Here is a 72,089-nt window from a genome sequence, read left to right as displayed (position 1 = left end):
TTCGGTGGGTCCCTGATGTCAGGTGGAGGAATCATTATTTTGCGCGTAATAAGGAGGCATTTCCTTGCGTGCGGCCGTGGACCCAGCTGTCGGCCTCTCCACGTACAATCCACTTCAGATGCATGTCGGTCGTTGACCACGTTGACCAGGCCGCGCCGAGAGCACCAGGGCGATGGACGATGGCGAGGTCTAGGAAGGGAATGACACGGAGGCAGGGAAGACTCGGCAGTTGTTTCCCATGCGGAGGGGAGTACGACTGTACAAGGGTTTACTGGTTCGTCTGCCGTCGCCGGAGAATAACAGCAGGTGTGGGTGAGTAGAGGGATGGCTAGGCCAGCGATGGGAGTACGGTGGGGCGGTGAGGCCTGCGCGGCAGCAGAGCCGGCCACGGGGAGGAGGGAGCAGGCAGTCCCGCCGGCGCCTGTTTGAGCGGCTGGAGCAGGAAGAGAAGAGATTGAAGAAGCACGACGGTCGTTGGATGGACATCCAACAGTCACTGCTTGTGCGTCAACCTTTTTTTAGGAAAGCCTCAAATCTGTGGAAAACAGCATACAGCCCATCTGCCATTATTTCTAATAATTTTCAGCCCATTTGCTAATTCTTAAGGTTTTTTTCGGAGCCCATATTCTTTTTGTTAGCATTACAGCCCATATTGTGGCCACGGTTAAAAAATTATAAGAAATTTTGCATATTTTGGTGCGGTCAGAACTGTTTTTAAACCCGAAATTTTGACTCACATTCAAACTGATTTTAAAAATAAATGTATATCAATATAGAATCCAACAAATTCTCCACGCATAAAAATTAATGTAATTTAAAATCTTGAAATAAAAAAAAAGATATTTGAAACTAATTGCCGGTTTGATGTGTTTTAAAAATGTACAGCCATTTCTCATTCTGATGGGCCATTTTCTCGGCCAGCCGAATGAAAGCTCTCCTTGGCTTGAAAGATTTGCAGCCCAATAGGCCTGACAAAGCGACTTACTTGGCAAATCACAAAAAACTGGGCTGTGGCCGTGGACCCAGCTGTCAGCCTCTCCACATACAGTACTCCTCCGATGAAAGTCGTTCCTTGACCACGTTGACCACCCCGCGTGGAGAGCACCACGGCGGTGGACGACGGCGAGGCCTAGGAAGGGGACGACGCAGAGCCGGGGAAGACGCGACAGTGGAAGCCCGCGCGGAGAGGAGTACGAGGGTTCACTGGTTCGGCTGCGGTGTGAGGCTGCCGTCGCCACAGGGCCTGGCCAGCAGTGGGAATAGTAGGGGGCGGTGAGGCCTCCGCGGCAGCACAGCCGGCCACGGGAGGCAGGAGCATGCGGCACGACTGGCGCTGCTTTGGGCGGCTAGAGCAAGAAGACCAGAGGCTGAAGAAGCATTACGCCCGTTGGATGGACATCGTACGGTCACTGGAGTTAGAATCGTTCATATTGACTAAGTTGACAAAGCCCTCCGTCCCCGTCAACTTTGTTGGCCCACAAGTCATCCTCCCACTATGGTGGGTCCCAGCTAGCAGGGGGTGTGACGCCCCCGATTCAATCGTACACTAATCATACACGCAAACGTGTATGATCAAGATCAGGGACTCACGGGAAGATATCACAACACAACTCTACGAATAAAATAAGTCATATAAGCATCATATTACAAGCCAGGGGCTTCGAGGGCACGAATACAAGAGCTCGATGATAGACGAGTCAGCAGAAGCAACAATATTTGAGTACAGACATAAGTTAAAAAAGTTTGCCTTAAGAAGGCTAGCACAAACTCGGATACAGATCGAAAGAGGCGCAGGCCTCCTGCCTGGGATCCTCCTAAACTACTCCTGGTCGTCGTCAGCGGGCTGCACGTAGTAGTAGGCACCTCTTGAGTAGTAGTAGTAGTCATCGACAGTGGCGTCTGGCTCCTGGGCTCCAACGTCTGGTCGCAGCAACCGGGTAAAGAAAGGGGAAAAGAGGGAGCAAAGCAACCGTGAGTACTCATACAAAGTACTCGCAAGAAAGGATCTGCACTACATATGTATGCATTGGTATCAAATGGAATAAGGGTATCATATGTGGACTGAACTACAGAATGCCGGAATAAGAGGGGGATAGCTAATCCTTTCGAAGACTACGCTTCTCGTAACCTCCATCTTGCAGCAGGAGAAGAGAGTAGATGGTAAGTTCACCAAGTAACATCGCATAGCATAATCCTAACCGATGGTCCTCTCCTTGTCGCCCTGTTAAAGAGCGATCACCGGTTGTATCTGGCACTTGGAAGGGTGTGTTTTATTAAGTATTCGGTTCTAGCTGTCATAAGGTCAAGGTACAACTCCGGGTCGTCCTTTTACCGAGGGACACGGCTATTCGAATAGAGCAACTTCCCTGCAGGGGTGCACCACATAACCCAACACGCTCGATCCCATTTGGTCGGACACACTTTCCTGGGTCATGCCCGGCCTCAGAAGATCAACACATCGCAGCCCTACCTAGGCACAACAGAGAGGTCAGCACGCCGGTCTAAATCCTATGGCGCAGGGGTCTGGGCCCATCGCCCATTGCACACCTGCACATTGCGTACGCGGCCAGTGAGCAGACCTAGCAACCTCCATTATAAAGGAAGTTGCGTTACGCGGTCCAACCCGGCGCGCGCCGCTCAGTCACTGACGTCACAAAGGCTTCGGCTGATACTACGATGTCGAGTGCCCATAACTGTCCCCGCGTAGATGGTTAGTGCGTATAGGCCAGTAGCCAGACTCAGATCAAATACCCAGATCTCGTTAAACGTGTTATTTTGATGTAACCGCGAACGCCGATGAGGGCCAGGCCCACCTCTCTCCTAGGTGGTCTCAACCTGCCCTGTCGCTCCGCCTCAAAGTAACAGTCGGGGGCCGTCAGGAACTCAGGCCCACCACTACCTGGATGGAGCCACATGCCCCTTCAGCCCCCATCTCCAAACAGTATCACCGGTAATGTAACAGTGTAAAGTATATAGTATATGCCCGTGATCACCTCCCGAAGTGATCACGGCCCAGTAGTATAGCATGGCAGACGGACAAGAGTGTAGGGCCACTGATGATAAACTAGCATCCTATACTAAGCATGTAGGATTGCAGGTAAGGTATCAACAGTTGTAGCAACAATGATAGGCTATGCATCAGAATAGGATTAACGGAAAGCAGTAACATGCTGCACTACTCTAATGCAAGCAGTAGAAAGAAGAGTAGGCGATATTTGGTGATCAAGGGGGGGCTTGCCCGGTTGCTCTGGCAAGAGAGAGGGGTCATCAACACCGTAGTCGTACTGGGTAGCAGCGGTATCGATCTCGGTGTCTAGCGAGAGAAGAGGGGGGAGAAACAATAAATATTAAGCAAACAGATGCATAACGATGCATGACATGACAAGTAGCAGTGCTAGTGGTGCCCTAACGCGGTATGAGGTAGTACCGGTGAAGGGGGAAACATCCGGGAAAATATCCCCGATGTTTTGCGTTTTTAGACAGATGAACCGGAGGGGGAAAGTTGTGTGTTCACTATGCTAGGGATACGTGGAGGACGAACGCGCTGCGTATCCGGATTCGTCTCGTTGTTCTGAGCAACTTTCATGTACAAAGTTTTTCGATCCGAGCTACAGTTTATTTTATATTAATTTTAAAAGATTTAAATCATTTTTAGGATTTATTTAATTATTTATATCAACATTATCCAGAATAGTAAATGATGACATCAGCATGACAACATGCTGATGTCAGCAGTCAACTATGCAGTTGACTTGATCAACTACGTGTGGGTCCCGCATGTCATACATTGCTTAGGTTAATTAGGGTTTAGCTAATTAATTACTATTTACTAAATTAACTAATTAATTAGATTAAGTTAAACATGATTAATTAATTAATTAAGTAATTAATTAAGCAATTAATTAAGTAATTAATTATTAATTTATTTTTATTTCATTTTCTTTTATTTTATAAAAATATTTTGGGGGCTGGGCCCCACTTGTCTGTGGCCCAGAGGGGAGCCTTAACAGGCGGACGTAATGGGCGGCGGGGCGGAACGGACCCTCCAGGGCTCACGCGCACACGCCCGAGGCGTGGCCGCGGCCAAGGCGCGCCGCCAGCGAGCATGGCGCGGCGGGGCAGGACCTGCAGCGGATGGAAATGGGAGGGGCCGTGGTGGCGCGACAGAGGAGGCGGCGCCGAGCGAAGCAACGACCAGCAGGGGGGCACGACAACGAGGCAGGCGCGTGAGGCGAGCGGGCAAGGCGGGGCGAAGGAGCCGGAGCCGTGGGCGCGGGGGCGGCGGTGGAGCCGTAGCAGTGATAGCGGGTCCGGCGGCAGGTGCAGACGGAGCAGGGAGGGGACGAGGCCGCGGCGGGGCGCGTGGGCACACAGCGAGGGCGCGAAGGAGGAGCCGGGCGCGCGGGGCGGCGGCGGAGCCGTAGAGGCGGGGCGAACGACCGGAGCGGAGCGGGAGCCACGGCGGGGCAGACGGCAGGCACAGCCGGGCGCGGCCAGCGGGGCGAGCACACGAGCGGGCGGATGCGGGCGAGCGCACAGGAGCGGACGAGGGGCGCGGTGTCCGCAGCGACGGCGAACAGCGTGGTGCGGGGAAGAGGAGAAGGAGGGGGCCTCACGGGGTTTGTAGGGTTCGCGGGCAGTGGGGCGCGGGGAGGAGGTCGGGGACGAAGGCGACGCATGGGAGGACGACGGCGCTGGCGGTCTGACGAGGCGACGTGGTTCCGGCGACGGGGTCGGGGCGGCCACGGATGCAGCGCGCGCGGAGCTCGGGGAAGACGACACGGTGCACGAGGGGAGGAAGGAGGCCAGGAGGTGCGGTGCCGGCGAGGTGGCGTCGCGGAGGGGGAGGCAGGCGCGATGGGGCGGCGACGGGGGCATTTCCCTCGATCTGAATTGGGGGGAGACAGAGGGAGGACAGGGGATCATGTGGGGGGAGTGGGTGTGTCGTCGGTTAGGGTTTCAGCCTCGGGAGGGTGGGGTAGTCGGCAAGTGGGGTTGGGCCGGCTGACTGGGCTGAGGCCCAGGTGGGCAGGGGGGTTCCTCTATTCCCCTCTTTTTTTGATTCACTTTTCTTTTTCTATTTTCCTTTTATTTCTTTACTGTTTTCATTTAAAGATTCTATTATTTTAGTTTTATAAAATACCAAGTTAGCACCTAAATTAGTATTACTAATTAGACCTCTGCCATAATTATTTTGGCACACCACCAATTTAGTTATATTATTATAACTTTATAAAAGGCATTAAATTAATTGTTTTGTCCTAAGCTTTGCTTATTTTAGTGAATTTAAATATTATAAGAAATGTTGGTTTTTCCACCATTAATATCCATGATTTACTTGTCACATTAAGAACATTTTAGTTTTGACTTTTGATAACTTTAATTGTTTGACTTGATTTTAAATTTGAATTTGAACGGGATTTGAATCATCACAAGATTAACAACAGTAATCGTGGTGATGTGGCATCATTAGCGTAGGGTTACTATAGCCTAATTATCCGGGCGTCACAATTCTCCTCCACTACAAGAAATCTCGTCCCAAGATTTAAGAGGGGAGTAAGGGGGAAAGTTCGGGTTACGATATTCTAACGAATCTTCTCGAAGAAGTTAATCCCTTTTGTTGATGCCTTCAATTCTTTATTCCAATGCATCATGATAAACTTGTCGTCATTTCTTCGGGAACTCCACCGTACTTACGAAAGGATAAGGGGCAGCTCAGTTACGACAGAATGCTTTTGAGGGAAACAATCTGGGGTTAACCGATGAATGGGCATAAAATTATCTCTCGAGTTGAACATATGAAATACATCGAGAGTAAGGTACGAAGGTACAATAAGAGGTTCCAAGCGGATAGATAGTTGCTCGAAGTCTGAACCAAAGTGAGAAAGGGGTTTAGAGTAGCGAGAGTAAGTATTGCGTCTGATACCAGAATAGAGCACTAGGAAGGTGGCCCATGAGTTAAATACGAAGCCAAGCATGGAGAATAACCATTAGAAACAGGGTTGTATAGGAGAGTCAGGTTTCGATCCTGTGGAACTGTGGGTTATGGGCCCACCATGTGGGTTAACAGTAGGAAGGGCGATGACGCCTTGCACGATCATGTAAGCAAGGCATGTCAGTGGATTGCATGTCATTTATGTCAGCAACAACATCGGTACCGAGGGCGAGGTACGAAGAGAACCATTTTCCTGCTCGTTGAACGAGGAGGACCATTAGGCAAAGTTCTCGTCCATCGGTGGCTACGACAATGTCATCAACAATAGTAACACGGTCTTACTGACAGAGTTGTACACCGAGGTGTTTACATAAGCAGTGAATTATTAGTGCTTAGATCATATAGATCACAAGAAAGGTCAAACCAAACAACGGAAAGGAAAATATGTTTAAACACATATATCAGGGGTATATCCTTCACAAAAGTCAAGCAGGGGATGACATCCAAGAAATGATATACAGTAGAAAACCCTTTAGATAAGAGGAGAGAAATTTCATGACATTACCCATACAATGGTGTTTGGGTAGTTTCAACAAGAAACATTTAGCATGGTGCTTCAAATGTTCTTATTGAAAATCGGAGTACCATAGACATGCTTTGAGATAGCACTGACATGGTCTTCAAGCAAAGGTCAGACCTTGGACACACAAAGGATCCATCGGGATCAACTTATAGAATAAGTCTTACAATTTCCTCACGGAAGAATAGCTAACCTTGCCAAAAAGGAAACTATAACAATAAGTCCTCCGGCCAGGTGTGCTAGGCATGACATCACCTTACTGGGTCATATAAAGACCAATGTTATAACTCTTGGAAATGTCCCAACCATCATATCTGACCGAGATTCAGATCCGATAGGTGTCATGATACCTCAGACTCAGGATGTCCAAGAAGAAAAGGTGCAACACAAATAGACGAAATGACATTGCAAGATTCTTGGGAAATGAACTATGGGAGCGGGTTCCTGAAACAATAGTTCATCATTAAACCAAGGAGGGGATGAGAAGGTGGCTGATGGGCTCAGCGACAATTCATCGAGAATTCCAAACGAATGGCTTTCCACAATAATGTGAACAAGAAGATGACACATGTCAACTCAAATGATATAATGTTGTATGCTCTAGGAAAACATACACCATCAATCATTAGTTGAAAGGTGTGCCCGAAGTATGACCTTAGGCAGCAAGATCAATGTTAGAGTGACGACCCAATAACCAACAGTCTAAAAATGAACTGTAGATCATTAACTTCAAAGCAATAGGGTTGCTAGAAGTACAGAACTCAAACAACATCGTTAGCATATTGGTATCCTGGTTAAAAACAACATGGGGACCAAGGAAGAATGGTGATGGTGAGAAGTATCATCATGCCGAGAATTTGTAAGAGGTGGAGCAATCCCAACAACATTCTCGACATAATAGACAGTAATACTTCAAGGCAAAACACAACACTAGCTGGAGAGCAAGTTGCATTCATTATGTGGACAAGTTCGCGATGAAAGGAAGTCAAGGGTGTTATCGATGATAATAAAAATCATCGAGGGCAAGGAGGGTATTTCTCATCATGAACATAGTTGACATCTCGGAAGAAGTCAAAGTGTTGAAGGTGATCCGACACATTTGCCGGGAGGTTTCAAGAGGATGCAATCAAATAACAACGGCAACAAGCAAGGAAATGACGAAGTGGCAAGTTATGGGATCAAAATATAAGAGGCAAGCTCAGGACCAAAGTTGCCTTTCAAGGCAAGCAATAAGATGTTGAAAGCTTGATGTAAGTCGTGCTCACACACTGAAGAATACGTGCACCAGAGAAGGACAAGGTAGCACAGTCAAAGGTAGCAAGACCAGGATGCAGCCGATAGTCTAGGAATGACCAGATTGAGTTCAGAATTTCCTAGTAAAAATACTAGGGGTATTTGATTTGTAGTGCGGAATAATTTCACTAGTCGGTGTCCTCGGTTGATAACAACCCAGAACCCGTAGAGTGATTACGACAAGGAAAGACATTACTTCAACAAAGTTAGTAAGCTGTGGTGCAATGGCAAGACATCTCCGAGATACCAGGAGGTAATACTCAAAGGTAGAACAAGATAGATGTAGAACCGGTTCATTGAACTATGACAGTAGATACTTCAACCTTGCCAAAAATAGACGAGGCACTCGAGTGAATTCCCATAAGATATATCAGATCAGGACAGCATGGTCGGAATCATAATTGTAAGGAATCAATTTCAAGAATACCGAACGAATCAAAGCTGGATAATCATTTTTCAAGAAGCTTCCGAGACGGTCTACATCATTTTCATGGGCATGAACACAAAGTTCAAGGTCGACTCCCACTTCTTTAATGCAGATCATTTCATTCACCTCTCACTTTGATATAACTGTAGTGTTGGAATTTTATCTGGTAGAACACCGGAAGAGTATGACTTGTGAAAACTTTTGGGTTCACACTTAATAAGGAAGGCATAGGTTCAACCCGTCAGGGTATCGTGGAAACATATACCACAAGCTTCAATAGTAAATACCACAAGCTCAAAAGTAGAGCATGGTTGACAAAAGTAGAGGATACAATTTACCAAAGGCATTATGTATCATGTAAAGAAATCACAAGAATTTTGGTTGTGAGGGACATTTTCGGATAATAACCCGACAATGGGTATGGCGGTCCACAACGGAGCTGATGTGAGCATCGGCACACAATCAGAAGAAGAAAAAATGCAAAGGCATTGGAGTATAGAAACAACTGACTAACTCAAAGCTCAAATGCAAAGGAATTATCATTTCCAAATCAAGGGATCAGAAGCAAATGCTCTGATCAAGGATGGATGAATTCAATAGACCTAAGGGTACAATTGATGGCAATTTGATTGGTCGAGGACCAATTCCAGTTAAAAGAATGGCAACTCAGCCGCAAAGGTAAATTATAAGGATCAACGATGATTGCAGGCATTCACAAACATATCGAATCAAATGCTCATTATGATGATGTCAAAGGATGCTAATGAATATCACTAGTCATATGGAATTAACCATATTGCAAGCAGGTAAGGAAGATGAGGAGCAATAGGCTACCGAGGATTTCAGAAGATCGAATAGCATTTCGAAGAATTTTGTGAAACACATAAACAACTGGGGATGAATGGATACTCAGTAAGTGCAAGGAATATTTGTAAGGGTATTCATGTGGCAATGAACTGCAAGGCAGTAGGCACGGGGTATTCTCGGAACAATAGAGAGAATTTTGGGGTATCTTGTGATAACAAGATCAACGGAGAATGGTTGTACGAACGACAAGAGTATGACGTTATCCATAAGGGTCTATCGATGGAAGGGAATTGCAAAAGCGATGGCACAAAGTCGCAGGAGAACATCGTAGAGTATCTTCGGAACCTTCTGGTGCAGCAGGCGATCATCTGTAATAAGGGGCTCTCCGGGAGAAAGTAGTTACGAGAACCTAGAGTTAGAGTTTAGTAAATTTACTTAACCCGAATAGAAGAGAGATTGGAGTCCCAGAGTATAGACGAGGAGTAAAAGATCCTAATAGCACCCAATGGCGACGTGTGCCCGTAAGGCACATAGCCATGTTAGTAAAAAGTTTTGTAATGTCTAGACTCGACTTCGACCAAGGAGTGTGGAAGGGGGATTCCTACAAGCAGTCAGCTCTGATACCAACTTGTGATGCCCCCGATTCAATCGTACACTAATCATACACGCAAACGTGTACGATCAAGATCAGGGACTCACGGGAAGATATCACAACACAACTCTACGAATAACATAAGTCATACAAGCATCATATTACAAGCTAGGGGCCTCGAGGGCTCGAATACAAGAGCTCGATCATAGACGAGTCAGCGGAAGCAACAATATGTGAGTACAGACATAAGTTAAACAAGTTTGCCTTAAGAAGGCTAGCACAAACTAGGATACAGATCGAAAGAGGCACAGGCCTCCTGCCTGGGATCCTCCTAAACTACTCCTGGTCGTCGTCAGCGGGCTGCACGTAGTAGTAGGCACCTCTTGAGTAGTAGTAGTCGTCATCGGCAGTGGCGTCTGGCTCCTGGGCTCCAACGTCTCGTCGCAGCAATCGGGTAAAGAAAGGGGAAAAGAGGGAGCAAAGCAACCGTGAGTACTCATCCAAAGTACTCGCAAGCAAGGAGCTACACTACATATGTATGCATTGGTACCAAATGGAATAAGGGTATCATATCTGGACTGAACTGCAGAATGCCGGAATAAGAGGGGGATAGCTAATCCTTTCGAAGACTATGCTTCTCGTAACCTCCATCTTGCAGCAGGAGAAGAGAGTAGATGGTAAGTTCACCAAGTAACATTGCATAGCATAATCCTAACCGATGGTCCTCTCCTCGTCGCCCTGTTAGAGAGCGATCACCGGTTGTATCTGGCACTTGGAAGGGTGTGTTTTATTAAGTATCCACTTCTAGTTGTCATAAGGTCAAGGTACAACTCTAGGTCATCCTTTTACCGAGGGACACGGCTATTCGAATAGATCAACTTCCCTGCAGGGGTGCACCACATAACCCAACACGCTCGATCCCATTTGGGCGGACACACTTTCCTGGATCATGCCCGACCTCGGAAGATCAACATGTCGCAGCCGTACGTAGGCACAACAGAGAGGTCAGCACGCCGGTCTAAATCCTATGGCGCAGGGGTCTGGGCCCATCGCCCATTGCACACCTGCACATTGCGTACACGGCCGGTGAGCAGACCTAGCAACCTCCATTATAAAGGAAGTTGCGTTACGCGGTCCAACCCGGCGCGCGCCGCTCAGTCACTGACGTCACAAAGGCTTCGGCTGATACTACGATGTCGAGTGCCCATAACTGTCCCCGCGTAGATGGTTAGTGCGTATAGGCCAGTAGCCAGACTCAGATCAAATACCCAGATCTCGTTAAGCGTGTTATTTTGAAGTAACCGCGAACGCTGATCAAGGCCAGGCCCACCTCTCTCCTAGGTGGTCTCAACCTGCCCTGTCGCTCCGCCTCAAAGTAACAGTCGGGGGCCGTCAGGAACTCAGGCCCACCACTACCTGGATGGAGCCACCTGCCCCTTTAGCCCCCATCTCCAAACAGTATCACCGGTAATGTAACAGTGTAAAGTATATAGTATATGCCCGTGATCACCTCCCGAAGTGATCACGGCCCAATAGTATAGCATGGCAGACGGACAAGAATGTAGGGCCACTGATGATAAACTAGCATCCTATACTAAGCATGTAGGATTGCAGGTAAGGTATCAACAGTTGTAGCAACAATGATAGGCTATGCATCAGAATAGGATTAACGGAAAGCAGTAACATGCTGCACTACTCTAATGCAAGCGGTAGAAAGAAGAGTAGGCGATATCTGGTGATCAAGGGGGGGGGCTTGCCTGGTTGCTCTGGCAAGAGAGAGGGGTCATCAACACCGTAGTCATGCTGGGTAGCAGCGGTATCGATCTCGGTGTCTAGCGAGAGAAGAGGGGGGAGAAACAATAAATATTAAGCAAACAGATGCATAACGATGCATGACATGACAAGTAGCGGTGCTAGGGGTGCCCTAACGCGGTATGAGGTTGTACCGGTGAAGGGGGAAACATCCGGGAAAATATCCCCGGTGTTTCGCGTTTTCAGACAGATGAACCGGAGGGGGAAAGTTGTGTGTTCATTATGCTAGGGATGCGTGGCGGACGAACGGGCTGCGTATCCGGATTAGTCTCGTTGTTCTGAGCAACTTTCATGTACAAAGTTTTTCGATCCGAGCTACGGTTTATTTTATATTAATATTAGAAGATTTAAATCATTTTTAGGATTTATTTAATTATTTATATCAACATTATCCAGAATAGTAAATGATGACATCAGCATGACAACATGCTGACGTCAATAGTGAACTGTGCAGTTGACTGGGTCAACTACGTGTGGGACCCGCATGTCATACACTGCTTAGGTTAATTAGGGTTTAGCTAATTAATTACTATTTAATTAAATTAAATAATTAATTAGATTAAGTTAAACATGATTAATTAACTTAATTAATTATGTAATTAATTAATTAATTAATTATTTTTATTTCATTTTCTTTTATTTTATAAAAATGTTTTGGGGGCTGGGCCCCACTTGTCTGTGGCCCAGAGGGGAGCCTTAACGGGCGGACGTAATGGGCGGCGGGGTGGAACGGACCCTCCAGGGCTTGCGCGCACACGCCCGAGGCGTGGCCGCGGCCAAGGCTCGCCGCCAGCGAGCATGGCACGGCGGGGCAGGACCTGCAGCGGCAGGAAATGGGAGGGGCCGCGGTGGCGCGGCAGAGGAGGCGGCGCTGAGCGGAGCGACGACTAGAAGGGGGGCACGACAACAAGGCAGGCGCGCAAGGCGAGCGGGCAAGGCGGGGCGAAGGAGACTGGAGCCGTGGGCGCGCGGGGGCGGTGGTGGAGCCGTAGCAGCGATGGCGGGTCCGGCGGCAGGTGCAGACGGAGTAGGGAGGGGACGAGGCCGCGGCGGGGCGCGCGGGCACACAGCGAGGGCGCGAAGGAGGTTCCATGCGCGCGGGGCGGCGTTGGAGCCATAGAGGCGGGGTGCACGACTGGAGCGGAGCGGGAGCCACGGCAGGGCAGACGGCACGCGCAGCCGGGCGCGGCCAGCGGGGCGAGCACGCGGGCGGATGCGGGCGAGCACACAGGAGCGGACGAGGGGCGCGGTGTCCGCAGCGACGGTGACCAACGTGGTGCAGGGAAGAGGAGAAGGAGGGGGCCTCACGGGGTTTGTAGGGTTCGCGGGCAGTGGGGCGCGGGGAGGAGGTCGGGGACGAAGGCGACGCAGGGGAGGACGACGACGTTGGCGGTCCGGCGAGGCGACGTGGTTCCGGCGACGGGGTCGGGGCGGCCACGGATGCAGTGCGCGCGGAGCTCGGGGAAGATGACGCGGTGCCCGAGGGGGAGGAAGGAGGCCAGGAGGTGTGGTGCCGGCGAGGTGGCGTCGCGGAGGGGGAGGCAGGCGCGTTGGGGCGGCGACAGGGGCATTTCCCCCAATCTGAATCGGGGGGAGACAGAGGGAGGACAGGGGATCGTGTGGGCGGGAGTGGGTGTGTCGTGGGTTAGGGTTTCCGCCTGGGGGGGGGGGGTAGTCGGCAAGTGGGGTTGGGCCGGCCGACTAGGCTGAGGCCCAGGTGGGCAGGGTGGTTCCTCTATTCCCCTCTTTTTTTGATTCGCTTTTCTTTTTCTATTTTCCTTTTATTTCTTTACTGTTTTCATTTAAAGATTCTATTATTTTAGTTTTATAAAATACTAAGTTAGCACCTAAATTAGTATTACTAATTAGACCTCTGCCATAATTATTTTGGCACACCACCAATTTAGTTATATTATTATAACTTTATAAAAGGCATTAAATTAATTGTTTTGTCCTAAGCTTTGCTTATTTTAGTGAATTTAAATATTATAAGAAATGTTGGTTTTTCCACCATTAATATCCATGATTTACTTGTCACATTAAGAACATTTTAGTTTTGACTTTTGATAACTTTAATTGTTTGACTTGATTTTAAATTTGTATTTGAATGGGATTTGAATCATCACAAGATTAACAACAGTAATCGTGGTGATGTGGCATCATTAGAGGAGGGTTACTATAGCCTAATTATCCGGGCGTCACAGGGGGGTATTCATTTTTTTGTGCGTAATAAGGAGGCACTTCCTTGCGTGCGAAGATATAGCTGGTGGGTCCGACATGTCAGCGGGGGAACGTTTTTTTTTGCGAAATACAGAGGCCCTTCCGGTGGGTCCCAGCTATCAGGAAGTGGGTCACACCCTCGCCGGCACGCGCACCGTAGCCGATTGCTCATCGCAACCCGCTGCCGTTGGTGTGGTGCCACTGCTGCAAATCACGCAGAGTCATCCGTCGCGTCTCAACCACAATCCGCAACCCTGGCCGAGTCTTCTACAAATGCCCGAATCATGGGGTAATAATATGTTTAAGTGTTGTTCTGCTGCTTTCAGTTGCTGATTTTTTTAATAGTTTGGTTGATGATCTACCAATTTGATTCGTGCAGAAAAGGGAAGATTCGTGTGATTTGTATTTCTGGGAAGTTGCTGATGTGGGGGAATGCAACTATGCTGATTATTTGGTTAGCCGAGGAATCCCAATACCAGCAGGTTGGGGCGTTGGACAAGTAACTGAAGGAACGACAGAAGAGGAAGATGCAGAGCAGAAGGTTAAAGATGCAGTTCCTCTGATCATGGCCAAGCAACAGCTGCTGAACGGCCTTGACAGCAATGAGGAGATGAAAGAGCTTGTGAAGATAATGGGCAAAATCCATGTGCTCTGTAGGATGATTGTCTCTTTATTTGCAGTGTATGTAGCACTCGTGATGTATTCAGTGGCTACGACATGAGCACTTTCCTGAAACTAGTAATGAATGAAACCTGTGTAGCAGGCTGGGCGTAGTGTTTTGAACATCTAATGATCTCTATTAACGGAAATCAGGGGGTATCCCATTTTGCTCATATAAATAAATAAATAGCAGAGGCCCTGTCGGGTCAGCTTTGTTCTCATTCGAAGACGTCGAGCAAATTGCAGTCCAACAACAAACTATGTCATCAAATTCAAGTTTCACAGCCAAATATGAGTACAACTAAACAACAATGTCATCATGTTTTAGTTGTCATACAATCACCAAATACAAATCAGCATACATAACAAGTGATGTTCTCACAACAAAATACTAAACAACATGTTCATCAGGTTTCAGTTGTCATAGCAAACACAATTTCACATAGTAGATAAAAAACGTCTTCTGACAGGCAAATACGACAAAAGCAATGTAATCATCATCCGCAGCAGCAGCGTCAACATCTTCGCCATGTGTATCAGTCTGAATCGTAATTCCCCACGGTGTCATCTTCTTCTTCGTCCTCAACGTCCTCGAACGTTGGCTTCTCCTTGATCAACTCTTGTATGTCCACAGCACGACAGGCAATCTTTTCGCCGGCGTCATTGACGTGATGGTTCTCAAAGATATTAGGAACATCTGTGTTATCTTGTACATCAGGAGCAGTGTAAGCAGCATCTTGTTGTGCAACTTCATTAAACGAATTCCTCTGCTCAAACCTTTGCAATAATCTCCAGTCATCGCTACGTGCAAATGTGTCTTCCAAGAAAAATATATGTGTTGCTTGATTTGCCCAAATAAAAGGCTCGTTGGTCTGGTACGCCGCCTTGACATTGATGGATTTGAAATAATCATCAGCTCTGATTTTTGCGATCCTAGAAAACAGGTTATACCAACGACAGCACAACAGAACCACACACCGATGATCCTCGAAACTGGAGATATACTACAACTGAACAATGTCTGTTATGTTAGCATACATTTCAGTTGTCTCTTTGTCATATGTATCCGTGCTCATGATGGCATTGTTTTGTGTCTTCCTGCCTCCGTCTCGTGCAAGGGTGTTGTAGCGCACATCTCCAACAACGCAAGATTCATAATGTCTTACCCGAGTATCAGGACCCATTGCTAGTGAGTAAAGGGCATCATCAACTGCCTGCCCATCCTCCCGCATCTTCTTAACCTATGGTTAGAAAATAGACAAGCTGATCATCTTATGTACTCAATATATTAAAAAAACTGACAGTGCACTTCAAAAGCTTACATGGTTCTTGAACCATTTCGCAAATCCTGCCATAACCAGTTTGTCAATGTTTCTTGGATTTTGCGGCAGTAACTCCTCTTTGTAGATGCTGCACAACATAGTGATCGCGTCAAACATCTAAATATATAAGAATGTGCTGCAAGTTTGGTAGATTATGATGTATAAGCTGCAGTACTGCACTTACTTGATATAAGGTAGTATCTCAGGACAGTTATTCAACACATACCAAACCATTTTGTCCAAATCTTTAGGTTTGTCCTCTTGTCGATTCTTCCCTATAACTCGAACAGAATAATCGAAAACATTGAGCCCGGGATTGTCTTCACCCACCTCTTTGCTAAGCTGATCAGCTGTTTCAATGTATTTTGAGCAGAATGTCAACGCTTCTGTAGCAATGTAGGCCTCTGCAATGGAACCCTCGGTTCTAGCTCTGTTCCTAACATAGCCCTTGAAACTGCCTAGCCGCCTTTCAATAGGGTACATCCAGCCATACTGTACTGGACCTCTAAGTTGTGCCTCATCAGGTAGATGAACAACCAAATGCACCATCACATCAAAGAAGGTTGGAGGATATATCTTCTCAAGGTCGCATAGGATAGTTGGTATCTTGTCTCTAAGACGCTCCAAAGCATCTATCCTGATATTCCTAGTGCAGAGTTCCCTGAAGAATTGTCCCAACTCTGCAACTGCTCTGTATAAGTCAGGGCGGCCCAATCCTCTAAGGATAACAGGTAAAACCCTTTGAAGTAGGACGTGGCAGTCATGAGTTTTCAACACTTGGACCTTGTTTCCATCTGCACTGACTCTCCTTTCAGGGTTGCAAGCAAATCTATGTGGGAGTCTCACACGTGACAGGACCTCGCAGAATTCTTTTCTTTTTACCTTGTCCAAGCGTACATGGCTGGTGCCATATCCCGTGGTTTACCTTCATCTTGCACCTGCAAATCCTGTCTGATACCCAGGTGTGTCAAATCAATCCTAGATTTTAAGGTATCTTTCGTCTTGCCTTCAATATTAAGAAGTGTGCCGATAATGTTGTCACATATATTTTTCTCGATGTGCATCACATCAAGATTATGCCGCAAATCCAAATCTTTCCAATACTCCAAGTCCCACAAAGTGGACCTGCGGGTAAACAATAATCTCTCTTCTACCCTGCCACGCTTCCTTTTCCCGCTACCATTATCAGGATGGTTTCCTGGTGTAATATGCGTGACCTTCTCTAATTCCACTTGCAACTCATCAGCGGTGAGCCTCTTTGGCGCATCACGGTTTTCATGCTTTGCATTGAACACATGTCTTCGGTATTTTCTAGGAAGCGGCTTGTCCTTGGCAAGGAAACGGCGGTGTCCAATGTAATAGATCTTACTAAGTATTGCGTATGACAGCGGATTCATGTCACAGCGAACACATGCATTGTAACCATGTGTCGTTCGCCCTGACATAGTGCCCAAAGCCGGATAATCATGGACGCACCAAATTATAATAGCACACAAAAAGAAATCAGCTGGTGGGCTGTTATATAGGTCTCGAGTGAGAACACCCTTCCATAGCTGTTGAAGTTCCTCCACAAGAGGCTCCACGAACAAATCAAAATCCTTTCCAGGACTTTTTGGACCTGGGATGAGCAAGGCCATCATGTAGTTTGATTCTTTGGTGCAGACATTTGGAGGCATGTTGTAAGGGATAATAAGCACTGGCCACATGCTATATGTGGCGCTCTGGTGGCCAAATGGGTTAAATCCATCTGAAGCTAATCCAAGTCTAATGTTTCTCGGGTCAGCAGCAAACTCTTTGTGTTTATCATTGAAGCTTTTCCACTCATTACCATGAGATGGATGGCTCATTACATTTTGATCTCTGTACTCCTGGTTCCTAGAATGCCACAGTACATCCTCTCTTGTTTTAGCATCATGGAACAACCTCTGCAATCTTGGTGTAATTGGAAAATGTCTCAGAACATTATGAGGAATCCTCTTCACAACATCGCCATCTTTCCATCTTGATGATTTGCATTTCGGGCATTCACTTAAGTTGGCATAATCCTTCCGGAACAAAACACAATTATTCTTACAAACATGGATCATATCATATCCAATTCCAACTGCATGAAGGAAATTCTTCATTTTACTGTAGGTGTGTGGCAGCTCAGACGCATCTGGGAAAGATTCGCGGAAAGCAGCCAACATCGCATCGAATGATTTGTTGGTCATCCGCTCAGATGTCTTCACCTGAAGAAAGGTGACTATAGCTGAGAATACTGACAGCTTATTTCCTGGGGTGACAGCAACGTTGCATTGTTCCAACATGCGGGCCCACCGTTTTTCTTCTACAGGTGAAAGTTCACGGAATGCACGAGCATTTCATAGCATTGTTTCAATGTTGGTCAAACTCACTGGCTCCACCACCACCACCTCCTCCCGCTCTTCCATCTGAGCATCAGGCAGATCAAGATGGTGATCTGCTGCTTCCACGTAGTCAATAACATTGACGTTCACAGCTTCACCATGATGAACCCACCTAGTATATGTGACCGACATCCCATACAAGTGTAGATGATTTTGCATAATTGACTGGGGTCTTGTAACTGAATTCATACAACTGCTACATGGGCAGAGCACATCTGATTTTGGACCACCGTACTCAGCTCTGATAAAGTTCATGAAGTTTTCAACCCCCTCGACATATGCAGTGGAGAATCTTCGAGCAAAAGTTATCCAAGTCTTGTCCATCTGTTAGACATACAAATTAGTTCTTCTACTAGATATTACAGGAAAAACATATATGCTTTTTTATGAAGTCCAGAAAAAAATACCTAGGTCGATGTCTAAAGCTATGGCAAGATATTTGGACGAGCAGATCTAAGTAACGAAATATATGTAAAGCTAATTCAGCAAACAGATTTGAATGCCAAATTATGGCAGGCTGTTTCAGTAGTCAATGAGGCCGAGCATACAGCCATTGAACTATCGAAGGCCATCGCAACAACAAAGATCGAGTATAAAATGGTGTAGAGCTATTTCACCTAACAGATTGGCTACTAGACCATGGCAATCTACGTCACAATAAATATATGGCAGGATATTTTAGCAACTAATCGGCCTTGGCATGCCATCTCGGCTAAGCAGATTGAGTGCAGAACAAGGCAAGGAAGCTTCTTAAGCAAAGCATATTGATAGTAAACTACTTCGGCAAATACTGAGATTAACAACGTCTATCAGCTAACATTCAGCGCTACACCGACATGAACGGGGACTCAGTCTAGAATGCGTGTACCGTGGGAGAAGTTGACCGCCATGCATCTCCACACGAACGTCGCCAGCGGTGGCGGCGCTGACCGCCGTGCGCCTCCACAAGAACGTAGCCAGAGGTGGTGGCGCGGCTAGAGGACGGCAGTCTACGAGAGCGTACTGTGGGAGCGAGAGGATCGCCGAACCACGGCACCGACGTATCGGCGCGGCGGGGAGGGCGGCTTTGGCGGAGCGAATGGAGTGGAGGGGGACAGGGGGAGGGGGGTTTGGGGAATATTATTGGCTAGTTGGCCGAAGGGCAGTTGAATCGGATTTGGGGAGAATTTTTGGGTGGGGGGAGGATTTTCACGCGGTGGGCGGGGGGAGTTTGGCGCATGGTCGGTTTCTCCAAGTGCAGTCCCACGTTTGCGTGAGCCGTGTGCAGGACCGAACGTGTGTGGGGTGCAATGCGACCGCGACAGGAGTGCTGTGAGTGTACCACATTTTTTCCTTTTAAGCTAGGTGCTTCGCCCCACAAAAAAAATCTGTTGCTTCGCGCGATCCATCGATACTACTACTAGTAATCCGGCAATCCTGACTAAAACGGCGCGGCCGGGTCTTTTCCCGCGCGATATGCTGGGATGTTGGCTTAGTTGGGTTTTTTAGGACGAGTAATGCTACACCTACGTAATCCCAGTTACGTAATTAACATAATGTGAAACGTGTGAGCTGTTGATTGTAGATTGGGGGGAGGGAGGGGCCCACCACCATGAATATCAGGGGAGGAGAGAGAGAGGCAATTTACGTTAACCCTTTCGTAGGTTCCCGTAGATGGAGAAAGATGTGTCCGATCCTGCAATATAGGCCGTCCGATCTATATCTAACGGATAGGAAGGAAACTACGACAATTTACCCGCACTCCTCTCCACATTTGCAGATAAGGCTTTCCCTCGTTCATCCTTTTCTCCCACAAGATCTTGATCTTCCGTGCAACGCACGGGCATCTTGTTAGTACTCCTACAATATGTATATTATTGTGAAAGTTCATATACACCGGCCGAGATTAATGCAAACACGGCAGATTTTCATTACATTTCGAACTTTTATAGGACAGAAAAATAAAAGAAACACGACCCTAAACCTATTCTACGGCGGCGACCAACGTCCTCCATCTGTGGTCTCCATGTACGGGGGCGGGGTTCAAGACCCGTGAATTGAAGGTGCGGTCTCCGGCGAGGAAAACTAGAACACGGGAGACAGATCGGCCAGTTGGCACACCATGCCCTGCCGCCTCCCATGCCCTACTCATCCTCGGAGGAGTCCCCGACCTCGGCGGTGCCGGACGTTGGACGATGGCAGGTAGGACGCGTGGCTGACGGTGCTCCCATCGTCGGCCGCCAGCGTGGCCACCGCTTGTGCGGCGACTTCAGCGAGGGTGGCGACCTCGAGCTCCAACCCCTAAGACAAGCTCTCCCGCAGAGCATTCGCGCTTGCGGTCATGGCGGATGTGGTTCCAGGTAGGAGGACGATGCGCTATGGTGTGGAGGTTAGCTGGGCGTTGCCGCTTTAAGTAGCGCATTCCGGTGAGGCCAAGCGTCCGGGTGCGTCATTAAGTCGCCGGAGTTGTTCCTCGGGCACCGAGCCTCTTAATGACGACATACGAACGGACGACATGAATGCGGTCAGTTGGCGCCGGCTGGGAACGCACCGCGCGACGGCATGAGGGACGAGGGTTTTGGTGTGCCAGGGTAGTCAGCTGCGGTCGTGGCAACGTTCGAGATGCCCTTTGCTCACATGCGATCCCCGCATGTCATTGAAAAAGCAAGACGACCCGGCATGGTCTCAGGTCCAGAGGATGCAGTTGGCCGTGCTACGCCACTCCGCGGACGCGTCGCGGCGCCCCGTGCATCCTCGACGAGCCGGGTGTTGGGGTGTGTTTGGATTGTGGCCAAAGTGCACCTTGCCAAAATTTTGGTCATGACCAAAAGATTGGTCTTTGTTTGGATGGTTGCCATTTTTTGGCATGCCAATGAACTCTAGCCAACTCTAGTTCATTTTTCTTGCCAATGTCGGCCAAATCATGGGCAACCAATACCTCAACCAAAATTTTGGTCATGACCCAAAGATTGGTCTTTGTTTGGGTGGTTGCCATTTCTTTGGCATGCCAATGAACTCTAGCCAACTCAAGTTCATTTTTCTTGCCAATGTTGGCCAAGTCATGGGCAACCAATACCTCAACCAAAATTTTGGCTACCCAATGCTTTGATGGGGCAACCTTGGGCACAAACCAAACATACCGTTGGTCGTGCCACAGCACTAACGCCACCCTCGGCAAACTGAAACCGACCGTGTCTAGCGACGATATGAGCGTGTCGCTCACCGCGGTCGCCGTGTTGGAGCTGCGCCCCGTTGTTGGCCCCAACGACCCACATGAACGGTTGTTGGTGGCGAGGAGGTCGTGGGCCAGCTCCTCCATTGGACTAGTCTGCGCTGCGTCGTCCCGACGGGTGTGCCCCACATGTCTGTTTCCCTGTTTTCCCGACCATATTCGAGCGTCAGTGCTCCGCGTTGCGCATTAGGCCTTTCACTATGTAGGCCAAGCGAGACAACTTATTGTTTATTTGAGCCGTTCAAGTATAATCATGTGGCGTTTGCTTATTTCTCATTCCTCTCCAACCCTCTTCTCCATCGATCATGTCGCCCTCCAGTCGAGTCCATCCTCCCGCATGCCTCATTTGAACATTCTGCCGAGTATCATTCGCATGTACCCACCCTAGTCCTCTTTCAATACATCTCCGGACCCCGAGATGAAATCGAGAGGGAACGAGTGGGGGCACGTGATACCTAAGGCGGATTCAAAATTTTGAACCGGTGATCATAGCATCCGCAAATCATATATAAAGGGTATTCAATGTTCGTTTCGTTTTTGAACGTACAATATACTCCCTCCTTCCATCTATATTGGGCCTAATGCATTTTTCAAGACCGCCTTTGACTATTGACAAGATTAATAGTACATGATATGTATAATGGGAAAATTATATCATTGGAAGCTCCTTTCACATACGAATTTGATGGTATGCTTTATTTAAGTTGCATGTCATATATTATTGCTCTACCTTTTGGTCAAAGTTAGCCTCGAAAACGCATTAGGCCCTATACAGATGGAAGGAGGGAGTAGTTTACATATAAGTTTTATGTGTAGTCAAAGTATATCTACTTTGATAAAAAAGGTATCAACATTCAACAACGCCCAATCAATATTGTTAGATTCGTACGTACTCCTAGATTTGTACTCAAGATGGTTTCCAATTTGACTATTGACAAGATTAATAGTACATGAGATGTATAATGTGAAAATTATATCATTGGAAACTCCTTTCACATACGAATTTGACCGTATGCTTTCTGTAAGTTGCATGTCATATATTATTACTCTAACATTTGGTCAAAGTTAGCCTCGAAAAATGCATTAGACCCTGTATGCTTTGTGTAAGTTGCATGTCATATATTATTACTCTAACATTTGTGTAAGTTGCATGTCATATATTATTACTCTAACATTTGGTCAAAGTAGTATAGTGGAAGTGGATCCTCTGGCATAGGTATCCCTGCCTTACCCTCCCTTTCGGTCACTTACTGGCGGACCCCATGCTTGCTAGGCCCCGCATGTCAGTTACTCAATGGGTTCGGCCACATCGGGGGATCCTCATCCATAGTAATACTTCCTCTGTTTTTATTTACTCCACATAAAACGGAGGGAGTGGTGGTATAATAAATGACGCGGGCGGGGGAGGGGGAGGGACGTCGGTTTGCTCTCAACTGCGGTCCCACAAGCGAGCGAAAATGCAAGCCTAAGCGCGTTCCATTCGGTGGGCGACGTGGAGGGTCCAGCGTGCCAGGCTGCAATGCGAACGCGACAAGAGCGATGTACAGTCAAAACCGATTGACCGGTCGTCACCGGAACCACTATTCACACCAGAACCTTCGCTGCTCGGCCTACGCCAGCCACTGCCCTAAAACCACACCAAATCTCCAGCCCATTCCCCCACCTTTCGATCCCCTAGCCCGCATCAAGCGTCCCCTAGTTCGCCGGAAAGCCATGGTGCGCCGCAAGATCACTTACTACAAGATGCTGACGCCGGAGCGCCACGCAGAAATCGCGGTGGCGGTCGGCGCCACAGACCTCCATTCCCAAGCTCTCTTTGCGGTGGGACAATCCCCGAGTTATCTGGAGCCAAGCTACGAGGAGGAGGAAGCCGATCCAATGTTCATGGGGGAGGTCACAGCGCAGAAGGCCCCCGATGGGTATGAGACGATGGACGCCGACTTCATGCCGACGTCCGAGTCCCGCATGGTGCAGGCGGACCAGCGGTTCAACATGGCGATACTAAAGGAGGACCGGGAGGCAGAGGCTCAACTCGACGTGGAGTGCGCGCATGCCGCTGCCATCGAGGCTCTCCTGCAGGCGGAACCGGATGTCGTGGATGTGAACCGGGCAGCGGAGGCTCTACTTGAGGCGGAGCGCGCGGATGCCGCTGCCATCAAGGCCCTCCTGCAGGCGGAACCGGACGTCCTGGACTTGAACCGGGCGGGAGAGGCTCGACTCGACGTAGAGCGCGCGGATGCCGCTCTCATCGACGCCCTCCTACAGGCGGAACCGGACGTCCTGGACTTGAACCGGGCGGCAGAGGCTCGACTCGGCGCAGAGCGCGCGGATGCCGCTGCCATCGAGGCCCTCCTGCAGGTGGAACCAGACGTCCTCGACTTGAACCGGGTTATGCTCTCATCCGTGCAGAGTGCCCGCACGCTCCGCTTGAACGAGTAGCTGGAGGCTGAGGACAACCACGGTGCAGAGACACACGTCGGCAGCGACGGCTGGTTCGCGCCGGCAACCAAAGATGACGAGGCCGTCTCTTTCCACGAGCAGTGCTAGTTTTTCTTTATGTTGTTGTTTTCATGGATCTTTTGCTGTGTAAAAACATATATTTGTTATGCAAGTCGCCTGACTTGGGCCTGTCTACCATTTCAGGCGGTTGGATGAATATCCTACGTCTCCTAACCCTTCTTTCCTTCTTCCTCACCTCTTCTTCTTCCCCAACAGACCACCGCACGGGCCGTACGGATACTCCCCAACATGCGGTTGGATAAACATACTCTATGAACGAAAATTATGTGTCAGCGTTAGGATGGCTGAGATTGGTGTGTTCACATGCGACAGCATGTGTCAGTGAGGGTGCGTTCCCTTGGTTGGGTTTGCGGCGTGCAAGAGCGACTGTGTGAGGGTGCGGTGCGACCGCGGCGTGCAGGAGCGACCGTGTGAGGGTGCGATGCGACTGCGATAGCCATGCGCAAGTGTACCTCCTTCTCATTTTGAAAACTTTAGGCAAGCTTGGCAAAAATGTGTGGCGAAGTTTGGCAATGCAAGGCCTAGACCCAAACAGGATAAGTACGTACTCCCTCCGTTTCTTTTTAGTACGTACTAGGAGTACTAGTGTTAAAAAAGAAAGGCTGGGTTTCCTTCGCGGGATTTAATCGATACAAATCCTCGTTTCACGTGTCAATTAATGCGTATTTTCTTCTCCAAAGACCAAAGAGCTAACCATCTCACTCCTCATCGCTTGATTAATGCAGCGCCATGCAAACCAACCTTCTCACTTCCGCATGCATGCAGGGGATATTAATGTCCTTGGTTGCTAACCCCATCAATTTTGCCTCGATTAGTGTTAGTGGCCCTTTCCAAATTGTAATTTTGATATACTGGCCTTGTGTACAAAAAATGGAGGTAGTAACTATATTTGACTTCCTTCCCCATTGCGGTGACATTGCATTTTTCTATTCCTTCAATCAATCAATCACGGAGCTTTGGTTCCATCTTTTTCGCTTTGGCAACACCGTCCACAATGGTTCCCACGATGCCAAAAGCTATTTTCACATTTGGCTACACATTGTGGATGCCCTTAACCGTACCACTTGGTTTTGCTCCTGTGTGCTATCTATACAAATCTCAATTATATTGATCTAAAAAATTATAGAATCGAGATTAGTAAAAAGGAGGTGATTTTGCCGCGCGGATGGCGGGGGAGGTTTCTTATTTGAGCAATGCTACATCCACATAATGGTTTACGTAAAGTTACGAACTAATGTGATGTGGGACTATTTGATTGGATTAAAGGAGAGGATTAGGCCCACCCCACCTAAAAATCAGGGGGGCATATATAGATTAGATGGAAAGTATACGTAGCAGCTATGTAGCCCTTTGTAAGTCTAGGATTAGGCTTCTTATTTTTGGAGGACATTGTCCTGGCGGTTTGCTAACATGCGGTCCCACGTGTCAGTGCTTTACCAAGCCGATCCGGGTCCCACATGAGGCAGAACAATGGCAGAAGCAACACGTGGTTAAGTTGAAGAAGATGAGGGAGAAGCGGATTCAGCAACGAGTGAAATGATGGTTTCTTCGTCCCTCCAACTTAACTGCGGGAAAGGTGCAGCTTTGTGATTTGACGCCTCATTGCTCATTACTACACCGGCGCCATGACTGGGGTGCTTCACCCCGGCTGCTCTACACTGTATTCCGGTATGGCACGTGGACCCGGTAGCTTGATGTCCCACATGTCGGCGAAAGGGACTAGAAGATTTATGAAAGCGAGCGCTCCACTCTTACGACGGAGGAGTAGACGACACCACAGCCCAGTGAATTGTCACTTGTACTGTATATTACTAGTATAGTTTTGCTGTTTCGCACGATCCATCGATACAAACCCGATTAAACAGGAAAGGGCGGGATTTTCCCCGCGCGGTAGATGATACTGGCCATACATTTCAAAGGCAATTTTAATGTATGCAAACTGAATAATTATAAGTAACAATATGATATCTAGTAAAAGTAAAAACACATATGATTTATTGTGTTAGAGTGTAGTAGTAGTGCTGTATTGCATAGTTGTTAGATGTAACACGCGAGAACGTGTAGAGATGTAGTTTTGGAGGGCCTACAGAGAGAAAAGCGTAATACGGTCACCGAACTTCAGAATAAGCTGATTACGGTCACTATATACGTTTTGCGGTGATTATACGGTCACTTGCTCACAGCTCAGCATCGGATTGCACTCTGTTGACCGGCCAAATAGTCTGCGTGGTGCCATGTTGACTAGTTAAATTGACCACGTTCGTTGTGGGTCCCACCTATCAGTTCGCATAGGCAAAAGGTCAGATAAACACAAATTTACGCAGGCGCGACAAGGCTCCAACCCGTGCGCGGGAATCACCTGGTTGTGTATGTGTCTGTCAGGGCCTGATGTGTGCGCATGCATGTGTAGGTTGGGCACTTGAGCATGAGAGTGTGTGTTGGTCGTGTGGTGTACCGATGTGTGCATGCATGCGTGTGTGTGTGTGCGTGTGAGTGTTGCATGCGTGCGTATGAGTGTTGCGTGCGTGCGTGGCTGGATGTGTATGTGTGAGTGTTGCGTGCGTGCGTGGGTGCATGTGTTTGTGTGAGTGTTGCGTGGATGCAGTTCGTGTGCATGCGTGCGTGTGTGTATAATCACCACACCAGCTCCTGTGTGTTAAAACAGACGGCTCAGCATACCAATACAAGGCCACCTTGTCCGCTGTGCCCGCGGTCATGACTTCGAACCACCGTCCAAATATTTTTTCTCGTTTGTTTTCATTCTTACTAGTAAGATGCCCGTGCGTTGCACGTAACATCAAGATGCATTTGTATGACTTGTTTATCTTGTGAGAGAAAAGGATGAACGAGGGAAGGCCTTATTTGCAAATGTGGAGAGGTGTGTGGGTACCTTTTTGCAAAATTGCCATAGTTTCTTTCCTATCCGTCAGATATAAATCAAACGGCCTATATTGCAGGATGGCAGGCACACCATCATCACCAACTCTGTTTTTTATAAGTGTATTTTATGTATTTTATAAGAGTGTAGATGTACATTAGATACAAGTCGACAGGTGGGCACGATGGTAGTGAGATAATGTGATGCAACACTAGAGGTGCCACGTGGAGCGTTTAACTGGTCAACTAGTCATGTCATGAGCAAATACAGAGTTGTACGGTGAGCCCGTGACTGCATAATAACCACTAAACATAAATGGTGACCGTAATGAGTGGATTCTAAAGTCCAATGTACGTATCATGCTTTCTCTTCAAATACAATGATCGTCATTGCCTATATCGCGAGAGAAAGATGAAACATGCCTGAATTTTCGGGGGGGGGGGCTTACTTTTAGAGGACCTGGAGATAGTTTTGTATGCATACGTGAAAGGGCGTACAGGGGGGGTATGCGATGGAGAGAGAGATGCTCTTCATTTCTCTTTATTATGACTAACTTTGTATATAGTATAAAAATATACAAATTCACAGTGCGGAATAAATATCATTGTGGGCACCATGCAATGCAAATTAGCATTCATACTCCACCATATAACTTTGTAATGTTGTATATATGTAGAAACTCTAAAATAATTTTTTGGCCACACTTTATTCAAAAGGAATGTTGTATGCGAAATAAACGTGAAGAGAGGGCTTTTTTAGATCAATGGGGTACGTGATGTAACATGTGTGAATGTGTAGTTGATGTATTTGGCGGGGGCTAGAGAGGTATGTGTGTGTATTACGTATTCGAGAGAGGCATGGATAGAGGGGCCGATGGGGGGGGGCGTGGGAGAGATAGCACGAGAAATGAGAGTGGCTAGAGAGAGAGAGACAAATATGACGTCACGATAAGAGATTCCATTCCGTTGAGTGTGTATATGCAAGGGGGGAGGGAATAGAGGCACCAGGAGAAATTTTCTATGTGTGTGGTGTTTGTGTTGGTATTTGTGGGTGTGAGAAGATAATGAGACGTGGGGGCAGAGGGTGTGTCACCGCGTGAGGTCCGGTAGGTAGAGGTGAGGCCCTTCGTTCTGTTCCGTCCTGCGCCACATTGGTTGGCCCGTGACGCATTTAGGAAGACCCATGGATGACTAGTCGTACAAGACAAAGATAGCAGAATTGTGAAGGACTCTGTGTCCACTGACAAAGCCGGCTAGGATTTGTAACCCTAGGTTCTCGGACTATGGTAACTGCTTTATCTCTGATATTACTATTCATCCAACCTAACTTTAAGGGGCATCCTACAGAATGCTCTGCTAGAATCATACTCGTCGATTAGGAAGAGAGGTGTGAGACAATGCATGAGAGACAGGCGTAAAGATAATGTGCGTACATGAGACACGTAGGCAGCTCCATGTATATAGAAAGGGTCAATGAGGATTGTGCGTGTGTATGTTTGCGAGAGGAAGAGTGCTTGTGATAAAGGTTAGTGAAAACAGTTGTAAATGGTTACGAGAGAGAGGGAGGGTTATATCTAGAGCATGCGTGCGATAAAGACACCTCGGGAGAGAGTGTGTGAGCATGTGTGAGAGACCACCGATGGAGAGTGAAACTACACGTAAAAGAGTGCTCTACACATTGATTAAAGATATAAATAGTATCCAAATATTAGGATGGGATCATGATATTTGCAATTCGCGTAAGGAGCGGTCATTGATCCATCAGACATCTAGATTCTATCGAATTTGAGCATGTCTATGTTATTATTCGATACAATTGATCCACATAGTTAGTATTTTGAACTCCAGACAATGCATCGCTTTAGCAATCGAATATAAACGTGAGTATAGTTCATGTTGTGTGTGTAAAGCACATTATACATACGAAAGTTACACAATGGACATTATAAATAGCTACTACCTATGAACTAGCATACATTTGAATTCAACTTAAGGTGGTTTAAAAAATCGAATTCAACATGAAGTCCATTCAATTATTTGAATTTGATATCATGGCATTTGTAAACCATACCTAAATTATGGGGGCACCAATCTTTGCTCTAATTTTGTACATAATAGCATATGTAGTCGTGTACAAAATAGATTCAAATTTAGCTCCTCCATTCCAAAATAATCGTAGTTATAGGATTTTCAAGTGTCAAAATTTCAAAAAGAAGTGGATAATTTAATGAGGTTTTCAAACATACAAGGTCAAATATAATGTTGTATATTTAGGTCAATCCTCATAGTTCAAGAGCACTCTAAACGTGAATGCTTGTGTTTCAAAATTTCGAACGAAGCGCCAAAAGAGCCTCTACTCGCCCGAAACCGCGTGAGACCAATGTTTGGTAGTACAAGGAAATTACTTTTCTAATAACTCCGACCCCTGAAACCTACCAGCCCGACGTCCAAAGGTCTAAACCGGGGTAGGTTTGTAGCTTCATCTAGACGCCACGCAACCGCATCCGAAAAACATTCATACACAATGGCGCCTAAGCACACATGTGCGCGGCCGAAATCGCTCCCGCCCACTATTTGGGAAACCTGGGATTACCATCCTACCCCCGACCCGAAGTAGGTCCCAAATTTAAGAGGGGGGCAAAGTTTGTACTTTCCCCAAATTTCAAACAAGCGCGTCCCATCTTCTGTTCAAAAAAGCCAAAAACAAGCGCGTCCCAGACCGAAACATGGTCCCCCCCCACCCGTCCGATTCCCCATTCGTACTCCGTGGGCGCCAAAACTACCTCTCCACCAGCCGCAAAACCCCGGCATCCTCCGTCCGCCACCCCATCCCACCCATCATCCGCCGCCCTCCTCCATCACGCTGGAGCCGATACCCCGACGTCGTCGTCCACCGCAACCTCAACCGCAACGCCCTCCACGGCTAGTAGTTGAAGCCGAGGCCGAGCCGTCCGTACCCGAGCCAGTTCAACCACGCCGTCCTGCGCCTCACCGCTGCCGCTCCAACTTCGCCACCCTCCACCGCACCGGAGCTGTTCCTGCTACGCCGTCCTTCGCCGCCTCGGATCTGTTTCCCCTCCGCCGACATACGGCCACAGCAACACAGTCAAAAATTTGGCAGTGGGTTCGTCCAAGCATGCACCCTCCAGAACATCAGTTTCCCCGGTAAAAACAAGAAGATCGGCGCAACATGTGGGGGTGACCACACCGGCAACCGAAAAAGGTACTCCTCTTCCCTTATTCGTGCAAATCTTACGTCTCTGCTTGCACGGTATTCATCCCACAGAAGACACTAGTTGACCGCTTCTTCTTGATACTAGATGTTCCTAGTAACTCGCGATGCACAAGGTTTCTCCTCATATACTATTTCACCTTATCTAGAGGTTCGTCGCCCCCCTGAATTTCAATTTCTGGCACATGATTCCCAATTAACGGAAGCATTCCCCGGCGTAACAGGCGCTAGTACGCCTATTACGCTGGGGAAGCAGCGCCTTGGTGTTTATCATAGGGGCGTGTGCGTCCTAGAGCTACTGGCGCCCGATCTGGAGGTCGGCCGGGATTAAAGGGATGGCCTGGGGGCGCTGCCAAGCACGGCGGTGGTGTGAGGTCGATGGGAGGGCGGGGCGGCGGAGGCAGGGGTCTGGGCCGGTGGTCGCTGGCGGTTCGAGAAAGATCGTCCAAAGTGACTGGCGGGAGGTAGACGAAGGCCATCTTCCCGTTCCTTATATATCGGACGGTTCATTAAAAAAATCGGCTGACCTATTTATTTTCATTCAACTGTTATCTTAGATATGACCACATGTGGTGGTGTGCTGGAGGAGTACCTGCATTTCCTGTGCTCATATATTACAAAATCATACGGAGTAGAATCTAATTTTGTTTTCCACGCAATGTTGTAGAGCTATCATATGTCTCCTGTCATTTATTTTTCAGCCACCTGCTATCTGCTACTTTTACAGTGCACTAGTTCTGCACAAACTTCACCCTTACTCTCACTGTTGTGTTTTTATGCAAGGGTATTTCAGACTCTGCTGCCATGAGAGAAGCCAAAAAGAAAAGAGATAAGTCGCTCCAGCTTGTTGTGCGGCTAGGCAAGACACGTTTCAATGCTTTAATGGGTGCAGTGTCAGCAGATGGAGATGGGGAACGTAGCTCTGGAGTTGATGACCTCGCTCGCAATGAACCACCATCCCAGGTGCTTGCTTTAACTTCGCGGTGTCATATGTGGTTGCATGTTCCATATGGTGTCTAGCTCGTATTTGAAAGGCCGAAGTCGATAAGATAAGGAAAGATATTTTTTTTACATGAACCACCATCCCGTGAGCACCTGAAGACAAATAGCTAGTCAGGGCACTGGCCGAGCCAGTGACAAGCCCAGCAAAGATAGGCATCACCTGGAAGCCAACTAAAAAGTTGCGATGGTGGTGAAGCAGCCCGCCTCCCACCAGGCTCTCAGGTCCTAGATGATCATGCTCACCACTCCAGCCGGATGTCTAGCTTGTATTGCTTCCAATTTGGTTAAATTGCATCTGCTTAGCTTACACATTATACCTTTGAATATGACATGCCTTTCTATTTTTGGTACATACTAGTACATCTGTGTATTAACCATGTTCTTACATCAAACTAATGTTCTTGTGTATCCCTCATCAATCACTTATGACGAGGCAGGCAGGCAAGGGGACTACTCCTCATTTAAAGAATGCAGCGTCAGCCTCTCGACATGATTCTCAAGAAACAGAAATGCTACATGAAGATAGTGAATGTAGCTCTGTAGTTGATTACAGCATTTCCCCTACACTAGCATCGCAGGTGCTTGCTCTAACTTGGCAGCGTGATATGTGGTTGCATGTTGCATATGGTTTCTAGATTGTAATTCTTCCAATCTGGTTAAACTGCATGTGCTAGTCTGCTTAGCTTATACATTATACCTGTTAATGTGACATGCCTTCCTGTATTTAGTACATAGTACACCTATCTATTAAGCATGTCCTTACATAAAACTATTGTTTTTTTGTATCCCACATCAATCAACATGACGAGACACCTTTAGTATATGCAGTGCAATATTAATTGCATCTTTCATATGATTTATAGCATGCGCTGCTTCTTATTTATGATGGGACGCTTTTAACTTGGCAGAGTCATATTGGTTGCATCTTTCATGTGGTGTCTAGATTGCATTGCTTCTTATTTGCTGGAATGGTTTCTGCTTAGTTTACACAAACAGTTGTGAACATGCCATGCCGTCCTGTTTTTTGTACATATTCCATCCTGGTATCATGTGTTTGCCTTACATCAAAGTAGTGATTGTCAGTATCATGCATGAATGAGTTCTGAAGAGACAATTTTATTGCTTTTTCTTGTCGGTTTTACTTGACAATTCAAAATCAATAAAGCGGAAGGAAGTTAGGAAGGCAGCGGATAAAGGTGCTCCTTCCGAACGGAGGGCCTCTACAGTTTCTACTCCTCCACACCCCCAAGATGATTTCCAAGACAACACATGCATAGACACTCAACAAAGCTGTGTTTATGATGAGCACGTCTCCCCTAGTGCAGCATCACCGGTGCTCCCTCTAACTTGGCACTGTTATATGTGGTTGCATGTTATGTGTGATGTCTAGCTTGTATTTCTTCTAATTTTGTTGAATTCCATCTGCTTACTTTACACATTATACTTGAGTAAGACACGTGTTCCTGTTTCTAGAATATACAATATCTGTCTATCACACCATGTTCTTACATCATATTACTACTGTTGTGTAACCTGCAACAATCACTTATCATAAGACACGTTTGACTTCGGAGTGTGATATAGGTTACATCTCACATTCTTTTCTAGCTTGTACTACTAATTTGTTGAAATTTCACTTATGACGAGACAGTTTTAACTTGGTAGAGTGATATTCGTTGCATCTTTCATATGGTGTCTAGCTTTCATTGCTTCTAATTTTTTGAAATGCCTTCTCCTTAGTTTACACATCATAAGCTGTGAATATGCAATGCTGTGAATATGCAATGGCACTAACGACGAGGGACCTCTAACATGGTAGTGTGATGTTGTTTGCATCTTGCATATGATTTATTTCTTGTACTGCTTCACATTTGTTTAAATGCCATTTATGATGAGACACTGTTAACTTGGCAGAGCGATATTTGTAGCATCTTTCATATGGTGTCTACCTTCCATTGCATTGCTTCTAATTTGGTGAAATGTCTTCTTCTTAGTTTACACATCATAGTTCTGATTATCTCTTCCGTCCTGTTTTTCATACATATTACATCCTCCTATCATGTGGTTGTCTAACATCAAAGTTCAGTTCGTCTGCATCACGCATCAATTTGTTCTAAAGAACTAAATTGTTATTCGTTTTTCTTCAGCTTGACTTAACATGGCACAGAGAAAGAGGAAGAAACACAGAATGGCAGGGAATGAGAAGTGGATGAATCCTGCAGATTCTGCTGGTACTGATGGTGCAATAGAAGGTCAAAGTCCAGCAGAAAATTCTACAAACACGACATCCCATGCTACACGAGTTGCAAAAAAAGACAAACAGAAACAAATAGTTTCCACCAAACAAGCAGAGACAACCCTAGTTCTTGCAACACCTACCACAGTACTACCAGCTGCATGATGTACTCGTGCGTCAACTGAGCTAGAAGCACGTTCCCAAGCTCCCTTGCCATCTGACACTACTTCCCAAGCACTCTTGACACAAGACGAGTTGGCAATATCAAGAAGGTAGTTGCTGGAGTCAAGTTACAGTTGCATGCTTCTTTATATGTAGTCTCACAGTTTGATGTACACTAACACTTCCTATGTTTGTTGTTGGACTAGCACCTAGGCGCAAGAGGAAACAAACATCAGGGATAATGCTCGATAGGTTAACTAAATCTAGAGGAGGAAGAATGGAGATCTGTTTTGAGGCAGGTTTAAAAAGGCCACGTGATGCTACAGAGTCAGCCAAGTTAGTATCAGAGGCAGCGGTTGCTGTTAGGTGTCATGTACGTAGCCTCCAAACATGGATTCAGTACAGGAATGACAAAGACGAAACCTAGTTCAACACCTTCCTCGACCATTTATCTATAAGTATGGTTATGTACGGAGACTAGTAATATCGTCTTGCTCTGTCCAATACTTTCTAGGTTGCTGATAATGAGACTCCCATAATTTTCAACAGATGAGGTTCAAGTTGGATAGCCAAGATGATGCAACCAGACAAGCTTGCACCCATGTTTTCAAGTCTGCTCTGCGACAGTATCGGTATAACTTGAGGAAAACTCACTTTGAAGGCAAGGCTAATAGTGAACTTGCCCAAACATCTCCAGTGGAAAATATATCTGATGAAGACTGGAGAGGCCTCGTTAAACACTGGTCCGATCTGAAGTATCAGGTACATTATATATATGTCATCAGATCACATGTTGAAGTCCTATTTACGCATGTGCCATACAAATCTATCTTCTTGTAGGTGAACTGTTCAAAGAACAAGGCCAACCGTACGAAAGTGAAAATCCAACAGACGACAGGATCTCGTAGCTATATTGCACACTGCGAGGCTCTTGTAATTAGCTACTGTTTCACTCTTTTCGCTGTACCATATTATCAGATCTATATTGACTTGTTCCATATGCAGAGGAAAGCCCGCAAGGACCAAAAAGTACCTGAACCAAATGCTGTGGAAATCTTCAAGGACTGTCACACCAGCAAGAAGGGCATGACTACACCAGTCAAAGCCGCTGTTGTAAGTCCTTAATCCTCATGCCTTTTAACTATTACTTACTCTGACTTGTGCCTTGAACTGCATGGTTTGCAGCCAATGTCTATTACTCTTTTCAATTTTATACACAATTGTCTTAGCGTATCATTGCACCTTACAAGGTTTAAAAGAGAGGAGTTATGTTCCTTTCATCTTGACCCGTAATCTAGTTCCGTGCTGGACTTGCCCACACAACGTTACAATTGCCTGTTTGTCTGTTCTCAGTTGTTTTGTGATATGAATGACATCATACTATGCTTACCGTATTATAAACTTCGTCTCTTCATCCTTAGCCCTCAATACAATGTGAAGAAATAGACAATACATTAGCGATGGTACATGGTCATATGTTTGGAACCTGGTTTTATTATGTACTTTGCAATAAAATACAACTAATATTTTACATGGGTTCACTAGAATAAGTTCTGTATATAGACCAAAGCTATTTTGTTTGGTTTTGCTGCCTCCTTAATATCTTCTGTTCTGGTACTACTAATGTAAAACCTCAACTTTTCAGCGAGCTATGGAAAAAATGGTGGAACCGCCACCTTCTGAAGGTGGCGAGGCAACTATAACCGCAATGTCAGCTCTTGCTACAGTGGGTCAGTACCTATCCACTAACAGTGCCAAAAGCACGTTCCTGCGTAATACTGGGTTGGTTGTTAAGGCAATATCGTCCAAACTGCCTCATGATCAAGATATGCAAGCTCAAAGCAATGTTGTATCTGCGCTCCAGACACAAGTCCATTCCCTAACAGAGACCCTTTGTGAAACAAGGAGAAACATTGCCCAATGTCGTCAAGATATGCATGGTTTTGAAACCAGACTATCAGACATTTGCTATGTTGTTTAGGAGCCTAGGGGAAATGAAGGCGAGGGTTATGGTGCTCCATCGGATAATACAACATGAAAACGTAACAGTCAGGTCAAATGAACCGAGCTTCTGAACTTCTGGTGGTGCATTTATCTGCTAGACTGTTAAGTTTTATGCCAACCTTCCTTTTGTTATATAGTTGTAATTTGTTTTGGTGTGATACAAAATGTCTTCTTAACGTGCAGCCACCGCCTGAAGAAAACAGCAAGCCATTTTTGTATAGTGTAGGGTGTTCCCTATATTTGCACTGGTGGCGATCTTTGATGCCGAGTGGACGTAATCTGTGCAATCGCCTTAATAGCCTAGCATTAGTTTCGGCCTTATTTATTTCCTAGTCTTTTTTTCCCTGGTTTGCTAGTGGACGCAACTACCATGGGCCATATACGGGCCGTAGGATCCATGGGTCACCTACGGGCCATCGATAAATGGGCCTGTAATCGGTGGGCCTCGGGCCGTCGGATAAATGTGTCTACATGGGCCATAATCAGGCGTAATTGGTATCAGCCCAGCAAGGTAACAGGCCGTTAACAGGCCGTAGGAAAGCAAAGGCTTAATTTTGTCACAGGCATAACGGGTCGTTAATGGGCCAGAATATAGGACGGGCTGGAAACGGGGTAACGGGTTAACAGGCCAGAAACGAGCCGACTCTTGCCATGGGCTGATTTTGGCCCATTAGGGTAACAGGCCAGTAACGGGCCGACTCTTGCCATGGCCGAATTTGGCCCATTAGTGGAACAAGCCAGTAACGGGCTGGAAGTAATCGAGGGCCGAAAAGGAGCCCAAGAACGTATGGGCCGTCAATAGGCCGAAAGCTAACACGGGCTGGAAACGGCCCATGTAAATCATGGGCCGTTAATGGGTATAAAGAAAATTACTGTTCATTATGGGCTAGACTCACCGTGGGCCTGTAATGGGCCGAAAGATACGAAGGCCTCATATGGGTCGAAAGACGTCGTGGGCCATACATGGGCCGAAAGTGAAATGGGCTGGTATTATATTCCACGGCCCACATGACGTTGTTGGGCCGATTTCCTTTAGGGCCTAACAGGCGTGAGTTAACGGGCCGTAAAATGGGCTATTTGCGAAGAGACCGTTAACAGGCTTTTCATGGGCCAGCCCGTTAACTTTTGACCAAGTCAAACGGGCCGGCTTTGTAAGCTAAATGGGCCACTATTGGGCCGTGCCACGTGTCGACATATCATAGGCGCCTATCTGACCCACTGACGAGCTGACACGTGTTTCGTCCGGCCAATAAGAATTTTACACGTGGAAATTTCCCATTGGTCGGGGCTGTTAATGGGTTATCAGATCCAAAACCCGACCCAATAGCTTAACGGCGTTCCGTTACGGTGGATGCCACGTGTCGGTCACCCTTGACGAAAGCACTTTTGTGACGCGCGATTTATCGTCATGGAAGTGGACACTTCCGTGATGATAATTTTGGTAATGTCATGGAACACTTCTACGACAACACATGTATGACTATCTTGATTCTGTCATAAATTTGTCATGGATGTACATGCATGACAAAAAGTGACCTACTGTGACAAACACGTATCATCACGGAAGTGTATTTTTTTTGTAGTGACCGGAAGGGGCATTCATCACGGAGGGCTTCTACATCAACACCATAGCCTCTCTAATGAAGTGTGACTAGTTTAGCTCAGACCTTCGGGTCCATAGTTATTAGCTAGATGGCTTTTTCTATCTTTTTGGATCTCAATACAATGTTCTCCCCCTCTCTTGTGGAGATCTATTCGATGTAATCTTCTTTTTGCGGTGTGTTTGTTGAGACTGATGAATTGTGGGTTTATGATCAAGATTATCTATGAACAATATTTGAATCTTCTCTGAATTCTTTTATGTATGATTGGTTATCTTTGCAAGTCTCTTTGAATTATCAGTTTGGTTTGGCCTACTAGATTGATCTTTCTTGCAATGGGAGAAGTGCTTAGCTTTGGGTTCAATCTTGCGGTGTCCTTTCCCAGTGACAGTAGGGGCAGCAAGGCACGTATTGTATTGTTGCCATCGAGGATAACAAGATGGTTTTTTTTATCATTTTGCATGAATTTATCCTTCTACATCATGTCATCTTGCTTAAGGCGTTCCTTTGTTTTCATGAACTTAATACTCTAGATGCATGCTGGATAGCGGCCAATGAGTGGAGTAATAGTAGTAGATGCAGGCAGGAGTCGGTCTACTTGTATCGGACGTGATGCCTATATACATGATCATACCTAGATATTCTCATAACTATGCTCAATTTTGTCAATTGCTCAACAGCAATTCGTTCACCCACCATAAAATACTTATGCTCTTGAGAGAAGCCACTAGTGAAACCTATGGCCCCCGGGTCTATCTTCATCATATTAATCTTCCAATACTTAGTTATTTCCTTTGCTTTTTTACTTTGCTTTTATTTTACTTTGCATCTTTATCATAAGAATACCAAAAATATTATCTTATCATATCTATCAGATCTCACTCTCGTAAGTGACCGTGAAGGGATTGACAACCCCTTATCACGTTGGTTGCGAGGAGTTATTTGTTTTGTGCATGTACTAGGGACGCGCACGCAGCCTCCTACTGGATTGGTACCTTGGTTCTCAAAACCTGAGGGAAATACTTTCGCTACTTTGCTGCATCATCCTTTCCTCTTCAAGGAAATCCAACACAGTGCTCAAGAGGTAGCAAGAAGATTTCTGGCGCCGTTTTCGGGGAGGTTCGCGCAAGTCAAGATTTGACTCCCGACAACGAGCCATTTCTGGTGCCGTTGCTGGGGAGTCTACGCAAAAGTGAACATACCAAGTACCCATCACAACCCTTATCTCCCGCATTACATTATTTTCCATTTGCTTCTTGTTTTCCTCTCCCCCACTTCACCCTTGCCGTTTTATTCGCCCTCTCTCTCTCTATCCTCCCTCTCTTTCTCTATTTGCCTCTTTTTGCCCGCTTGCTTTTTGTTTGCTTGTGTGTTGGATTGCTTGCTTGTCACGATGGCTCAAGATAACACTAAATTGTGTGACTTTACCAATACCAACAACAATGGTTTTCTTAGCACTCCAATTGCTCCTCTTACCGATGCTGAATCTTATGAAATTAATGCCCTTTGCTGAATCTTGTCTTGAAAGATCCATTTTCCGGCCTTCCTAGTGAAGATGCCGCTACCCATCTACATTGCTTCGTTGATTTGTGTGATATGCAAAAGAAGAAAGATGTGGACAACGGTATTGTTAAATTGAAGCTATTTCCTTTTTCGCATAGAGATCGTGCTAAAGCTTGGTTTTCGTCTTTGCCTAAAAATAGTATTGATTCTTGGAACAAGTGCAAAGTTGCTTTTATCTCTAAGTATTTTCCTCCCGCTAAGATCATCTCCCTCAGAAACGATATTATGAATTTTAAGCAAGTGATCATGAACATGTTGCACAAGCTTGGGAGAGGATGAAATTAATGATACGTAATTGCCCTACTCATGGTTTGAATTTGTGGATGTTTATACAAATTTTTTATGCCGGATTGAATTTTGCTTCTAGAAATCTTTTAGATTCGGCCACAGGAGGCACTTTTATGGAAATCACTTTGGGAGAAGCTACTAAACTCCTAGATAATATTATGGTTAATTATTCTCAATGGCATATTGAAAGATCTACTAATAAAAAGGTGCATGCGATAGAAGAAATTAATGTTTTGAGTGGAAAGATGGATGAACTTATGAAATTATTTGCTAGTAAGGGTGTGTTTCTTCTGATCCTAATGATATGCCCTTGTCTACTTTGATTGAGAATAATAATGAATCTATGGATGTGAATTTTGTTGGTAGGAATAATTTTGGTAACAACGCGTATAGAGGAAACTTTAATCCTAGGCCTTATGCTAGTAATTCCTCTAATAATTATGGTAGTTCCTACAACAACTCGTATGGAAATTTCAATAAGATGCCCACTGAATTTGAGAATAGTGTTAAGGAATTTATGAATTCGCAAAAGAATTTCAATGCTTTGCTTGAAGAGAAATTGCTTAAAGTTGATGATTTGGCTAGGAACATTGATAGAATTTCTCTTGATGTTGATTCTTTAAAGCTTAGATCCATTCCTCCTAAGCATGATATCAACGAGTCTCTCAAAACCATGAGAATTTCCATTGATGAGTGCAAAGAAAGAACCGCTAGGAAGCGTACTAAGAAAGACGCCTTTATAAGAGCGTGTTCTTCTAGTTTCCATGATAATAAAGATGAAGATCTAAAAGTTATTGATGTGTCCCCTATTAAATATTTGTTTTGCAATATGAATCTTGATAATGATGGGACTGAATATGATCCACCTTTACCTAGAAGGTGTTCCAAAAATTTGGAGTTTTTAGATCTTGATGCTAAATTTGATGAAAGTGGGATTGAAGAAATTTAAACCCTAGATGTTGCTAAACCCACTATTTTGGATTTCAAGGAATTTAATTATGAAAATTGCTCTTTGATTGATTGTATTTCCTTGTTGCAATCTGTGCTAAATTCTCTTCATGCTAATAGTCAAAATAAAGCATTTACTAAACATATCGTTGATGCCTTGATGCAATCTTATGAAGAAAAACTTGAGTTGGAAGTTTCTATCCCTAGAAAACTTTATGATGAGTGGGAACCAACTATTAAAATTAAGATTAAAGATCATGAGTGCTATGCTTTATGTGATTTGGGTGCTTGTGTTTCCATGATTCCAATGACTTTGTGTGATCTGTTAGGTTTCCATGATTTTGATGCTTGCTCTCTAAACTTGCACCTTGCGGATTCCACTATTAAGAAGCCTATGGGAAGAATTAATGATGTTCTTATTGTTGCAAATAGGAATTATGTGCCCGTAGATTTTATCGTTCTTGATATAGATTGCAATCCTTCATGTCCTATTATTCTTGGTAGACCTTTCCTTAGAACGATTGGTGCAATTATTGATATGAAGGAAGGAAATATTAGATTCCAATTTCCGTTAAGGAAAGGCATGGAACACTTTCCTAGAAAGAAAATTAAATTACATTATGAATCTATTATGAGAGCCACTTATGGATTACCTACCAAAGATGGCAATACCTAGATCTATCCTTGCTTTTTATGCCTAGCTAGGGGCGTTAAATGATAGCGCTTGTTGGGAGGCAACCCAATTTTATTTTCATTCCTTGCTTCTTGCTCATGTTTGTCAGTGTTCTGGGAACGGGGGTCCCCAAACTTGCCTGCCCGCGGCCTGCGGCGTGGCTCAAGTGGGGGCCCATCGCGGCCCATCTTCATCAGCTCAAGCTCAAGACCCTCGCGAGGGGCCAAGCCTCGAGGGGCAGACGACAGGAAGCTTCCTCAGAGGCAGCCTCGTCAGGCAGGCTCGCGAGGAGGCAGAGAGATCAAGGCAGGGGTACCTCGCGAAGAGATCGTGACGCAAGCCATGACGATCAAGACCAGGCGGGCGCCGGCCTGCGCAGTGTCCTTGTTTCCCCTTTGGTGCAAAGGGGGCAAGCACAGGCCGAGGCATCGGGCAAAGGTTACCATTCTGGTGCAACAAGACCAAGACTAGCAGAGCGGCAGGACGGAGGTCACCGTGGAGCCCAAGACGGCGTCATCACCAGTACTTTTGGCAGCCGAAGACCACCTTTGGTCAGGATAACTTGTACTATATGTTCCCCTTCAAAATGGCAAATTGTTGGCTCCCTTCCCGCTCATTATTTGGGGAGAGGCCCAGGGCCTCTATAAATAGAGCTAGCCACCACAGAGTAGGGACATCGAGAAAACACCCAGAGATCTGGTAGAACCCTAGCAGAGAGAGAGAGAGGCGACTGAACTCACCCTAGCAGTTCATCGCACCAGCTCAAGAACACCTCTTGCGAGGCTGTTCTTCCTTTGTACTGTTCATCATCAGCCACCTGAGGCAATCCACCACACCACACACTTGAGTAGGGTATTACACCACAACGGTGGCCCGAAAAAGTATAAACCTCGTGTCCCTTCTGTTGTTCGTTGTTTCCAGCTTAGATCACGCGAGAAGATTGGACGTAGATCGGCAGGGGAGAGATCTTCACGCGCACCCCAGTGTTCGAACCTCAAGGGTCTGCCGGAACCAGAAATCTGACATTTGGCGTGCCAGGTAGGGGTGTGCCGGAATCTTTCTTCCACTGCTCGCGTGTGGTCTTCCGTCGTGTCCATGGCTGACGCTCGTCGGGCTCGCGCTGAGCGTCGGGCTGCCCTCACCACCCGCGTCGCCCAGACGGCGCCCGTCGGTGGACATCCTCGCCGTTCCCCGTCGCCTGCCGCCAACGCCGCCACCGGCCCGGTGGGGAACGAGCAGCAGGCCTCATCTCAGCATCCTTCGGTACGGCGGGAAGGCCGCACCGCCACATCGTCGCTGACTCTAGCCGCTTCGTCGTCCCACGCCCGTCACGCCCCCACGGACGCGCACGCCGCGCTGCTCCTGGCAAGAGAACTCTTGCACTATCGCCCCGTCGACGACCTCTACAAAGACTGGCTCGCCCGCATCACCGAGCTCGTCAGCGCCGCAGGGGGCTCCCCCTTGCCATCCCTCTCGCTGCCTCGCCCTCCCTTCCGTGCAGGAGGCGAGGATCAGGAGGTGCCTCCACCACGTCCTCCCCAAGAAGGCGCCCTGGCTCCAAGGCGCGCAGCCCCGGGGCGAGACCCTCCGCGTCTGACCCCTGTGCAGCAAGAAAGGAGCTGCCAAGAGATCCCTCGTCCCCAAGAAGGTGCTCGCACGCTCCCAGCGCCGGCGTGCCAAGATCGCGTCCTTGCACCTCCACGCCAAGACCCCCCTCTGCTCCAAGTGGCGGCGCGCGGTAATCCCCAGGAGCAAGCCCGGTACCAGCAAAAGGCACCGGTGGCCACAGCAGGCTGCCGTGCTCTCACCCCCGAGCTACGCAGCGTCGCATGGCCAGGCAAGTTCAAGCCTGACCTGCCCCCTCGCTACGATGGCACGGCGGACCCTGTGGAGTTCCTGCAACTCTACGAGCTATGCATCGAAGCCACCAACAGAGACGAAAGGGTCATGGCGAACTGGTTTCCCATGGCGCTCAAGGACGGGGCCCGCACCTGGCTCCTGAACCTGGCTCCTGGCACAATCTCCTCCTAGGACAAGATGCGCACTCGCTTCATCGCTAACTTCCAGGGCACTCGCGACCAGCCCCCGGCCGTGAGCGATCTGCGCCGCACCAAGCAGCAGCAAGGGGAAACCCTGTAGAAATACATCCAGCGCTTCAACAATGCTCGCCTCAAGATGAAGGAGGAGCTAGCAATCCATGAGGACCTGTGCACATCCCTGGAGTTGTTCAACTTGGTGACCAAGTGTGCCAGGGCTGAGGAGGGGCGCCTTTCCCTCCTCGAGCTCTTGGCTGCCGACCCAGAAGAGAAGAAGCCCAAGGCTAAGGACGTGAAGCGCAAGGGGGATGCCGTGCTTGCAGCGGAGCCAAACACCAAGTGAGGCAAGGGATCAGCCTGAGTCATCCAAAGGCAGCCGGTACTGCGTGTACCACAACCTCCACACCCACAACACCAATGAATGTCAAGAGCTCAGGGCCGTGAGAGATGGGCGTGTCGGCCGATGCCCCGAGCGCAACGACAGGGGCTATGGCTGAGGAGGAGGAAGAGGTGGCGGGCGATGGGAAGACCGTGGCCCTCGCCAAGGGTGGCGTGACCGACCTCGCGAGGATCACTGGCAGGACCAGCCTCGCGAGGGAGGCTGGAGAGATCAGCCTCGTGAGGATCGCCCGCGTGGCAACGCAGGCCATCCTCCTCTGCCGCCACCACCAAGAAGGAACGAAGACCAACATCAGGACGAGGAGGATGGGGGCTTCCAGGAGCCGCGCGCAATCGCTTGCATCTTGGGTGGCATGCAGGCCCCAGCCTCACAGCGTATCTTCAAGCAGTTTGCTCGCGAGGTGAATGCAGTCCTCCCCAAGCTTGAGGCCACGCGCCCTCTCAGGTGGTCCGCGTGCGCTATCACGTTTAGCTCAGCGGATCAGCTCAAGTGCGCGGCAACGACCGGAGTCCTCCCGATGCTTTGCTCCCCAGTCATCAGCAACGTGCAGGTCACCAGGACCGTCATTGACGGTGGACAGGACTCAATGTCCTGTCCGTCGAGACGTTCGACAATCTCCAAGTGTCGTACGATCAGCTTCAGCCAACCAAGCCCTTCTCAGGAGTCACTGATGGTTCCACTGTTTCGATAGGGCAGGGGTTCGCCTTTCGGTCACCTTCGGGCAGTACAACAACTACCGCACCGAGCTCATCGACTTCGACGTCGCCCACATTCGTCTGCCATACAATGCCATCCTCGGGTATCCGGCCCTGGACAAGTTCATGGTAGTGACTCACCATGGATACAATGTCCTCAAGATGCCAGGAAGCGGTGGAGTCATCACCGTACTCTGTGAAGAAAGAGACGCAGTTTGTTCACTTGAGCGCGCGTTCCAAGCCGCAGCAATCGAAGACCCGGACCGCAGAAATAGAAGACTTCCCGAGGCGACCCCCAAGAAGAAGAAGGCTTCGCCTGGCCCAAGCCATCAGGAGGCAGGTGCCTCCGGGGGTGTTGGGTTAGGATCTGCGCCCAATCAGGGAGCGCCACCCTCTCTCGCATAGGAAGGCGCGCCCGGCGCCCTCCTCAGGCAGGGCTCGGGGGCTCTTTCTTGGAGAGCCACCGACCTTGCCAAGGTCGCAAGGGAGGCGCTCGGGCACCATTTGGATGGGTGCTTCCAGGCACGTTTCCCTCATGAAGGTACAAGGCTAGGAAGACCAGACCCTCAGGAGTTCATCGCAAGCAACACTCAGGAGCTACAGGAGTCGAGGGCCATGCGCGGCAGCCGCCGCTTGCCCGCCATGACCCCACATCCAGGCGAGGATGGTGGGCTGCGCGCCTGCATCGACGTAGCGGGGCTCAATCAAGCCGCGTCTTACGAGCGCCTCTGGCCTTCGCGCGCGGGGCGTTGTGAGGGTCCGCCTCACAGCTACGTTCGCATGCCTTCACTACAAAAAAAATACACTTCCATGATGATACGTGTTTGTCACAGTAGGTCACTTTTTTTGTCATGCATGTACATCCATGACAAATTGATGACAGAATCAAGATAGTCATACCTGTGCTGTCGTAGAAGTGTTCCATGACATTACCAAAATTATCATCACGGAAGTGTCCACTTCCATGACGATAAATCGCGCGTCACAGAAGTGCTTTCGTCAAGGGTGACCGACACGTGGCATCCACTGTAACGGAACGCCGTTAAGCTATTGGGGTTGGGTTTTGGATCCGATAACCTGTAAACAGCCCCGACCAATGGGAAATTTCCATGTGTAAAATTCTTATTGGCCGGACGAAACACGTGTCATCTCGTCAGCGGGTCAGATAGGCGCCTATGATACATCGACACGTGGCATGGCCCAACAGTAGCCCATTCCTGGGAAAAGGCCGGCCCGTTTGACTTGGTCAAAAGCTGGCGGGCCGGCCCGTTTGACTTGGTCAAAAGCTGGCGGGACGGCCCATGGAAAGCCTGTTAACGGCCTGTTCGCATATAGCCCATTTACAGCCCGCTAACCCAAGGCCCGTTACGCCCTATCCGAATTAGGCCCAGTAGCGTCATCTGGGCCGTCCACTCTGATTCCAGCCCGTTTTCACTTCTGGCCCATGTATAGCCCATGACGTCTTTCGGCCCATATGAGGCCCTTTGTAACTCTTGGCCCATTAGCAGCCCGTGCTGAAACTGGCCCGTAATGAACAGTGTATTAGTTTACACCCATTAACGGCCCGTGGTGAAACTGGCCCGTAATGAACAGTGTATCACTTTATACCCATTAACGGCCCGTTATTCTGTTGGGTCGTTTCCAGCCCAAGTTAACTTTCGGCCTTCTAAGGGCCCATTTATTCTTGGGCTCATTTGCAGCATTCGGTTACTTACGGCCCGTTACTGTCATTTTCTGTTTGTGGGCCAAATTCAGCCCGTCGTTATAGTCGGCCCATTTGTGGACCGTTAGTCTGTTGGGCCATTTTCATAGCATCACCAAATACGGCCTATTAACGGCCCGTTATGGTCAGCCCATAAAATGTACGATTTCTATTAAAGGCCCGTCTACGGCCCATTAAAGGCCCGTACAAGACCCATAAATGAGTCGGCGGCCCATGGATCCTACGAGACGTACAAGGCCCATGGATCCTACGAGACGTACAAGGCCCATGGATCCTACGAGACGTACAAGGCCCATGGAACCTACAAGACGTAGAAGGCCCATGGATCCTACGAGACGTAGAAGGCCCATGGATCCGACGGCCCGTGAAGGGCCATGGTCGGGCGAATTGACCCCCGTTTGAACGATATAGCATATTCAAAGAATTATCCTACTCAATACTATCACCTCTAAAAAGACTACACTATTACAACAAAGAGATCAAGGCATAGAAAGGTAGAATAATCCTACACTGTACAATAAAGAAATTACAGCCGATTATACCCACTGGGCATTATGGTTCGGCACAGGTGATAATAAAGATACACAAACAGTAAATTACATACACTGGGCAAATACAGCTCATACATCGCATCAACTTAACTCCATTTGAACTATAATCTCTTCAGAAAATAGGATTGGCCGGATTCAGATAGCACAAATTTCAGTCTGCAAAATCTCCAATTCCTTCATGGTTACCTCAGTGTCTTGTTTCATTTTTTTGACTCCTGCATCTAATACCTGCATGTCCAGTCTCAACTTGTTGATTATACGTTGACAATCATGTACACATTGTCTTGCCACCTCTAGTTGATGCTCGAGAACATCAGCACATTCCAATTCCAATCCATAATCATTCGGTAACGGCCATGCCGCACTGCTCACAGATCTTTGTGTTGATGTCACTTCATCCTGAAATGTTTCTGTAAGTACACATGACTAGGGCAAAAATATAGTTACAACAGTGAAGCGAACAAGACACTATTTTGTACTACATGGCAAAACAGGACTAACAATAATGTTACATGTCACTTTAAAAAAAATATTACATGTCATGAAGCATAAGCAGGTGATATTTTAAAAATTATAAAAAAGATAGTCTGTGCATCCTGCATACAGAAATCCATCTTAGCTCACTAGAGGAGCATGATGTTGGGGCCCAATTGAAAACACAGACAAGTTACAAATTTAGACAGCACGTTGCGTATAAGTAAGCAAGCAGTTGGCCATTCTGTGCCTCAATTAAAGTCTTAGGGATCATAATGAACAGCAGAGGGTTTCATACAAACATACTACAGCAGGCAAAACTATGCAATCATTACCGTAGTATAAACTAGATTGTGAGCCTCATGCAATAATAGTTGGTTAATAGACTTCAAAGCTTCAGGCACACTTCGGCAGAGTAATTAAATGGTAAGGCATTTAATTATGTCAACTAATAGTGATACAAGTACCAAACATCAGGCATGATTATTTGGGCATCTCATTAACCGAGGACAAATAAAGTAATTGAAAAGAGAAAATTAACTATGCCTGAAACAAATAAGGAATTGAACTGTTGAGTTGCATACAGTGACTTACCTTAGCAGGTTGAAGAGGTTCAATGCAGCTCCTACTTCTCTTGCAAGGCTCCTTCCTAACATCTTGTACTTGGAAATCCTCAATCTTATCTTCATTGCACCCCCTCTGCAAGGTGACACAAACTAGTTACTCATCTCCTTGGAAGATAAATATGCATACTTTCGAGTCTGTGAACACAAAAGGATGAGATTATAACAAAACAACACCACATAATGAAACATGCTGCATCTCTTGCACTTGCACACAATGAAATGAGCATTTACTATGTCTGCACTATGTAAAAACTAGCCATACCTTCGAACTGGATCTCCAGGTACTATTGGAGAGCCTAATGTAGTGTACATCCAAAACTTTATGTCACCTATGAGTTAGACAAGGCCCCACTATAGCAGCCCTTAGTGTTTAAATCGTTAACAAGCTCTGTTAGAGTGTTAGGTCAAGACTAGCAAGTAATCAAAGCAAACAGTCCTAGTATGGCTGGCTGATGCAAACAAGCAATTGAACAAAAGTGTGAGCAAATCTTACATATCAACAAAAGAAGCAAAGAAGGAGGCTTAAAGACCATCACTTGACTGACCAGATTTAAGGGGCATTTAAACATCATGTGCAACGTATGAACTAACATAAACATTGCATATTCCAGATTCTACAATGGAATGCACATGTATTAGGTTATGCCATGTATGATGATGCCTAAATGTACAGATAGCAGGCAGGAGTGATTCATCATTGCACGCACAATTGAATTGCAGGTTAAGGGCCAGTTCGATTCCGCCTTTTTAGGGAATATTGTCAAAATAAGCCATAAAGGTGTAAAGAAGTCATTTTTGAGTTATGGGCTTGGGCTTAACTAATTTCGCTTTGGAGGGGGGGTGTTTCGGCTAGAACCTCACTAAAAATTGAAGGGAAGGGGAATAGTGAAATGACTCTGTTGTCTGCCTATATTACACTCAAAATGCAACTGCTGACGCCCGTGTCACACCTGACCCTCAAGTAAAAACAAATACGCAAGCATTCATTGCCCTGCCCGCTTGCATCTCCCCACCCCTTTCCTTCTACCTCGATCCCCTGCCTGCAGCACTAGGGTTCCTCCAGCGAGTCGTCGCCACTGGTCCCATCTGGCATTGTCCTCGACGATGCTATGTCCAGCTAGGCTACATGGTCGGCGGGTAGGGGCAAATCTCCCTGGCTTCTCCTCCCTCTGGCGCCGCCCCTCATTCTCATGGTCTCCAGCAGCTGCTCCACTGTGGTTCGTCCAACGCAGAACTCCAGCGGCGCTGCACAACTATGGCTGATGCCACATTGCGGCAGAAGGCACCTTATTCCCCCTCCCCTCCTCCTAGGCCATGGCCTTGAGGTGCGGTTGAAGGATGAGCTCATCCAACAAGGTGAGGATCTCCTCTGATTTTTTGCCAAATTTTCATTTTGATCCACTATACGATGAATTTCTATGAGCTGCTTCTGCTGCTGCTATATGATGCATTGCTATGAGCTGCTCCTGCTGCTATATGATGAATTGCTATGAGCTGCTGCTGTTGTATAATGAGTTGCTATGAGCTGCTGCTGCTATATGATGAATTGCTATGAGCTGCTGCTGCAGCTATATGATGAGTTGCTACAAGCTGCTCCTGCTGCTGCTATATGATGAGTTTCTACAAGCTGCTCCTGCTACTGCTATATGATGAATTGCTATGAGCTGCTCCTGCTGCTGCTATATGATGAATTGCTATGAGCTGCTCCTGCTGCTATATGATGAATTGTTATGAGCTGCTGCTGCTATATGATGAATTGCAGACTGCTGCTGCTATATGATGAGTTGCTATGAGCTGCTGCTGCTGCTATATGATGCTTTCAGGTGGTGCTACTATACGATAATAACCAGCCACTTGGACCATCGAATTTCAATAAATAATAGTTCTTCATTTAAATTTGGGTCATGCGTTCTTCATTTAAATTAGGCAATGGGATCTCTATGGAAAACATTGACCAAAGTAGATTGTGCCAAGTAGATGGTATCTTTGTATTTGCATTTTGAGAAAATAGTGATGGTCTGTTTTCCTATCATATTAATTACTGCACTGGGTTCAATTTGTGATGTTTGCAAGTCAAATTAATTTCCATATGGGCAGCAAAATGAAAAAAAATATAATGCAATCTAGACTTTCCACTGATCATACCAAAGATAAGCTGAAAACGCAATGAAAAGAACTGGTTGGCTTATTACATGGAACTTATATTCACAGGTGCTTATTTTCTTAGGATAACTCATAATAACTGTCCCTAAGAAACTTGGCTAATAGAACTGGCATACAAATAACATGTCACGATGATTGCAATGGAGGAGTGACGTACCATAGCACACTATATAGGCTCACCGATCCCTCTCCTTTTTTGCGATGTTCCATGAAATTGCCACATACATCTTGTACTTTTTCATTGTGTAACCCTATCTCCAAGTTGACACGGCTAATTTCAGACATCTCTACATGATACTACGTTGCATATCCCTTGCGCATATTTAAACCACCAATTAACGATTGTGTGTGTACCATAAACTAGCCATGACTCTGTATGCTGGACTAGCAGGCACTCTAAGGGAGCCTAATGTAGTGCACTGGAATTCCTACATGCCACCTACGATTTTGTGTAATGTACTGCCCCTGTTCCTAAATATATGTCTTTGTAGAGATTCCAGTATGGACCACATACAGCTGTATATAGATGCATTTTCGAGTGTAGATTCACTCATTTTGCTCCGTATGTAGCCTATAGTGGAATCTCTAGAAAGACTTATATTTAGGAACGGAGGTACGAGGTAGTATCATGTATGACATCTACATATCTAATTTACCAGCCAGTAGTAGAAATCATTGTCTGCACAAAGGGATTACTGGTCGAAAATCCTAGCAAAGCACGCTGGCAGGCATAGAACAATACAAGAGAGAGAGAGACACGCTTACAAGATCATAGCAATGCCTCAGTCCAGGATCTTGGTTGGCCAAGCTGTTAGATCTAGAAGAAACATCGTCCTTGTAGTTTTTGCCAGCTGCATAACAGGTAACAGCGGCCGGTTAGTATATTTGAAGTACATCGGGCAGGTGATGCTGGACGAGTTTAAAGGTGACAAGTACCTAGTCCGTGGCGGGTGCTTGGCATCTCTCTAGCCTGTAGGAATCAAGTTGGAAACGTCGAGGGTGATGACGCTGCGATGGTTGTCGGGGTCCGGTAAGGAGATCTAGAACCGTCGAGTAGGGTGTTTGTGGAGCGGCTCCGGTAGGGTGGACTACGGTGTGGGCGAAGCGGATCTATGGCCGTGGACGAGGGCGTAGGTGAAGCTGCTCCGGTGGTTGGGTTAAGGATGGTGTCGACTATGCGGATCTGCGGCCGTGGACGGGGCGTCAGAAGCTGCTCCGGTGGTTGGGTTAAGGGTGGTGTCGACGATGCGGATCTGCGGTCGTGGATGGGGCGTCAGAAGCTGCTCCGATAGGTTGGATGAGGGTGCGAAGAAGCGGATCTGAGTCCGTGGACTTGTGAGTTGGCAAAGCGGCCCCGGTAGGGTTGAGAACGGTATAGGCGAAGCTACTCCGATAGGGTTGAGGAAGGTGTCTGCGAAGCGGCTCCGGTAGGGTTGAGGAAGGTGTCGGCGAAGAGGATCAGAGGCCATGGACGAAGCGTCTCTGGTGGGGAGTACGAATGAGCCGCTGTAGATGCGCGGCGGTTGATGAGAGTACCGGCGAAGCAGATGCGCGGCGGTTGATGAGAGTACCGGCGTCGTGGACAAGGCCGGCACTGAATGGGCTGTGGTACAGTGGTGGATGAGTAGTCTACTTGTTTCTAGGGGAGGTGGGAGGGGTAGATGCGGCCGCAGAAGCAGATCCGGCAAGGTGGACGCCGCTGGCAGTGAATGGGCTATGTTACGCCGGTGGATGAGCAGTCTGGGGTTTCGAGAGGGGAGGGGAGAAAGGGGGATGAAGTACGGATGGCGTGCCATGTAGTTAGTCGTTTTTGCGGGAGGGGGAGAGGAAATGGGGCTGCCGTGTAGTGGGGGAACCGAAAGTTACCAAAGCAGCCCCGACCTATCATGTAGATGAGGGCGGTATTGTAACTGTTGGTCTCCGTGCACCAAGGACAAAAGGGGGATTTCGCATGCTAAAGACTAAGGTGAAGGAAATTTTAGAAGGAGGCGGGAGATTTTGCCGCCCGCGGGATCGTTCGTATCCAGTTTCAACTAATTTTGGACCGTGCTAGCGGGAAGGTCATGCTAGACTGTGTACACGGGGCACGCGTCAACAGTTAATAACTGGTGTGAAGTCCACCCCAGAAAAAAGACAATAACTCGGGATGATGCGCCGATAACTTGGACGTTCACACGGGCGCGACCAATCGTATGGGTGTAGTGGCGCGTTCACAAAAAAGGGATCAAACACTCAGCCTATGTATTTCTCGTGTAAATAGATAATTTAGTGCCATTGGTTATTTACTTTAAACATAATGCATTGATGTGTTAGCGTAGAGGCGCACAAAAAGAAATGGATATTGTAGTCAGCTACTTAAAAGTGTTACCTCATATGATTACATAGCCTCCATTTCATAAATTGTGTGCCCGTTGAATTCATATATGAATATTACATATATTACTTCAAAATAGAAACTTAAATCATCCAAGACTAATGAATTTGAATGCAAGAGTAACAATGGTGCATGTTCATGATAGCTACATTGGTTGTTTGAAGAAACATCACTGTAACTTTGGCATGCACAACTAAAAAGGCTTATTTAAATAGAAAAAAATGTGATATGTGAGTGTCCAATCTTTATAGCGTTGAATCGATATTGTACCTTTGGCCACGATACAAAGTAGATATTGACTTATGTTCAAGCGATGCACGTCCACGATCGCTAGATAGTGATACGTCAATGAATTGTGCAATCTCTCTCACACGCATACATATCTCATTTCCCTGTGGGCATCGGAATCACACACGTGCACTTCGTGTATTTCTCTCCCTCCGTCAGGGTTAAATTCGTCTTTCTACCCCGTCCTACAAGTCTCTCACACAGAAACACACACGCTCTCTATGTCTAACACGCCCACCCCTTTAATTCCGCCCACCCACAGCCACTAATGTCTCTCACACATATGCTATCTACCTATCCCTTAATATAGCTAGATATGTGTCACACAAACTCCTTCTCCCTACTAGCACGGAACATCAAGATGCATTTGTATGAGCAGTTTATCTTGTGGGAGAAAAGGATGAACGAGGGAATGCCTTATTTGCAAATGCAGAGAGGGGTGTGGGTATCTTTTTGCAAAATTGCCATAGTTTCCTTCCTGTCCATCGGATATAAATCGGATGGCCTATATTGCAGGATGGCAGGAAAACCATCATCACCAACTCTGTTTTTTTATAAGAGTAGAGATATGTGAGTGTCACTGCCCCCCCACACTCACACTTCCCAACACCGAAGGAGTAGGGTGAAACCTCGATCTTGATACTAATCTATCGACTGGCTTCTCTCTCAAACATACACACACACACACACACTACCCGGCACCGAAGGAGTAGGGTGGCACATCGATCTTGATAATAATCTATCTACTCCTCTTTCAAACACACACACACACACACACACACACTAGTTGTGCCTCTGTGTCTACCGCACACACTCTCAATATGTCTTTCTCTCCCTCCCCCCAATAATGACAGCAGAAGGGTGACAACTCGATCTGATCATAATCTGTCAATTGGTTTCTCTCTCAAACATTGTGTCTCGGTGCCTCGCTCGGTAGCCCCCTCGATAAGTAGACTTCTCGCGCGCGCACAACTGTAGTGACGATGACGCTGAACCCAGTGTGCCTTGTTTTTACCGGCCTCATGTGATAGTTTTCACCCTATTTTCTGTTAATTAACAAGGAAACCTTTTCTTTGTTACTACTAGTGAATCTGAAGTCATTCGGGGCAGACATAAAATATATCACTTCAACCCAATTATCGCAGCAACTATTTTAAAAGAAATTAGCCAGCTGCCCGTGCGTTGCACGGAACATCAAGATGCATTTGTATGAGTAGTTTATCTTGTGAGAGAAAAAGTTGAACGAGGGAAGGCCTTATTTGCGAATGTGGAGAGACGTGTGGGTATATTTTTGCAAAATTGCCATAGTTTCTTTCCTATCCGTTAGATATAAATCCGACGGTCTATATTGCAGGATGGCACGCACACCATCATCGCCAACTCTTTTTCTACTCCCTCCATTCGAAAATACTAGTCATCAAAATGGATAAAAAGAGATGTATCTAAAACTAAAATATGTCTAGATACATTTCCTTTTATCCATTTTGATGACAAGTATTTCCGGACGGAGGGAGTATTTGTCTTTTTAGAGATTTCAACAAGTGACTATGACCGGACCTTACCAACATACTCAAAAAAGTAGTCCATAATTTTGATGTTGCCCTCTTTTCTTGGCGGTGCAGTGCCATCTGGATACCTCATAAATAAATCAAGGACAAATCTGACCCATTCCTGAAAAGACATACGGAGCAAAATGAGTGAATCTACACTCTAAAATATGTCTACATACACATCCGTATGTGGTAGTCCATTTGAAATCTGAAAAAGACAAATATTTAGGAACGAATGGAGTATATATAAGAGTAGACATGGAGATATATCTCCAGCATGGTCTACAACAAAAATGTGATGGGCTGGTTAGCGCCGGATGCTCGCAATGCGATGACATGAGTTCGTATTCTGTCTTTTAACTTTATATTTTTATATTATATATTACTCTACTTATTTGATATATACTTCTTTCGCCACTGTACTGACAGTGGAACCCACAGAGTACTTAGAATACAATATTAAGGATGGACTTGTTTCTTTTTAACTTTTTGTATGAAGCTGTAGCCACCCTGCAAGTCACGTGTACACTGTGCATGCAATTAACTTTTTATAGAGGGACAATCATACAGGCAATTAGCTCAAATGGATTGGATATCACTCTATTATTTCCAGCATAAAGAGCATCTCCAATGGCAACCGGCAAATTTCCTCCTGCTTCCTTAAGCGGAGGACGACATCAAACGCCAGCGGCATACATTTTTACAACTCTAACCAACCAGATGAAATTCGTGCAAACATGGACTGATTTCATATAAGCATGAAGGATTTCGTATAAAAAAGCCGGATCTTCATATAAACATCATGGATTTCATTACATTTACATGAACTAAGAGGTGCCAATCCGGCTCTCTTGTATAATTAATACTCCCTCCGTCCGGAAATACTTGTCCTAGAAATGGATGTATCTAGACTTATTTTAGTTATAGATACATACAATTTATCCATTCTTAGAACAAAAATTAATATAAAAGAGCATATTAAAGCCCATTAAACATCCAAAACAGACATTATAATAGCATGGAACAATCAAAAATTATAGATACGTTGGAGACGTATCATGGTGGGGGGCATCATGGAATTGGCGATGGGGAAGGGTTGGTGATGACGAAGATCGAAGATCCCCCTCTCCAGAGCACCAAACAGACTCCATATCTGGCCTCCCGATGAAGAACGAGAGACAGCAGTGGCTCTGTCTCTTGGAACGTGATAGTTCTTTTTCTCCAAAAAAATTCTAGAATAATGTGATTTTATAGTGTCGGTTTCAGGGTCTGCGGGGCCACCAGGTGGGGACAACACACTGAAGGAAATAGGCCTCTAGAGGCAATAATAAAGTTATTATTTATTTCCTTATATCATGATAAATGTTTATTATTCATGCTAGAATTGTATTAATCAGAAACATAATACATGTGTGAATACATAGACAAACAGAGTGTCACTAGTATGCCTCTACTTGACTAGCTCGTTAATCAAAGATGGTTATGTTTCCTAACCATGGACAAAGAGTTGTCATTTGATTAACAGGATCACATCATTAGTTGAATGATCTGATTGACATGACCCATTCCATTAGCTTAGCACCCGATCGTTTAGTATGTTGCTATTGCTTTCTTCATGACTTATACATGTTCCTATGACTATGAGATTATGCAACTCCCGTTTGCCAGAGGAACACTTTGTGTGCTACCAAACGTCACAACGTAACTGGGTGATTATAAAGGAGCTCTACAGGTGTCTCCAAAGGTACATGTTGGGTTGGCGTATTTCGAGATTAGGATTTGTCACTCCGATTGTCGGAGAGGTATCTCTGGGCCCTCTCGGTAATGCACATCACTTAAGCCTTGCAAGCATTGCAACTAATGAGTTAGTTGCGGGATGATGTATTACAGAACGAGTAAAGAGACTTGCCGGTAACGAGATTGAACTAGGTATGGGATACCGACGATCGAATCTCGGGCAAGTAACATACTGATGACAAAGGGAACACCATATGTTGTTATGCGGTCTGACTGATAAAAGATCTTCGTAGAATATGTAGGAGCCAATATGAGCATCCAGGTTCCGCTATTGGTTATTGACCGGAGATGTGTCTCGGTCATGTCTACATTGTTCTCGAACCCGTAGGGTCCGCACGCTTAAGGTTACGATGACAGTTATATTATGAGTTTATGCATTTTGATGTACCGAAGGTTGTTCGGAGTCCCGGATGTGATCACAGACATGACGAGGAGTCTCGAAATGGTCGAGACATAAAGATTGATATATTGGAAGCCTATGTTTGGATATCAGAAGTGTTCCGGGTGAAATCGGGATTTTACCGGAGTACCGGGAGGTTACCGGAACCCCCCGGGAGGTATATGGGCCTTAGTGGGCCTTAGTGGAAGAAGAGAAGAGGCAGCCAGGGCTGGGCCGCGCGCCCCTCCACCCCTAGTCTGAATAGGACAAGGAGAGAGGGGGCCGGCGCCCCCCTCCTTCTCTCTCTCTTTTCCCACCTCACGAATCCTATTCCAACTAGGAAAGGGGGGAGTCCTACTCCCAGAGGGAGTAGGACTCCTCCTGGCACGCCTCTCCTGGTCGGCCGGCCCCCCTCCCTTGAACCTTTATATACGGAGGCAGGGGCACCCCCTAGACACACAAGTTGATCTTCGTGATCGTTCCTTAGCCGTGTGCGGTGCCCCCCTCCACCATATTCCACCTCGGTCATATTGTAGCGGTGCTTAGGCAAAGCCCTGCGATGGTAAACATCAAGATCGTCACCACGCCGTCGTGCTGACGGAACTCTTCCCCGACACTTTGCTGGATCGGAGTCCGGGGATCGTCATCGAGCTGAACGTATGCTAGAACTCGGAGGTGCCGTAGTTTCGGTGCTTGATCGGTCGGGCCGTGGAGACGTACGACTACATCAACCAAACGCTTCCGTTGTCGATCTATAAGGGTATGTAGATCATACTCTCCCCTCTCGTTGCTATGCATCACCATGATCTTGCGTGAGCGTAGGAATTTTTTTGAAATTACTACGAAACCCAACAGTGGCATCTGAGCTTAGGTTTTATGTGTTGATGTTATATGCACGAGTAGAACACAAGTAAGTTGTGGGCGATATAAGTCATATTGCTTACCAGCATGTCATACTTTGGTTCGGCGGTATTGTTGGACGAAGCGGCCCGGACCGACATTACGCGTACGCTTACGCGAGACCGGTTCTCCCGACGTGCTTTGCACATAGGTGGCTTGCGGGTGACAGTTTCTCCAACTTTAGTTGAACCAAGTGTGGCTACGCCCGGTCCTTGCGAAGGTTAAAACAGCACCAACTTGACAAACTATCGTTGTGGTTTTGATGCGTAGGTAAGATTGGTTCTTGCTTAAGCCCGTAGCAGCCACATAAAACATGCAACAACAAAGTAGAGGACGTCTAACTTGTTTTTGCAGGGCATGTTGTGATGTGATATGGTCAAGACATGATGCTAAATTTTATTGTATGAGATGATCATGTTTTGTAACCGAGTTATCGGCAACTGGCAGGAGCCATATGGTTGTCGCTTTATTGTATGCAATGCAATCGCGCTGTAATGCTTTACTTTATCACTAAGCGGTAGCGATAGTCGTGGAAGCATAAGATTGGCGAGACGACAACGATGCTACGATGGAGATCAAGGTGTCGCGCCGGTGACGATGGTGATCATGAAACGGTGCTTCGGAGATGGAGATCACAAGCACAAGATGATGATGGCCATATCATATCACTTATATTGATTGCATGTGATGTTTATCTTTTATGCATCTTATCTTGCTTTGATTGACGGTAGCATTATAAGATGATCTCTCACTAAATTATCAAGAAGTGTTCTCCCTGAGTATGCACCGTTGCGAAAGTTCTTCGTGCTGAGACACCACGTGATGATCGGGTGTGATAGGCTCTACGTTCAAATACAACGGGTGCAAAACAGTTGCACACGTGGAATACTTAGGTTATACTTGACGAGTCAAGCATATACAGATATGGCCTCGGAACATGGAGACCGAAAGGTCGAGCGTGAATCATATAGTAGATATGATCAACATAGTGATGTTCACCAATGAAACTACTCCATCTCACGTGATGATCGGACATGGTTTAGTTGATTTGGATCACGTAATCACTTAGAGGATTAGAGGGATGTCTATCTAAGTGGGAGTTCTTAAGTAATATGATTAATTGAACTTAAATTTATCATGAACTTAGTCCTGGTAGTATTTTGCAAATTATGTTGTAGATCAATAGCTCGCGTTGTTGCTTCCCTGTGTTTATTTTGATATGTTCCTAGAGAAAATTGTGTTGAAAGATGTTAGTAGCAATGATGCGGATTGGATCCGTGATCTGAGGTTTATCCTCATTGCTGCACAGAAGAATTATGTCCTTGATGCACCACTAGGTGACGGACCTATTGCAGGAGCAGATGCAGACGTTGTGAACGTTTGGCTAGCTCAATATGATGACTACTTGATAGTTTAGTGCACCATGCTTAATGGCTTAGAATCGGGACTCCAAAGACGTTTTGAACGTCATGGAGCATATGAGATGTTCCAGGAGTTGAAGTTAATATTTCAAGCAAATACCCGAGTTGAGAGATATGAAGTCTCCAACAAGTTCTATAGCTAAAAGATGGAGGAAAATCGCTCAATTAGTGAGCATGTGCCCAGATTGTCTGAGTAATACAATCGCTTGAATCAAGTGGGAGTTAATCTTCCAGATAAGATAGTGATTGACAGAATTCTCTAGTCACCATCACCAAGTTAGTAGAACTTCGTGATGAACTATGATATGCAAGGGATAACGGAAACGATTCCCAAGCTCTTCGTAATGCGGAAATTGACGAAGGTAGAAATCGAGAAAAACATCAAGTGTTGATGGTAGACAAGACCACTAGTTTCAAGAAAAAGGGCAGAGGGAAGAAGGGGAACTTCAAGAAGAACAGCAAGCAAGTTGCTGATCAAGTGAAGAAGCCCAAGTCTGGTCCTAAGCCTGAGACTAAGTGTTTCTACTGCAAAGGGACTGGTCACTGGAAGCGGAACTACCCCAAGTGATTGGCAGATAAGAAGGATGGCAAAGTGAACATAAGTATATTTGATATACATGTTATTGATGTGTACTTTACTAGTGTTTATAGCAACCCCTCAGTATTTGATACTAGTTCAGTTGCTAAGATTAGTAACTCGAAACGGGAGTTGCAGAATAAACAGAGACTAGTTAAGGGTGAAGTGACGATGTGTGTTGGAAGTGGTTCCAAGATTGATATGATCATCATCGCACACTCCCTATACTTTCAGGATTAGTGTTGAACCTGAATAAGTGTTATTTGGTGTTTGCGTTGAGCATGAATATGATTTGATCATGTTTATTGTAATACGGTTATTCATTTAAGTAAGAGAATAAATTGTTGTTCTGTTTACATGAATAAAACCTTATATGGTTACACACCCAATGAAAATAGTTCGTTGGATCTCGATCGTAGTGATACACATAATCATAATATTGAAACCAAAAGATGCAAAGTTAATAATGATAGTGCAACTTATTTGTAGCACTGCCGTTTAGGTCATATTGGTGTAAAGCGCATGAAGAAACTCCATGCTGATGGGATTTTGGAATCACTTGATTATGAATCACTTGATGCTTGCGAACCATGCCTCATGGGCAAGATGACTAAGACTCCGTTCTCCGGAGCGAGCAATTGACTTATTAGAAATAATACATACTGATGTATGCGGTCCGATGGGTGTTAAGGCTCATGGCAAGTATCGTTATTTTCTGAACTTCACAGATGATTTGAGCAGATATGGGTATATCTACTTGATGAAACATAAGTCTGAAACATTTGAAAAGTTCAAAGAATTTCAGAGTGAAGTGGAAAATCATCGTGACAAGAAAATAAAGTTTCTACGATCTGATCGCGGAGACAAATATTTGAGTTACGAGTTTGGTCTTTAATTAAAACAATGTGGAATAGTTTCAGAAACTCATGCCACATGGAACACCACATCATAATGGTGTGTCCGAACGTCATAACTGTACTTTATTGGATATAGTGCAATCTATGATGTCTATTACCGATCTACCACTATCGTTTTGGGGTTATGCATTAGAGACAGTTGCATTCACGTTAAAAGGGCACCATCTAAATCTGTTGAGACGACACCGTATGAACTGTGGTTTGGCAAGAAACCAAAGTTGTCGTTTCTTAAAGTTTGGGGTTGCAATGCTTATGTGAAAAAGTTTCATCCTGATAAGCTCAAACCCAAATCGGAAAAGTGTGTCTTCATAGGATACCCAAAAAGTTACTGTTGGGTACACCTTCTATCACAGATCCAAAGGCAAGACATTCGTTGCTAATAATGGATCCTTTCTAGAGAAGGAGGTTCTCTCGAAAGAAGTGAGTGGGAGGAAAGTAGAACTTGATAAGGTAATTGTACCTTCTCCCTTATTGGAAAGTAGTTCATCACAGAAATCTGTTCCCGTGACTACTACACCAATTAGTGAGGAAGCTAATGATGATGATCATGTAACTTCAGATCAAGTTACTATCGAATCTCGTAGGTAAACCAGAGTGAGATCCGCACCAGAGTGGTACGGTAATCCTGTTCTGGAGGTCATGCTACTTGATCATGACGAACCTACGAACTATGAAGAAGCGATGGTGAGCCCAGATTCCGCGAAATGGTTTGAGGCCATGAAATCTGAGATATGATCCATGTATGAGAACAAAGTATGGACTTTGATGGATTTGCCCAATGATCGGCAAGCCATAGAAAATAAATGGATCTTCAAGAGGAAGACGGACGCTGATAGTAGTGTTACTATCTACAAAGCTAGAATTGTCGCAAAAGATTTTCGACAAGTTCAAGGTGTTGACTACGATGAGAGTTTCTCACTCGTATCTATGCTTAAGTCTGTCCTAATCATGTTAGCAATTGCCGCATTTTATGAAATCTGGCAAATGGATAAACAAAACTGCATTCCTTAATAGATTTATTAAAGAAGAGTTGTATATGACACAACCAGAAGGTTTTGTCAATCCTAAAGGTGCTAACAAAATAAGCAAGCTCCAGCGATCCATCTATGGACTAGTGCAAGCATCTCGGAGTTGAAATATACGCTTTGATAAGTTGATCAAAGCATATAGTTTTATACAGACTTGCGATGAAGCCTGTATTTACAAGAAAGTGAGTGGGAGCACTACAACATTTCTGATAAGTATATGTGAATGACATATTGTTGATCAGAAATAATGTAGAATTATTCTGCAAAGCATAAAGGAGTGTTTTAAAGGAATTTTCCAAAGAAAGACCTCGGTGAAGCTGCTGACATATTGAACATCAAGATCTATAGAGATAGATCAAGACGCTTGATAAGTTTTTTTCAATGAGTACATACCTTGACAAGATTTTGAAGTAGTTCAAAATAGAACAGTCAAAGAAAGAGTTCTTGTCTGTATTACAAGGTGTGAAATTGAGTAAGACTCAAAACCCGACCACGACAGAAGATAGAAAGAGAATGAAAGTCATTCCCTATGCCTCAGCCATAGGTTCTATAAAGTATGCCATGCTATGTACCAGATCTATTGTATACCCTACACTGATTTTGGCAAGGTAGTACAATAGTGATCTAGGAGTAGATCACTGGACAGCGGTCAAAATTATCCTTAGTGGAATAAGGATATGTTTCTCGATTATGGAGGTGACAAAAAGGTTTGTCGTAAAGGGTTACGTCGATGCAAGTTTTGACACTAATCCAGATGACTCTAAGTCTCAATCTGGATACATATTGAAAGTGGGAGCAATTAGCTAGAGTAACTCTGTGCAGAGCATTGTTGACATAGAAATTTGCAAAATACATACGGATCTGAATGTGGCAGACCCGTTGACTAAACTTCTCTCACAAGCAAAACATGATCACACCTTAGTACTCTTTGGGTGTTAATCACATAGCGATGTGAACTAGATTACTGAATCTAGTAAACCCTTTGGGTGTTGGTCACATAAAGATGTGAACTAATCACATAAAGATGTGAACTATTAGTGTTAAATCACATGGTGATGTGAACTAGATTATTGACTCTAGTGCAAGTGGGAGACTGAAGGAAATATGCCCTAGAGGCAATAATAAAGTTATTATTTATTTCCTTATATCATGATAAATGTTTATTATTCATGCTATAGTTGTATTAACCGGAAACATAATACATGTGTGAATACATAGACAAACAGAGTGTCACTAGTATGCCTCTACTTGACTAGCTCGTTAATCAAAGATGGTTATGTTTCCTAACCATGGACAAAGAGTTGTCATTTGATTAACAGGATCACATCATTAGTTGAATGATCTGATTGACATGACCCATTCCATTAGCTTAGCACCCGATCGTTTAGTATGTTGCTATTGCTTTCTTCATGACTTATACATGTTCCTATGACTATGAGATTATGCAACTCCCGTTTGCCAGAGGAACACTTTGTGTGCTACCAAACGTCACAAGTAACTGGGTGATTATAAAGGAGCTCTACAGGTGTCTCCAAAGGTACATGTTGGGTTGGCGTATTTCGAGATTAGGATTTGTCACTCCGATTGTCGGAGAGGTATCTCTGGGCCCTCTCGGTAATGCACATCACTTAAGCCTTGCAAGCATTGCAACTAATGAGTTAGTTGCGGGATGATGTATTACAGAACGAGTAAAGAGACTTGCCGATAACGAGATTGAACTAGGTATGGGATACCGATGATCGAATCTCGGGCAAGTAACATACCGATGACAAAGGGAACAACGTATGTTGTTATGCGGTCTGACCGATAAAAGATCTTCGTAGAATATGTAGGAGCCAATATGAGCATCCAGGTTCCGCTATTGGTTATTGACCGGAGACGTGTCTCGGTCATGTCTACATTGTTCTCGAACCCGTAGGGTCCGCACGCTTAAGGTTACGATGACAGTTATATTATGAGTTTATGCATTTTGATGTACCGAAGGTTGTTCGGAGTCCCGGATGTGATCACGAACATGACGAGGAGTCTCAAAATGGTCGAGAAATAAAGATTGATATATTGGAAGACTATGTTTGGATATCGGAAGTGTTCCGGGTGAAATCGGGATTTTACCGGAGTACTGGGAGGTTACCGGAACCCCCCGGGAGGTATATGGGCCTTAGTGGGCCTTAGTGGAAGAAGAGAAGAGGCAGCCAGGGCTGGGCCGCGCGCTCCTCCACCCCTAGTCCGAATAGGACAAGGAGAGAGGGGGCCGGCGCCCCCTCCTTCTCTCTCTCTTTTCCCACCTCACGAATCCTATTCCAACTAGGAAAGGGGGGAGTCCTAACTCCTCCTGGCGCGCCTCTCCTGGCCGGCCGGCCCCCTCCCTTGAACCTTTATATACGGAGGTAGGGGCACCCCCTAGACACACAAGTTGATCTTCGTGATCGTTCCTTAGCCGTGTGCGGTGCCCCCCTCCATCATATTCCACCTCGGTCATATTGTAGCGGTGCTTAGGCGAAGCCCTGCGACGGTAGAACATCAAGATCGTCACCACGCCGTCGTGCTGACGGAACTCTTCCCCGACACTTTGCTGGATCGGAGTCCGGGGATCGTCATCGAGCTGAACATGTGCTAGAACTCGGAGGTGCCGTAGTTTCGGTGCTTGATCGGTCGGGCCGTGGAGACGTACGACTACATCAACCAAACGCTTTCGTTGTCGATCTACAAGGGTACGTAGATCATACTCTCCCCTCTCGTTGCTATGCATCACCATGATCTTGCGTGAGCGTAGGAAATTTTTTGAAAGTACTACGAAACCCAACAGGCGCGCCAGGCCGCAGCGGCACAGGCGGCAGCAGAGCCCGCGCCGGCGCCGACACAACCCGCACCCGACATGAACGCCCTCTAGAACTCGACGTTCTCCTGGGCCGACCCTGCGCCGACGCTCATCGACATCACGGACCCCGAGGACGACGACGACGCCTAGGGCAGCGCGCCACCTCATAGTTTAGTTTACTTTAAGTTTTTATTAATGCTAATGTGGACGCGTGGACTCTCGCCAGCCTTCGTGGCCGGCTTTAATGTATAATTATCGCTTGTTTTTTTCTCGCTATGTCAAAAATGGGTCGGGCCAGCGTTGGGCGCACGCGCTGACCCAAATGCAGAAGTGAACGTTCATGTCCGTCTGGCCAACCCAAACGGACAAAAAGCGGACAAAAGCGTCATCCGTTTGGGTCGACCGGTTGGAGTTGCTCTAAGCTATCTCAAAACCTGTCAATACAAAATTTGAAAGCTCAGAGATATAGCAAATGGAGCTCTCGTGTAAAATAACTTGTGGTTACTTCCAACTCATTAGCTCCTTACAAAATGAACTCTTTTTTCCTAAAAACTTCCGATCTATTCATCTTCAATCATAGCAGTACAACGAACATCAGAAATAATAAAAATTACATCCAGATCCGTAGACCACCTAGCTACGACTACAAGCACTGAAGCGGGCTGAAGGCGCGCCGCTGTCATCGCCCCTCCCTCACTGGAGTCGGGCACAACTTGTTGTAATAGACAGTCGGAAAGTCGTCGTGCTAAGGTCCCATAGGACCAGCGCACCAGAACAGCAACCGCCGCCGATGAAGGATAACGTAGATCGAAATGATCCAATCCGAAGACACACGATCATAGACGAAAAACAACCAGATCCAAGCAAATCCACCGAGGATAGATCCGCCAGAGACACACCTCCACACGCCCATCAACGATGCTAGCCGCACCACTGGAACGGGGGCTAGGCGGGGAGACCTTTATTCCATCTTCAGGGAGCCGCCGCCGTTTCGTCTTCCTGAGCAGGACACAAACCCTTACAAATCTGAAAGGAACGACTAACAACGGAGCCCTCTCGCCGGCCCTTACTAGGATCGACCTCGCCTCCATGGCCCTAGGGCCACCGGAGATGAGGCAGACCTGCAGCGGAGCCGGCGAGAGGCACAAACCCTAGCTTTTTTGGTGGAGGAGGAGGCGGCTGCGTTGTCTTTTCACTAACCTTAGTTCTTTTTTACAAAATGGACTCTCATGTAAAATAACTTGTGGTTACTTCCAAAAGGAGCTACAAGGTAAATGTTATCATGTTCGCACTTATGTCTCGCATCACTGGCCCTGTAGGGTTCAGCCGTTGGTTTTACACTCACAAATTAATTGTCATGTACCACACGTGCACCCTGAATATGAAAACATAAGTTAATAAACTTGCTAATATTAGAATATATAGTTTTACATTTCCAAATATAACAGAAAGTCTGGTGCTCGTAAAATGACCAAAATTTGGTACTAATTTTGATATTGTTTCAGACTTTTTGATAAAAAAAGAATAAGCTTAGTTCTACTATGAAACTTTGAGATACCTATATCACAGGAATTTTGGTGCATTTTTAACAAAATAAGTGTCATCGGCACACACTAGACGAGCTGTTGTGAGTTTGGCTTTGTGAGTGAGGGCGCATAGGGTGTTGATTTGTGGTGTGGTTCGCTTTCGTCCAACCACATGAGTTGATCTCGATCAATTCCTAACAAGGACAGTGCCTAGTGGGCTCAGAGTTTAGAACGATTGGCTCTTGACTTTGTGGTCTAGCTATGCACTTGGGTAATGTTTGGCCATTATCATAAATGATATGTCATTAAGTGCATTTTTAGCAAATATGTTTTTATTCGGTAATGTTACCCAGTGAACGTCGTCGGCTGGGAGAGGGTTGGCAAGCAAACGCTATTTGATGGCAGTCTTAGTTGTGAGGAAAGATCAAACGACGACAATTAAGAAACATGCACTCTCTGAAGAAATTGTCATGTCGCTCTGAAGCAACTGCCATCCCCTCACAACTAAAAATACCATCTAAAACGTTCGCAAAGGCCACCCTCCCTGGCGAACCTTCACCAGTTAACAGGGTCCTTTTTATTTGGGGGGAGAGGTGTCATGCCACCCCCAACGGGATCCACTGATGACCCATGTCTCGCATACATGTACGTCATATGACGTCAAATTACGAATAATACAAAGCAAATCGGACAATTCATTTTTCTAAATTGAGATAAACTATGAAATTGGGCTTGTTTTTTGTTACGTTTTCATACAAATCTATATGCGGTAACTATTAGGTTCGCCACACTGCTTAGCACCACCCAAATTATCAAGGAGATAAAGTAGTACACCAATGATAATGAAGACAATAACCATCAACAATAAATAAATAACAACAACAAAGACAACAACCGAGCTAGGCTCAAAAGGAGTTGCCGAATGCAGAAACATAGAGAAGTGGTATCTTATTACTAAAAAAAGAAGGCAGTATGCAAGTATCTTATAAACCAAATACTCCCTTGGTCCAAAATTAAGTGTCATTGATTTAGTACAACTTTGTACTAAATCAGCAACATTTATTTTGGGAGGGAGGGAGTATGTAAACTTTTTATTTGTGGGGTACATATGTAACCTTTTAAGGTTAAACGGAGTAACAATTTCAACAATATTTTTTGCAAAAACTATTGTATTACTCATAAATCAGGGGTACAATCAGGTCTACATAGATCCTCCACATCTCGAGCAAGTAACATACCGATGACAAAGGGAATCACGTATGTTGTTATTGCGGTTTGACCGATAAAGATATTTGTAGAATATGTAGGAACCAATATGAGCATCCAGGTTCCACTGTTGATTATTGACTGGAGATGTGTCTCGGTCATGTCTACATAGTTCTCGAACCCGTAGGGTCCGCACGCTTAACGTTCGATGACGATTTGTATTATGAGTTATGTGTTTTGGTGACCGAAGATTGTTCAGAGTCCCGGATGAGGTCACGGACATGACGAGGAGTTTCGAAATGGTCGAGAGGTAAAGATTGATATATTGGACGATGGTATTCGGACACCGGAATGGTTTCGGAGTGGTTCGGGTATTTTTCGGAGTACCGGGAGGTTACCGGACCCTCCCCCCCCGGAGAAGTAATGGGCCTTCATGGGCCATAGGGGAGAGAGAGGGGAGCCCGCAAGGGGTGCCCCCCATGGGAGTCCGAATTGGACAAGGGGGAGGGGGCGCGGCCCCCTTTCCTTCTCCCTTTCCTTCTCCCTCTCCCCGTCCCTCTCCTTCCCTTTTCCCTCTCCGAAAGAAAGGAAAGGGGGGCCGACTAGGATTGGGAGTCCTAGTCGGTTTCCCCCCACTTGGGCGCGTCCCTAGGGCTGACCTCCTCCACTCCTCCTTTATATACGGGGGTAGGGGCACCCCAAAGCACAACATTTGTTTCTTAGCCGTGTGCGGTGCCTCCCTCCACAGTTTACTCCTTCGGTCATATTGTCGTAGTGCTTAGGCGAAGCCATGCGCGGATCACATCACCATCACCACGCTGTCGTGCTGACGAAACTCTCCCTCGACACTTTGCTAGATCAAGAGTTCGAGGGACGTCATCGAGTTGGACGTGTGCTGAACTCGGAGGTGCCATACGTTCGGTACTTCATCGGTTGGACCGCGAAGAAGTTCGACTACATCAACCGCGTTAACCTAACGCTTCTGCTTTCGGTCTACGAGGGTACGTGGACACACTCTCCCCCTCTTGTTGCTATGCATCTCCTAGATAGATCTTGCGTGATCGTAGGAATTTTTTTGAAATTGCGTGCTACGTTCCCCAACAGTGGCATCTGAGCCAGGTCTATGCGTAGATGATATGCACGAGTTGAACACAAAGAGTTGTGGGCGATCATAGTCATACTGCTTACCACCAACGTCTTATTTTGATTCGGCGGTATTGTCGGATGAAGCGGCCCGGACCAACCTTACATGACCACGTTCATGAGACCGGTTCCACCGACAGGAGTGCAACTTGTTTTGCATAAAGGTGGCTGGCGGGTGTCTATTTCTCCAACTTTAGTTGAATCGAATTTGACTACGACCAGTCCTTGTTGAAGGTTAAAACAGCACACTTGACGAAAAATCCCATAGCAGCCACGTAATACTTCCAACTACAAAGTAGAGGATGTCTAACTTGTTTTTGTAGGGCATGTTGTGATGCGATATGGTCAAGACATGATGTGATATACGTTATTGTATGAGATGATCATGTTTTGTAAAAGTTATCGACAACTGGCAGGAGCCTTATGGTTGTCGCTTTATTGTATGAAATGCAATCGCCATGTAATTGCTTTGATTTATCACTATGCGTTACCGATAGTCGTAGAAGCAATAGTTGGCAAGACGACAACAACGCTACGATAGAGATCAAGGTTTCAAGCCGGTGTCGATGGAGATCATGACCGTGCTTTGGAGATGGAGATCAAAGGCACAAGATGACGATGACCATATCATGTCACATTTTTGATTGCATGTGATATTACCATTTATGCATCTTATTTTGCTTAGTGCGCCGGTAGCATTATAAGATGATCCCTCACTAAAAATTTCAAGGTATAAGTGTTCTCCCTGAGTATGCACTGTTGCGACAGTTCATCGTGCCGAGACACCACGTGATGATCGGGTGTGAAAAGCTCTACGTTCACATACAACGGGTGCAAGACAGTTTTGCACGTGCGGAATACTTGGGTTAAACTTGACGAGCCTAGCATGTACATACATGGCCTCGGAACACTAGAGACCGAAAGGTCGAACGTGAATCATATAGTAGATATGATCAACATAGAGATGTTCACTATTGAAAACTACTCCATCTCATGTGATGATCGGACATGGTTGATATGGATCACGTGATCATTTAGATGACTCGAGTGATATCTATCTAAGTGGGAGTTCTTAAGTAATATGATTAATTGAACTTAATTTATCATGAACTTAGTCCCTGATAGTTTTTGCATATCTATGTTGTAGATCAATGGCCCGTGCTACCGCTCCCTTGAATTTTAATGCATTCATAGAGAAAGCTAAGTTGAAACATGATGGTAGCAACTACATGGACTGGGTCCATAACTTGAGGATTATCCTCATTGCTGCACAGAAGAATTACGTCCTTGATGCACCGCTAGGTGCAAGGCCTGCTGCGGGAGCAACTCCGAACGTTATGAACGTCTGGCAAGCTAAATCTGACGACTACTCGATAGTTTAGTGTGCCATTCTTTGCGGCTTAGAATAGGGACTTCAAAGACGTTTTGAACGTCGTGGACCATATGAGATGTTCCAGGAGTTGAAGTTAATATTTCAAGCAAATGCCCGAGTTGAGAGATATGAAGTCTCCAACAAGTTCTATAGCTGCAAGATGGAGGAGAACAGTTCTGTCAGTGAACACATACTCAGAATGTCTGGGTACCATAACCACTTGACTCAGCTGGGAGTTAATCTTCTGGATGATAGTGTCATTGACAGAGTTCTTCAATCATTGCCACCAAGCTATAAAGGCTTCATGATGAACTATAATATGCAAGGGATGGAAAAAGGCTATTCTTGAGCTCTTTGAAATGCTCAAAGCTGCGGAGGTAGAAATCAAGAAGGAGCATCAAGTGTTGATGGTTAACAAGACCACTAGTTTCAAGAAAAGGGGCAAAGGAAAGAAGGGGAACTTACAGAAGAATAGCAAGCAAGTTGCTGCTCCCGGGAAGAAGCCCAAGTCTGGACCTAAGCCTGAAACTGAGTGCTTCTACTGCAAAGGGACTGGTCACTGGAAGCGGAACTGCCCCAAGTATTTGGCGGATAAGAAGGATGGCAAAGTGAAAGGTATATTTGATATACATGATATTGATGTGTACCTTACTAATGCTCGTAGTAGCACCTGTGTATTTGATACTAGTTCTGTTGCTCATATTTGCAACTCAAAACACGGGCTACAGATTAACCGAAGATTGGCTAAGGACGAGGTGACGATGCACATCGGAAATGGTTCCATGGTCGATGTGATTGCCGTCAGCACGCTACCTCTACATCTACCTTCGGGATTAGTTTTAGACCTGAATAATTGTTATTTGGTGCCAGCGTTGAGCATGAACATTATATCTGGATCTTGGTTGATGCGAGACGGTTATTCATTTAAAACAGAGAATAATGGTTGTTCTATTTATATGAGTAATATCTTTTATGGTCATGCACCCTTGATGGGTGGTCTATTACTATTGAATCTTGATCGCGGTGATACACATATTCATAATATTGATGCCAAAAGATGCAAAGTTAATAATGATAGTGCAACTTATTTGTGGCACTACCGTTTAACTCATATTGGTGTAAAGCGCATGAAGAAACTCCATGTTGATGGACTTTTGGAATCACTTGATTCTTGCGAACCATGCCTCATGGGCAAGATGACTAAGACTCTGTTCTCCAAGAACAATGGAGCGAGCCACTGACTTATTAGAAATAATACATACTGATGTATGTGGTCCGATGAGTATTGAGGCTCGCGGCGGGTATCGTTATTTTCTGACCTTCACAAATGATTTGAGCAAATATGGGTATATCTACGTAATGAAACATAAGTCTGAATCATTTGAAAAGTTCAAAGAATTTTAGAGTGAAGTAGAAAATCATCGTAATAAGAAAATAAAGTTTCTACGATATGATCGTGGAGGCGAATATTTGAGTTACGAGTTTGGTCTTCATTTAAAATAATGTGGAATAGTTTCGCAACTCACGCCACCTACAACATCACAATGTAATGGTGTGTCCTAACATTGTAACCGTACTTTATTAGATATGGTGCGATCTATGATTTATCTTACCGATTTACCACTATCATGACGAACCTACGAACTATGAGGAAGCGATGATGAGCCCAGATTCCGCAAAATGGCTTGAGGCCATGAAATATGAGGTGGGATCCATGTATGAGAACAAAGTATGGACTTTGGTTGACTTACCCGATGATCGACAAGCCATAGAGAATAAATGGATCTTCAAGAAGAAGACTGCCGTTGATGGTAATGTTATTATCTACAAAGCTCGACTTGTTGCGAAAGGTTTTCGACAAGTTCAAGAAGTTGACTACGATGAGACCTTCTCACTCATATCGATGCTTAAGTCTGTCTAAATCATGTTAGCAATTGCCGCATTTTATGATTATGAAATTTGGCAAATGGACATCAAACCTGCATTCCTTAATGGATTTCTTAAAGAAGAGTTGTATATGATGCAACTAGAAGGTTTTGTCGATCCTAAAGGTGCTAACGAAGTGTGCAAGCTCCAGCGATCCATTTATGGACCGGTGCATGCCTCTTGGAGTTGGAATATACGCTTTGATAGTATGATCAAAGCATATGGTTTTATACAGACTTTTGGTTCTATCTTCTACAGTGGTCGGGCATTGAATCTGACTCAACTTCACACCTTGTAACACATGCAAGAACCCTTTATTTGACTGACCTGTTTTGAACTTCTTCAAAACTTTATCAAGGTATGTGCTTTGTGAAAGTCCAATTAAGTTTCTTGATCTATCTATATAGATCTTGATGCCCAATATATAAGCAGCTTCACCGAGGTCTTTCATTGAAAAACTCTTATTCAAGTATCCTTTTATGCTATCCAGAAATTCTATATCATTTCCAATCAACAATATGTCATCCACATAATAGCAATGCTACAGAGCTCCCACTCACTTTCTTGTAAATACAGGCTTCTCCAAAAGTCTGTATAAAACCATATGTTTTGATCACTTCATCAAAGCACATATTCCAACTCCGAGATGCTTGCACCAGTCCATAAATGGATCGCTGGAGCTTACACACTTTGTTAGCACCTTTAGGATCGAGAAAACCTTCTGGTTGCATCATATACAACTCTTCTTTAAGAAATGCATTAAGGAATGTAGTTTTTATGTCCATTGGACAAATTTCATAATCATAAAATGCGACAATTGCTAACATGACTCGGACAGACTTAAGCATCGCTACGGGTGAGAAGGTCTCATCGTAGTCAACTCCTTGAACTGGTCAAAAACCTTTCGCAACAAATCGAGCTTTGTAGACAGTAACATTACCATCAGCGTCAGTCTTTTTCTTGAAGATCCATTTATTCTCTATGGCTTGCCGATCATCGGGCAAGTCAACCAAAGTCCACACTTTGTTCTCATACATGGATCCCATCTTAGATTTCATGGCCTCAAGCCATTTCACGGATTGCTACCTCTTGAGCATGCGTTGGTTTTCCCTTGAAGAGGAAAGGGTGATGTAGCAAAGTAGCGTAAGTATTTCCCTCAGTTTTTGAGAACCAAGGTATCAATCCAGTAGGAGATAACACGCAAGTCACCTAGCACCTGCACAAACAATCAAGAACCTTGCAACCAACGCGATAAAGGGGTTGTCAATCCCTTCACGTTCACTCGCAAAAGTGAGATCTGATAAAGATAATAATAAATATTTTTGGTATTTTTGTTGTATAGATTGGAAAGTAAAGATTGCAAAATAGTAAACGAGATGCGATGTAAATAAAAAGAGATGCAATACAATAAGAAAGAGACCCGGGGGCCATAGGTTTCACTAGTGGCTTCTCTCATGATAGCTTGTATTACGGTGGGTGGACAAATTACTGCTGAGCAATTGATAGAAGAGCGCATAGTTATGAGAATATCTAGGCAATGATTATGAATATAGGCATCACGTCCGTGTTAAGTAGACCGAAACAATTCTGCATCTACTACTATTACTCCGCACATCGACCGCTATCCAACATGCATCTAGAGTATTAAGTTCATAAGAACAGAGTAACGCTTTAAGCAAGATGACATGATGTAGATGGATAAACTCAAGCAATATGATATAAACCCCATATTTTTATCCTCGATGGCAACAATACAATACGTGCCTTGATGCCCCTACTGTCACTAGGAAAGGACACCGCAAGATTGAACCCAAAGCTAAGCACTT

This window comes from Triticum urartu, chromosome 5 (genome assembly GCF_003073215.2).
Source record: "Triticum urartu cultivar G1812 chromosome 5, Tu2.1, whole genome shotgun sequence".
NCBI classification, from domain to species: Eukaryota; Viridiplantae; Streptophyta; class Magnoliopsida; order Poales; family Poaceae; genus Triticum; species Triticum urartu.
This window is presented reverse-complemented; position numbering follows the sequence as displayed.